The sequence below is a fragment of the Pseudochaenichthys georgianus genome, chromosome 12 (assembly GCF_902827115.2).
Source record: "Pseudochaenichthys georgianus chromosome 12, fPseGeo1.2, whole genome shotgun sequence".
Lineage (NCBI taxonomy): Eukaryota > Metazoa > Chordata > Actinopteri > Perciformes > Channichthyidae > Pseudochaenichthys > Pseudochaenichthys georgianus.
Genome location: NC_047514.1, coordinates 1,991,074 through 2,063,162, shown reverse-complemented (window position 1 = coordinate 2,063,162; position 72,089 = coordinate 1,991,074). Strand labels below are relative to the sequence as shown.

The following is a 72,089-nucleotide window of genomic DNA, read 5'->3' as shown; positions in this document are numbered from 1 at the left end:
GGATTCAGTCCTCGGTAGAATTCCAAGGATCCTGGACATTGGAACAGTCCTTCGGCGGTATTCGATGACGTAGCATCCTTGAAATAGTGGCTCTGGAGCAGCCTTCCTCGACATTGAGAAACACCCCGTGTCTACTATCTCCTACTCCTGTGACACTTTAAGAAACTGGAGCATGGTTATTTAAATGCCCTTTCTCAGTTCTGGGGGGGGGGGTGCTAGTGAAATTTTCCGACTGGCCCACTTCGGTATTCCCAATGGCCAGTCCGCCCCTGTCTGAATGGATAAGGTGCCGATTCCCACGGTAGTAATTTTTACTTGAAGAGGCCGTATTTTGCTTTTTGGAATCAAATAAAGAGGTTTCAGTGCATGTAAATGGTCTGCAAGGGCTCAAATCCCAAAGTTCCCTCCAGCTGCTGCCTTCAGGGAACAATTCATTCAAAAAGGACAAACAATGATTTAAACGACCAATCAGCAGCTTGAGAAAATCACTCTTAATCTATGTTAAGATTTTCTACAAACGGCTTGATTGCTTAAATTACACCTTACATAAGTGTAATTGTCACATTTTCAAATATCTGTGTTTTTACGGGACTCAATAAGTGTGTTTTCCATTAGCAGGAGCAGGCCTTTCTAGGTTTCTGCACTTCTCCCTCTGTGTGTTTCTATAGTAACCTTGGCTAAAGTCCAAACAGCCGGTAGGGCTCTCTGAAGGGCACTACACAGGCGAGATGAAAGATTTCACCAGGCGACTGCAGCTTCCAGAGAACAGATCAATGGGATTTTTTAAAAGAGGACATGCTTCTACTGAGCAGAGGAGCGACAGCCAATATCGGGGCCATATTTACCGACAAGCTTCACTGTCGAGACTTTAGAAGACTACGAATGGAAGTGCTCAGAGTCACGGTGACACCACACATTGGTCTTGGGCTACGGTTTTGAAGCCTCAACATTGGTGTTTTGGCCGTCGTAAGTCTTGGTTTATTGTAACCGGAAGTTACACCATAAAACGAAGCTAGGAACATCGTCTAGTGTGTCTATTTACTGGAATAATATAAGCTTTACTATGGTGTTTTTTTTTATAGAGTTCTATACAACCAGACTTATTTTTGCAACCACTTCATTCTGCCCCGGCCAAATCCGGCTCGCGACTTCATTTCATGCGGCCCCTCAAGAGATTGCAAAGAATATAATGTTTATTATACGGTTACATGCCGATTTACAGGAGCACGTTGCCTATAAACTACATATCCCACAATGCATCTGAAAGTTGACTTTTTTCTCAGAATTTGACTTTTTTTCTTCAAAATATAAATTTTTTCTCAGAATTAGATTTTTTTTAAATCATTTTGTAACATTCTCAGTGAAGAGACTTGCAATGATTTGCCCTAGACTTCTGCTTTCAGACGTAGTTAATTATGAAGTTATTACCACATCCGATAATAGTCCAATGCAGAGGCAATAATGTCATATAATACATTATTTTATATATATTAAATATTTATATATGTATTTTGATATAGTCTTAAAGTTACAACCGGCCCTTTGAGTGCAACCATAATGCTGATGTGGCCCGCAAAGAAATTGAGTTTGACACCCCTGCCTTAATGCAAAGAAAGAAAGTGACTTTGTACAAAGAAGGACTGATTTTCTGGCACTAAACCACTAAACCACATTAATAAATTGGGGGAAACATTCCAACTTCAGTTTCCCAATTACTCAGTTCAGAGTTTTGAGAGGAACCAGTAAAAAAGAAACCAAAATACACATATGAACAGGGACATGCAGCTCATTTTATGTTAGTGATGCGTAAATCTCTACTTGATAGCTCCTTAGCTTATATCGGTCAAAACAGGATACAAACTTCACCACTACCAAATAATGTCTGCAAATCATTGGTCATCTGAAAAAAGTGAACACTTAGAACAGTTGCCAAAAAAACTACTCCATCCAATCTCCATCAGTGGTGAGCACTGTTTACACAGCTTCGTATTGCTCAATGTGTGGGTCAAAAAAGCAAAAAAAGACCCATCTGCAGTGGTTCCATTGGAATGAATTCATGTTGCAACAAAATGTCACCATGAGCAGGTCCTATGCTTTGTTCAATCTACAAGCAACATTGACATGAAGGTTAAACTTTGACGGGTTGGCCTCAACTTTCATTTAATTTAATTTAATTTAATTTCAACTTTTCAACTTTCGCTCACTAACCGACTATACACGAACAAGAAGTCCAGGTAAACTCAAAAAGTGCCACAGTCGGCTTTCTCACTCACCTATTTTCTGCATTAACCTTCCTTAGTTACCTGGTAGTCACACCCTGTCTCTCTGTTACACCCATCAGCTCCATTAGTATTTAGGCCCACTTCACTTTCACCTCAGTGCCGGATCGTACTTTGCAGCATGCCAGTCTTTCCCGCATTACCCTTCAGATTGCTCTCCCGGTTTCGACCCTGCCTGTGCCTGACCAGCCTGCCTCGCCTGCTCCCTGACCCGGTCTGTACCTGCGACTCCCGTCTTGCTTTCTCCTGGAACCCTCGCCTGTCCCCGCGACCAGCCCGTTGCCTACTATCTGCCGTTTTGTCTCCTACCAGCCTTTAATAAAGCTGGTTACAGACTATCCCTGGATTCCCGTGTGTTGCACTTTGGTTCTCAGCTCGTTCGTGACAAAAAGGTTTCAAATGGTAAATCACAACAAAAGATATGCTTGCTTTCATGCTATTTCTTTTTATATTCCCAAAGGAGCAGAACCTCGTAGCGACTGCTCAGGGTTTGGGATGTCAGAACGGAGACAAAATAACCCTAACCCATTTTCACATGTAGCCATTGGAACTCTATGAAACCTAAGTTAAAGAACACCACAAAAGTCAAAAGTCGGGGTATTACGCGCTCTCTTTTCAACCCGTTCCCGTGGCACTGGCTCTGGCTGCTGATACCGGTGAAGGAGTTTAACGCTCTGAGCATCAGTGTTTCTGTTTGTTCCCTGAAAGATTCATAAGCGCCACATCCACATGAATCATTCACTACAGAAATGATTGTCGTAAACATGAAGTGCCATCTCTGCCACTGTGCGCTGAAAAATTCATGCTTTTTAAGGCATAAATTATGACATGGCGCCTTCTCTCTCTCTGCTGGGGGGGAGGCTGTGACTTCCTCCTCCTCCTCCTCCTCCACTATCTTCCTCCTACTGACGAGCTTCACTGTCTCATGCACACACACACACACACACACACACACATTATAAATATAACAAACCAGAATGAGACATGTTGAATTTAGAAAACCAAGTAGAAATAGTTTCTATAACAAGGTTTGTTGTAAGTAAAATAAGCAAACAAAATTATTTTTCATTCAAAAATCTTTAGGAAAAATGTCTGTTTTATATATTTGTAAATCAATTTATAGTATGTTAAGCATTCATCTGTTTGCATTTCACATATTTATTATTATTATGATTATAATGAACTATATCTTATTCCTGTACAGTATTACATTTGAAATTCTATTTTACATGCATATAGTTTACTTCTTACACATTTACTTTGGTCACTTGCAACATTCTATTTCACTATTTTATTTCTATGCCTTTTGTTTTTGCACTATTTTTAGTGTTGTATTGTTTTACGTCTGATATATATTTATGTTGCATTGTTGAAGGAGGTCAGGACTTACGTTTGCCGTCGCTACAACTAAACTGCAGCTACTGCGCACATGACAATTAAACCTTTGCATCTCGAATCTTTGAATGTACGTTGGTGTTTGATCTCTTTAAAATAGGACATACTAACCTATCTTCAGGAGAGTGCAACAGATTACAGTCTCTCTGACACACAAACACTGATAATGATGGTAACCTTGGTAACCTTGCCCCCATCTACATCTCTGACCTCCTTCAGGAGTACACCCCCTCCCGCACCCTCCGCTCTTCGTCCGTAGGACTTCTCACCGTCCCAAGCTATCGCCTCAAAACCATGGGTGCTCGAGCTTTCAGCTGCTCGGCTCCCAGACTCTGGAGCTCCCTGCCACGACGCATCCGACAGTCTGATTCCATAACGACATTCAAAACCCAACGCAAAACCCACCTGTTCAAACTGGCATTTTCTCTATAATCTGTACCCCGTGTCCTGTTGTGTCCTTTTGTGTCCTTTTGTGTCCTTTTGTGTCCTTTTGTAGTCCATTTCCTGTTGTTTGTCTTGTCTTACCCCGGCTGATACTTCACTAAATCCACTGTTTTAATTTGTAAGGTAAAATTGTAAATGTAAATTGTAAATCTGCAACCCTGTAAGGTGTCCTTGGGTGTTATGAAAGGCACCCCCCAAAATAAATGTATTATTATTATTAAATGTCTTCTTGGTTTTAGTTCTTCGTTTTGAAGTGTGTGTGTGTGTGTGTGTTCCTCCCTCTATCTCTTTCCGGCTGTCCCTGCCAGCTCCTGATTTTTTCTGGGGAGTGTGTGGTCCTATCTGAGCGAGCACGTTCCCGCTGTGTGTGTTTCTCTCTCCCTCTCTCCGTATATTGGGCCCTAACCTCGAGGCGAGTCGATCCTCTTACAGTAATACCATTGCCTAATCTGAGAGGCGTATCAGAGGGAGCTCAGAGCGCTCAGCACTAATAGGTTCACACAAATGGGATCTAGTCAAAAACCTCCCAATCCTCCTGCCACTGTAAATATGGAGAGCATTATCTGAGTCCGCCCCGCAGGCCTCCGATGTGGAACCGATGCAGATTTGACAGAGAGACTGAGAGATAGCGGCCAAAAAAAAAAGTGATTTAACATGCTGTTAGCAGTGTTACACCAGTCAGTTATTGGCTGTAGGGATGAATCCAATATCTTTTGTACTTTCTTTGAAAACCCCGATGGAGTCTGATGCCTTTCGTAGAGGACTGCTCTAAGGGACAGTAACCATTTAATACAGACAAATGTTTCTTAACTCCAAATTCCCTTAAAGGTTTTTGTTTTTTTTATTTTTCACTTATACCTCATTCACACCAACGGTGTTTCAGGGCCGGTTCGGAGCTGGAGCTTGAAAAGCACCGGGTTTTCCTGTTCACACCGCAGCGGAGCAGCCTCTTAGCTCTGGAATCCGGTTCATTACGGCTAGAGCAAAAGCACCGCTTACGTCGAGGCGGGGGCAGGGGCGGGATCAACTCCTGAACAACAACAGAAAGCCCGCGTTTTATCCAGTTAGTACACAACGATGGAGAAACTTAACAAGCAGCAGTGGTCCACTGAAGAGACCAGCTACCTACTGGGAATCTGGTCTTCCGAAGAGGTACAGAGGAAGCTGGAGCACAATCGGCCATTGTTGTTGTTGTCGTTGTCAGCTGTGAGGGGTTTCCGCGCGGTTTGGCTTTATGAAGCAGGCACGCAAACGGTTACGTCATGACGCAAACGATGACGCAATGACGCAGCACCAGTTGGACTCTGGGCAGTGTGAAAAGAGCGGGAGCTGAACCGAAGAACCGGTTCTGAACCTGAAAAGCTCTAGCACGGAGCTTGAACCAGAGTTCTGTTGGTGTGAATGAGGTGTTAGAGCATTGGGGTGCTATGACCACGACATTTCCCGAAAAAACCTTTTTCTATTTTACGAGAGATTTCCATGTTTTTGTTCGTCACTCAAAATCAAGTAAGCCCACATAAAAACTCATTTAAAATGTGTGATATTGGGCTATATAAATAAACTTTGGTTGATTGATTGATTGGAATATCATCTCAAATCAGAAACTTTACAGTAAGTGTCACGGCTACCTTCATATAAGCCAATATTAGGGCTTTCACACCAACGCGATTCCCGTTCTAGCTCCGTGCTAGAGCTTTTCTGGTTCGGAACCGGTTTTTCTTTCCAGCCCCGTCTTGTTCACACTGCCCAGAGCCCAACTGGTGCCGCGTCATGACGTCACCGTTCACGTCGCTCATTTTATCCCCAACGGTGTTACGGCGCTCACTACAACAACAACAATGCATCGGGTCGATGATCGTGTTGCTTTTAGCCAGATTCAATTAAATAACGACTTCTCCAAGCTTGTACTTTTCTCCAGATTCCGGAGCTTAGAGGCGGCTCCACTGCGGTGTGAACAGGAAAAAACGGTGCTTTTCAGGCTCTAGCTCCAAACCGGCCCTGGAACCGCGTTGGTGTGAAAGCCCCTATGGAGCCTTTTTGAAGCAGACTTTAGAGTTTTACTCACGGTTGTTGTGATGACCTTTCTGGCCTGTGAGGCTGGCTTGTGTGGTTTATTAAAATAACACAATATGATTTCCACACACATTTAAACAAAGAACATAGCAAACGTATATTGTATTATGTATAAGTCTTCTATATCTGTGTCTCTTTCTAGGCTGCTATGGGAATTCTACAGAGACTAATAAATAGACATTTTCTCTGAACAACAACTGGCTCTAACAGTGAGTTTCAGCTGTTTAACTTTCAGACTCAAAATGAGTGATAACGCTCAGTAACAGCTGGAAGTGTAAATAAGCAAAGTTGTGTCGGAAAGCACAAAAGCAATGTTGTGTTCACGACTTGTTTCCGTTGGCCCCAAAGCGGCCAAAAAAATGAAAATACACAAAGATTTGTTTCCTAAACTTCAACTTTGATTGTTCCTTATTTATCTTTTATGTTTATTTGTAATAATATAAATAAGCACACGTTAGAATATGCAACAGCTTGTCCATATTGAATGAATATCAATTAAGAGATGGTCCTAAAGTGTCATGTCATTTGTCCAGCTCCGGCACAAATTAATTAAAAAGGTATCTGTTATGGAAATGAGGTGAGCCCTTTCAAGTCATAGGCAGGTAGAGATTCATGGTATATGTGAAGAAATATGTGATGTGTCCGTGCCATTCTCTGTATCTGCAGCTGAGCGACACACAGGTTTTTCACTGGAGATGCAAACCAATCAGAGCAGAGCTGGAGAGACAGACAGTCCTGCAGCGACACCCAGAGGCTGCAGGTAGTACTGCATCATTAAAATACACAGTAGGACTACCACGTTGACGTAGCCACTGGCACTAAATGGTATATTTCCAACTAAAAAGGAGCCATAATTTATTTGTGTGGATATAAACCATTAAGAATAAATAAACCCAAGTGATTTAAAACCCATAAAGAAGTATGAATACAATGTATTAAAATAATCACTAAGGGTATGGATACACTATGATAATAATACGATTAAACAGGGATGGAAAGAGTACTAGAAATAGTAATTATTTACTGAGGTAAAAGTGATTTTCCTATTGAGTTCCTACTATCAACACATGTACTGGATAAAAGTGAAAGAGGGTCCTTTAAAATGAACTCTGACTAAACATCACGACGTTACTTTTTTAAAAGGTATCTTAAAAAATGTATTTAGGCCACAATATACAGTGCATATAAATGTTGTTGGATATGCTTCTACTCAATTATATACTATTCATCTTCTATGGGTGCTACTTGATGGACTGTTGGTGCAACAATTACATTATTAAGCTACACAAAACATAAACAACCCAGAAGTTATTGTGGCCATGTATAAATAGGTATATATAAACAACACAGCTGCTGCAGCTACACACACACACACACACACACACACACACACACACACACACACACACACACACACACACACACACATTAAAGCAAAGGAGAGACCAGTGTTTCCCACAGATCTTAAATATACTTGGGGGGGGGCGGAAGGGTGAGGTGACGTGCAACAGCAACATTAACATTAACCTTTCTGTCGGTCGCTTGTTAGCAGACCCTTAACGCGATGGCAGAGCGAACAGGTACAGCCAGGGCCAGACCGAGACAATAAGTCAGGCCGGAAATTATACACCCAGCCAGGCCACTACCAGTTGTTTTTTGTGCCATTTTGCTGGATTTATTTGTCAATATTTACAGCGCTGCTGCCCATAGTTATAGCCCTATAGTTACCAATACTACCGAATAATAAACATATGGACAGGGGTTACTATTTAAAACAATTGTAAATGTATTTAGGAACCTGTCCATGTGATTTTAAGTGGGGGTGGACCTCAAAGCCTCTAGGGGGGCCCGGGGGCACGAGATTTGTTTTTAAAATGTGGAGTTAAATGCATCAATCTGGTGCACTTTGAGGGGGAAATAAAGAAACTAAATCTACAGAAACGCCCATATGAAACAGATCTGTATACGCATGGTCAAAACAGGAAGTGGAACATCAACTAAACTAACATGAAACATGAACATGACAATCACAAACATGAGAAAACTAACATATTTGACGGGACACACCAAAAACGATGGTTGTTACCAAGTGGCTGAATAGGATTACAGAAGTTTTGGAGGACGTTGTACCTCATTACGCCGAACACGTAAAAACTCCCGCTAATTTTGTTTTCCATGTTCTGCTTAAAAGCAAGTACCTGCCTCCTGCAAACTGTTCAAACACACGCTTTAACTTGTTCAATTTAGAATCTGTATTTTGGAAAATCGATCTTAAAGTGGACCTATCATGCTATATTTGAATACTATATTGTAGGGCCATACCTATATAAAACATGTCTGTGAAGTTTTATTTTCAAAATACCAAACAGATCATGCATTTTAGCCATGCCTCATTTCGCTCTATTTGCTCTATTCCAGCCCTGTTTTTGCAAGGGCTGATTCTGTGGCAAATGAGCTGCAGCTGACCACGCCCCCCTGCAAAGGAGGGGGCGAGGCACGAGCGTCATGTTACCATGCTGTTACCATGCTGTTACCATGCTGTTACCATGCGGTTACCATGCGGTTACCATGCGGTTACCATGCGGTTACCATGATGTTACCATGATGTTACCATGCTGTTACCATGCCACGGCAACCTCTCATTCCCCTGATAGGTGGAGAGTTGGCCATAGGTGGAGCACCCCGTTTCTGACGTCAGAACAATTTCAAATCTGTATCAGTCTGTATCAGATCCGTTGCAGCCCCGTTTTTGGTATGGAGGAAAAGAGAGAGGGTCGTATTTTCTGACACTTCGGGGAGACATATTCATGTATAAAAGACATACGAAAGTGCATTTAGCATGATGGGTCCCCTTTAAGTTGGCGTGACTTTGAAGTCGTGCGACCCTGCTGTAGTTCGTTAATAGCATAACGTTAGCATTTTGCTTCTGGTGATTAGATTTATGATTCGAAAATGATAAAAGTAGACATGTGGAGATTATCCGGCTGAACAAAACGTGCATTTAACAAACAGGTTTGTTTTCCACAGACCTTATTTCAAGCTATTTTCCAAAATCCTATGGAGAAATCCCATTGCTTTTTGTCGAGGGAATTCATGCGCAGTTTATTTCCGGGTCGGCCTACAAAAATACGTCATCCCTGCATCACTCTATTGACACACGCCTCTTTATATATGATTCTATACATCCTCTATTCAATATAAATATTTGTATGGAAAATTCAGTTTATTTTTTCAATAGCTTCACGTTCATGTGACCGAATGTCTTCAAATCACTTTCTGGATTGAATACTAGTCTGTACACACCTCTTTATATTGGATTCTAGTACATCCTCTATTAGGCTATATGTTAATATTTTTATGGAATATTCAATTTGTTCATTAGACTTAGAAGCCATTTTTTAAACCAGATCACATAGTTTGATCTAAAAATGGTGCGCTTCAAAAAAGGCAAGAAGAATAAAGCTTTAGACCTCTGGCAAGAAGCAGGAGGTAGAGATTTCATCACCAGGTCTTTCATTTCTCATGGTGTGACACCTGAGCAGTGGTCCTCAGTTACACTTATGGTGTTTAAAGGTAATAACAAAGATCATCTTAAGTGGTTGAGGCTCATCTGGGGTGAAGACCGACGCGGAGTCCGGACTGTTACTGAGGTGCTTCAAGCAGTTACTGTTAAAAAATAACTTTGATGAGCCCCAGAGCAGAGTCCTGCATCGGGTCGGGTTTCCTCGGATACCCGGCGAATAACCCGCAAAAGAGTTGTGTAACGGGCGAAACATACATCTAGGCCTCTATTGAAGCAATATGCTAACTTTCCCATAAAAATATTAATATAAACATATTTAAAGTATTAAAATACAATAAAAATAGGTGTGTCCTATGCAGCCAGTGTAGTTATTTGACCTACATTTGAGTGATTAGGTCACATGACACGGAGTGTGGTGCAGTGGGTTGGTGTACAGGTTCAAACCCCACTGCAGTCAGCATATCGTTGTGTCCCTGAAGACACTTCACCCCAAATTGCTCCTGTGGGGATTGCCCACAATACTGAATATGTAAGTCACTTTGGATAAAAGCATCTAACAAATGATATGTAATAAAGTATTGACCTGGAAGTTATTGAAGAAAAAAATGGTACGTTACGTGAACACTGTTGCTAGGCAACTGACAACAAAATGTGTTTGTTTTTTTCTTAGTTCATTGTTTAGGAATAGGGAAATATACAGTTTTCATGTAAATCTTTTTTTTTTCATTGTTAAAAAATACCCCAAATGTAAATTGATTTACGGTGCCTCCTTCTTCTTCCTGGTTTTAATGGCGGACCACAAACCAACACTGAAGCAGCACCTCCTGTGTAACATCATGACTTCAAGATAACTTCTCATATGACTTATGAATACAAATATTCACAGAAGAGGTGATCCTAGTTAAACATGTATTTATTCAATCTAACCACAATAAAGACAACTTTCACGTGACCTTTTGAGCAGACATTTTTTTAAAAAACATTGGAGGAAAAGTTGTGGTTCCTGGCTCGACATCCATCCATCCATCCATCTTCTCCCGCTTATCCGTGGTCGGGTCGCGGGGGTAGCAGTTCCAGCAGAGAGCCCCAAACTTTCTTTTCCCTGGCGACATCAACCAGCTCTGACTGGGGGATCCCAAGGCGCTCCCAGGCCAGCGAAGAGATATAATCCCTCCACCTGGTCCTAGGTCTACCCCTTGGTCTCTTCCCAGCTGGACGTGCCTGGAACACCTCCCTAGGGAGGCGCCCAGGTGGCATCCTAACTAGGTGCCCGAACCACCTCAACTGGCTTCTTTCGACGCGAAGGAGGAGCGGCTCAACTCCGAGTCCCTCCCTGATGACCGAACTTCTCACCTTATCTCTAAGGGAGACACCAGCCACCCGGCGGAGGAAACCCATCTCGGCCGCTTGTATCCGCGATCTCGTTCTTTCGGTCATGACCCATCCTTCATGACCATAGGTGAGGGTAGGAACGAAAATGGCCCGGTAGACAGAGAGCTTTGCCTTCTGACTCAGCTCCCTTTTCGTCACAACGGTGCGGTAAAGCGACTGCAATACCGCTCCCGCTGCTCCGATTCTCCGGCCCATCTCACGCTCCATTGTTCCCTCACTCGAGAACAAGACCCCGAGATACTTGAACTCCTTCACTTGGGGTAAGGACTAATTCCCTACTTGGAGTGGACAGTCCATCGGTTTCCTGCTGAGAACCATGGCCTCAGATTTGGAGGTGCTGATCCTCATCCCAGCCGCTTCACACTCGGTTGCGAACCGATCCAGTGAGTGCTGAAGGTCGCAGACCGATGAAGCCATCAGAACCACATCATCTGCAAAAAGCAGTGGTGCAATCCTTACTCCACCGAACTGCAGACCCCCCCCCCCACGACTACGCCTCGAAATCCGATCCATGTATATTACAAACAGGATTGGTGACAAAGCGCAGCCCTGGCGGAGGCCAACCCTCACCGGAAATGGGTCCGACTTACTGCCGAGGACCCGGACACAGCTCTCGCTTTGGGAGTACAGAGATTGGATGGCCCTGAGTAGAGACCCCCTCACCCCATACTCCCGCAGCACCTCCCACAGTAACTCCCTGGGAACCCGGTCATACGCCTTCTCCAAGTCTACAAAACACATGTAGACCGGATAAGCGTACTCCCAGGCCCCCTCCAGGATCCTTGCGAGAGTAAAAAGCTGATCCGTCGTTCCACGACCAGGACGGAATCCGCATTGTTCCTCCTCAATCTGAGGTTCGACAATCGGCCTGACCCTCCTTTCAAGTACCTTGGAGTAAACTTTCCCGGGGAGGCTGAGTAGTGTGATGCCTCTGTAATTGGCACACACCCTCTGATCCCCCTTTTTGAAAAGGGGGACCACCACCCCGGTCTGCCACTCCTTCGGCACTGTTTCCGACTTCCACGCAACGTTGATGAGACGTGTCAACCATGACAGTCCCTCAACACCCAGAGCCTTCAGCATTTCCGGGCGGATCTCATCCACCCCCGGGGCTTTGCCACTGTGGAGTTGTTTAACGACCTCAGTGACCTCCCACCGGGAGATTGGTGTTGATCCCCCGTCATACTCCAGCTCTGCCTCTAACATAGAGGGCGGAGTTGTCGGGTTCAGGAGTTCCTCAAAGTGTTCCTTCCAACGCCCCAACACTCCATCAGTTGAGGTCAACAACGTCCCATCCTTACTGTACACAGCTTGGATGGTTCCCTGCTTCCCCCTCCTGAGGTGTCGGACAGTTTTCCAGAACAACTTTGGTGCCGCCCGAAAGTCCTTCTCCATGTCTTCTCCGAACTTCTCCCACACCCGCTGCTTTGCCTCGGCCACGGATGAGGCTGCTGCCCTTCGGGCCTGTCGGTACCTTGCAACTGCCTCGGGAGTCCCCCGGGATAACAAATCCCTGAAGGCCTCCTTCTTCAGTCGGACGGCTTCCCTGACCACCGGTGTCCACCAGGAGGTTCGAGGGTTACCGCCCCTTGAGGCACCTAGGACCTTGAGACCACAGCTCCCCACCGCGGCTTCGGCAATAGAGGCTTTGAACACCGACCACTCTGGTTCAATGTCCCCAACCTCCACAGGAATGCCCGAAAAGCTCCGCCGGAGGTGTGAGTTGAAGGCCTCCTGAACTTGGGCCTCCTCCAGACGTTCCCAGTTCACCCGAACTACACGTTTGGGCTTACCAGGTCTATCCAGAGGCTTCCCCCGCCACTCGACCCAACTCACCACCAGATGGTGATCAGTTGACAACTCCGCCCCTCTCTTTACCCGAGTGTCCAAAACATACGGCCTCAGGTCCGATGATACGATAACGAAATCGATCATGGACCTTCTGCCTAGGGTGCTCTGGTACCACGTACACTTATGAGCATCCTTATGTTCGAACATGGTGTTTGTTATGGCCAATCCATGACTAGCACAGAAGTCCAGTAACAAACCACCACTCCGGTTCAGATCAGGGGGGCCGTTCCTCCCAATCACGCCCCTCCAAGTGTCTCCATCATTGCCCACATGTGCGTTGAAGTCTCCCAGCAAGACTAAGGAGTCCCCTTCAGGAGCCCCATACAGGACTCTTTCCAGGGTCTCCAAGAAGGCCGAATACTCTGAACTGCTGTTGGGTGCATAAGCACACACAACAGTCAGAGTTTTCCCCCCCATAACCCGCAGGCGTAGGGAGGCGACCCTCTCGTCCACTGGGGTAAACTCCAACAACGAAGCACCTAACCGGGGACTTGTGAGTATCCCCACACCCGCCCGGCGCCTCACACCTTGAGCAACTCCGGAGAAGAATAGAGTCCAACCCCTATCCAGAAGTAAGGTTCCAGAGCCGACGCTGTGCGTAGAGGTGAGCCCAACCAGATCCAACTGGTACCGCTCCACCTCCCGCACAAGCTCCGGCTCTTTCCCCCCCAGAGAGGTGACGTTCCACGTCCCCAAAGCCAGCTTCTGCCGCCCGGGTCTGGTCCGTCGAGACCCTCCGCTTTCACTGCCACCCTTCTGGCAGCGCACCCGACCCCATCGATGTTTCCCGTAGGTGGTGGGCCCGCGGGACGGAGAAGCGGAGGTGTTGCCCACGTTGCCTTTTCGGGCTGGGCCCGGCCGGGCTCCGTGGCAAGCCCGGCCACCAGACGCTCGCCGACGAGTCCTCCTTCTGGGCCTGGCTCCAGAAGGGGACCCCGGGCTTCCTCCGGGCCGGGTATCCTCACTTCTTGTTGTTTCTTTCATGAGGTCTTTTGAACCAATCTTAGTCTGGCCCCTTGCCTGAGACCAATTTGCCATGGGAGACCCTACCAGGAACACAAGGTTCCAGACAACACAGCCCCCAGGTTCATCAGGGCACACAAACCTCTCTACCACGGTAAGGTGCTGGTTCTTCAGAGAGGCTGGCTCGACATGTTTATTTGTATTATTATTATGATACAAAAGTACAGCGTGAATCAGGGATGTGGGGGCTAATAATCTTAAATAGTTTATAAAATAGGAAATAGTTTTTGTTTTAGGGAACTTGGGAAATGATATCAGTTTAAAAAAATACCCCACAATATTGATTGATTCAGAAAACCTTTTATTATTGATTTCATGTTTGATTTAAATGTTGCGATACAAAGAGGATTTAGGTCTGCATTAGGCACGAGCAGAAGAACAGAAAGAGATGACAATATTACAGCAACAATAAAATGAACATTCAACAGAAGGACTTTACAAATCAAAATAACACGTTACAGTTTCAATAATCAATCTATTAGGAAACTGGATTTATTCAGGTCAGTTATTTATTACCAAAGATATCCCACACTGCTGATCTTCTATTCACATATCAGGTCTCACACCACCTCTGACAACACAGTTATTTACACAATAACAAAACACTTTCATAATATAACCTTAGTACATGAAGAACAAGAAATATCCCAAATCATATGTTTTCATCATCCCTCACCAAACTATCAGGGTTATTATTTGGTATTTCAGACATTTATTTACTCTTTAAAATATGTGTTCAAAATATGTTCAATATTTCCTTTTTTGCAATTGTTTGGTCTAACAATTGACCTTAGAGAATAATACAAATAAATGTAAAATAAAAGAAGGAAAAGGAAAACTCCCTTCCAGTGAGACTCACCATGGCTGCACAGATGAACACACATGGTTCTGATGCTGCATCCTTCCCTTCATCTTTTCTGGTGTTTTCCAGCTTCCATCAAACTAAAGACCCAAAATAGATCTGAGAAAATGGAAAGTTGTCGTGTGGTGTTTCATCATTCTACGGGTTTGAGGTTTCCGTGTTTAAATCTTTACAGATTTCAACTAGGGATGCACGATAATTATCGGCCCGATATTAGGAATTATGACGTCATCCCGATAAACCCGATACCAGTATTAATAGCCCCAATAATATACAATATATTTTTTGGGTAAAAAAAAAGAAAAAAATACTGCGGTGTGGGTGGATTGGGATGAGGGGCGCTTGTTTTTTACTCGGCTCCTCCCGTTTTGCCAGTACTGTGGTGTTAGTGGTTTAGGAAGAGGGGAGTTCTTCACAAATCCAGCGCTCCCTAATACTTCGAACCTGATCAGTCACCTGAAACATCGCCATCGCTACGATGGTGTGTTAAAAGCGTACGAAGACAATAATACAATACAAAGTGTGTGTGTGTGTGTGTCTGCGCGCGCGCGTTGGAGCTATGTGCAACTCAAGGCATATGCTCGAACCGGAGCTGCCTGGACGCTGCAATCATGTTGCGCACTATCCGTGCTGAGTGTGCTGACTGTTCCTACAATGTCCCGCTGTCTGCTTCCTGCATCAAGTCAAGTGCTCGGCGCAGTTGTGGCAAAATGTCGCTCCTCTGTTTTCATTTAAACAGCTCCTTATATCCGTTAGCGCAGCTAGCTAGCACCAGATGCTAACAACAACAATGCATGTAAGGTCTCTCTCTCGCTCGCTCGGGCCACACACACACCCTCCCGGTCCTCCAGATGGCCAGTCGGTGCCTGCCGGTGAGCGTGGAAGTGTGGTCTGCCACAAGCGGGCAGCAGGAGCGGGGCTGTCAGCATCAGCTTGTAGATGGCATTTTAAACTCGATGCGCTCTGAAACTACGGGGCGGCCAAGGTAAAAAAATACACATGCGTTAATCGCGTTAAAATAATTAGTGGCGTAATTTTTTTTTTTTATTATCGGTTATCGGTATCGGTCTTGAGAAGCAGGACGTTATCGGTATCGGTATCGGTATCGGTATCGGTATCAAAAAAACAATATTGTGCATCCCTAATTTCAACAGAGGCTCCATCAGTATACAGACCAAACCCAGGACAGAGCGGCTCAGTGAATGTGGTGTGGACTCTGTGGAGGAGAGTCGTGGTTTCAGCGACGCTGTAGAAGGACAGAACGCCTGCACTGTGATCCAGGTACACTCCTACTCTGGAGGGCCAAGGACCTGAGATCGATGTTCTGATTTTGTTATGTCTGAATTCATAACCGTCACCTAAACACTCCAAAGCCCAAGACTTGCCATTGTTTCCAAATGCACTTTCAACTCCTGTTCTGCTAATACTCTTGTATGCAACTGCTACAAAAACACTCCCTCCTACCTCCACCTCCCAGTAACAACATCCAGTCAGACTCTCTCTACACAAAACCTGAGCCCAGTCAGAGAAACTGTCTGGGTGAGCACACCATTCATCTGTACCAAAGTTGCATTGTGCATATAGGTCAGACTGAGAGCTGATATGTTTGTTCCTTGTGTTCTGATCCAGTCTGATATCACACGCATATTTGAGGAATTCAGTCCTGTTCTTGGGCTCTGTCTGTGGAGTCTCTGTTATCGACATCGTGGCCCGTTCCTCACTAACAATATCCTGTAGTTTATCTCTGACCTCTGACACAGCTGCAGTCACGTCCTCAGTGTACTTCAGGGAACGAGCCGTGATGCTGGAGGAGTCTGTAGCTTCACTCAGACATGATAACCTGCTGTAACTCTGCAGGAACTGGGTGTGGTCCTCTGTGTGTGAAAGTCGGTCCAGCTCGGTGTCCTTCCTGCTGAGCTCAGCGATCTCCTCCTGCAGCTTCTCCTGAAGATTGTTGACGTGAGCCACTTCAGATTCCTGACGAGATCTGATCTGCTGCTTCACATCTGTGACGATCTTCTCGCTGTCAATCACTGCTTTATCAGCAGAGAGATTGATGGCCTCCACCTCCTTCTGAAGCAGCTTCACATCTTTCTCTCTCTTCTGGATTCTCTGCTGGATGTTTTGACGACTTACCCCGAGCTCTTTCTGCTTCTTGCTGATTTCTGCTGCAGCTGAAACTGTGTCGTGGCCTTTATGTTCATCCATGGAGCAGAGAAAGCAGATACACTGCTGATCGGTGCGGCAGAAAATCTTCATCACCTCATTGTGACGAGTGCAGATGATCTCCTGCATCTTGTTGGAGGGGTCGACCAGCTTGTGTTTTCCAAAGGCAGGGGATTCATAGTGAGGCTGGAGGTGCTGCTCACAGTAAGAGACCAGACACTGCAGACAGGACTTCAGAGCTTTCTGTTTTCTCCCAGTGCAGACATCACATCCCACATCTCCAGGTCCAGCATAGCAGTGATCAGCTGGAGACGCTTTGACGTCTGTCTTCTTGTTCTTCACTTCCTCCACTAACTCTGCCAACACGGTGCTTTTCATCAGGACAGGCCTCGGTTCAAAGGTCTGTCTGCACTGAGGACAGCTGTACACATGTTTCTGATTCTCTTCATCCCAGTAGTTTTTAATACAGCTCAAACAGTAGCTGTGTCCACAGGGAATAGTCACCGGACCCTTCAGTAGATCCAGACAGATGGAACAGCAGAGTTTGTCCTTGTCCCGCTGACTTCCTTGCTGCGCCATTCTCCCTCTCAGAGACATGTTGTTTGAGAGCAGGAAGAAGAAGGAGGGGCTGGTAATGTTTGACTCGCTCCAGGAAGAGGCGGGATTTCAAGGTGTGTTCAGGCTCTGTTTCTACATGCAGTTAATAATGTGAAACAAACAAGGTCGTGTTGTCAGCCCAGTCAGAAATGTAGTTTTCAGTCTGTTGTGAAGGAGACAGTGTTTATGTTCTTCTTAATGACATCCAAACACATCTGTTCCACTCACTCCTTTACTATCAACTGTGAACAATGTAGAAAATATACTGCCTGTGCTGTTAGTTTGAAATGTTTATAATCCTCCAGGAACAATTATTCTTGCGTGTATTCTTAGCAATTCTAACCCAATACGCCATTTGTCAAATTCAGCAAATATCTCCTCTGGCCCACCTTTTTTCTGTATTTTCGGAAGTACCCAAGTGCAGGGTTGCCAACTTTGGGTACTTGGCTGGAGTGAGATTTTGATATCATGGGTTTAATTACTAAATGACTGCTCGTGTCAGCAGCGGGACCTTAGCATATAGGATATTGGATATATATACAATATATACAAATACACAAAATTGGACACAGACTATAAAGGGCACAACGTTTCATTCACTAATGAAAGTCAAACACATGTTTCCACTGTTTTATTGTGTGCCTGTCGCGATAAGCAATTAATTGACTTATAGTACGATAAATAAAAATTAACTCGATACATTTCCATTTACATGAGGATGTGACTAGCAGTTTAAAGGAGGTACTTGAATTATTATTATATATTATCATTATGTCAGTGGTCTAAATGGTCATACAACGGTGCCGACAATAATATCGTTTATCGCAATAATTTCCTGGAAAATGTATCCAACAAAATTAATTATCGTGAGAGGCCTATACATGAAACACACACACAAACAAATCTACAGACTTACTCCAAACTGCCAAACATATTAATTAACCTGTTAAACCCCGAGCCTGTTTTTCAGGTTTCAGGCTCGAAAATGACATTCCCAGAACAAATGACTATAACTTCACTTCTAAAAGGTTTATATGAATAATTGTTGTTGTCAAAGCAAGGTTACATCTGTGAGTTGGATGTAGAAGTGTCAGAATCAATATAGATGTTTCTGTGTCAGAGTAAATTCAGATGGAACATAGCAAAGAAATGTAAATTCCTGTCTCCGCCTAAAGAAAACCCATTACTTATAGTGAAGACCAACCTTGAATGATGGGTTAGTAGCCTAAAAGCTTTAGAAATCCAAAGTACAACATATAATAAGTACCCTGTATCAAGATTGAGGCAAAACAAGTGACATTTGACCTTTTTAGAGAGGTTTATGTAAATAAAGTCCAGGCGGAATAAGCTTTGGGCACATTTGGGCACATTTGGTTCCATCAGTGCCATTTGACCTTTTTCAGATACCAGACTATAAAAATTATTGTATTATATTGAATCATCACTATAGGTATTCATTCCACCCAAAAAAACAACAACAACAAACATTTCTTAAAAAAATGTTAAAAATATTTTTGTGAGTGTGTGTGTGTGTGTGTGTGTGTGTGTGTGTGTGTGTGTGTGTGTGTGTGTGTGTGTGTGTGTGTGTGTGTGTGTGTGTGTGTGTGTGTGTGTGTGTGTGTGTGTGTGTGTGTGTGTGTGTGTGTGTGTGTGTGGTGTGTGTGTGTGTGTGTGTAAGTGTGTAAAAGTGTGTAAGTGTGTGTAAGTGTAGCTGTGTGGGTACGTGTAGGTGTGTATGTGTAAGTGTAGCTGTGTGTGTATGTAACTGTACCAACGCACTATACAATAAAACTACACTGTAGGTCATTGTGTGTAGGTGTACTTGCACAATAAAAAAAACCGGAAACATAGGTAACATTTGACTCCAACTGGGGCAGATTTATTTCAAATATTTTACCAACACACTATAGGCATGTAAAAACAAACATTTCCCAACGTACTATACAATAAAACCACACTGTAGGTTTGTAAAAACAACAAATATTTTACCAACACACTATACAATAAAATCACACTAGGTATTTAAAAACAAGTATTTTTTTTTAAATAAACACTCGCAAAATGTTATACCTACCTGAACTTTATACCTACCTGAATGTTCCAGTATTTAGGTCGTGCCACTCCCTGAAACAGTTCCTTTTGACAGTGAAGCACAGAGGAACCTGGCACTTCCTGCAGTACACAGGTGTCTTCACCCTTTTGAGTCCAGCATCTCATTTCATTTCATTTCAAACCTTTATTTAACCAGATTGGTCCCATTGAGATCATAGATCTCTTTTTCAAGGGAGACCTGCAGCATATAGGTTCCACATGAAACATAAAACAATAAAGGACATTATACATTATATTTACAGGATACATAGTTATAGACATTTACAAGTGCCCATTGTATCGGCAAGCATTTCATTTACCCTAGCTTTAAAAACATGCAGAGGAATGAGATTGCTCAGTTTCAATTCTTGCTGAAGATTGTTCCAAGCAAGTGGAGCTGCGCACATAAAAGCTGTCTTACCTGAGACAGTCCTTGCTCTTGGCACATCTAACAAGACCACATCATGTGACCTCAGACAATAGCTGCTTGCAACTCTCTGTGTTATCAGCGAGCAGATATAATACGGGAGTTTACCCAACAAAGCTTTATAGATAAAAGTGTACCAGTGACTGAGCCTCCGTACAGAGAGAGATGGTAAACCTGCCTTGGTATACAGTGTACAGTGATGAGTAAGCGCTTTACAATTTGTGACAAATCTCAGAGCACTGTGATACGCAGCATCCAATTTGCTCAGGTAATTGGCAGGTGCATTCATATACAACAAATCCCCATAGTCCAGCACAGGTAAAAAGGTCACAGTGACTAGCCTTTTCCTGGCTTCAAGCGAGAGACAGGACTTGTTTCTGAAAAAGAAACCTAGCCTAACCCTCAGTTTTGTTAGCAGGTTATTGACATGAAGTTTAAAAGAGAGACAATCATCAAGCCAGATACCAAGGTATTTGTAACAGGCAACAACTTCAAGTTTTGTTCCTTGCGTAGTTACAATATCTAAAACAGGCTCTGGAGTCTTTTTAGCTTTTGAAAAGAGCATTACCTTGGTTTTCTCAACATTTAAAAGAAGCTTTAGTTCAGAGAGCTGAGTCTGAATAGTGTTAAAAACAGCTTGTAATTTAACAACAGCCTCTTTAATGGAGGGACCTGCACAATACATGTGGGTGGTGGAGGAGGGGGTGGTGGTGGAGGTGCAGGGCCTTCAGCAAACTCCAACAATTCTGCAGCAAGCTGCTCCCTGAAAGTCTTCTGGGTGTGTGGCTTTGTCCTGCTGGGGTCACTCCTCATCTAACAAATGTGGAAAAACAGAGATTAGATTAATTCACTGGCTTATACTTATAGGATAATATTGGACTATAAATGAATAATATTACACCAAATAAATAAGTAAACACATGTATATTTATTCACTGGCCATTCATTTATAAAATGTAACTCCAAAAAGACAAGTAACACTATTTAGCATTTTGGCTAATCATTCCTGTTGGCTAAGCTAACACTGTGATGCAGTTCCACCAAACACAAAAGTAATATATAAAAAGGATAATATTGGACAATAAATGAATAATATTACACCAAATAAATAAGTAAACACATATATATATTAATTCACTGGCCATTCATTTAGAAAATGTAACTCCAAAAAGACAAGTAACACTATTTAGCATTTTGCCTAATCATTCCTGTAGCTTCTTGGCTAAGCTAGCACTGTGACGCAGTTTCACCAACCACATAATATATAAAAACAGAGAGATTACATACCTTTCCCGTGGTGGAAGTTCAACATCCGAGTCACTACTGTCCGGATCCAGGTCTGGCTGGAGAAGATCTTCATCATCCGACGAAGAGGCATCTGGTATGATCATAGCTATCGTCAGCTAGCATCTCTTGCACCTGCTCTGTGGTGAAGCTCTCCCTTCTGGCTGCGTAATGCGTAATGGAGCCGGAGCGGGCTTAGTTTATACTACGCAGGATCATATCTTTGGAACCCATTGGTCGATTTGGGTGATTGACACCTTTTCTGAACCGTTAGAGCCAATAGAATCGAGTGACAGTTAGTAAGTCCCGCTAAACACTTACGAGAGAGGTTTGCGTAAACAGCACGTGAGACAGCGTTAGCTCGGGACTGCGAAACTTTAAACCTACTCTGCTGCCATGAATGTAATGATAGATTATCAGGAACAATTCTAAAGTGACTAAGAGACATTGGATTAATCTTAAACAGCGTTTTTATTCCCTTGAACACGAGCTTTGATCACAAAACAGCAACGGTAAGACATAATTATTGTTATGGTTTTGAAAACTGCTGTTTTTTTTCTTCTCTGTTATGGCTGCTAGCTCAGTACAGTGATGATACTTATAACCAAATAATCTGTGGAGTATCAGCTTTCAGATGATATGTAGTTTGTGCAGAAAATATTAAGTTTTAAAGATCGTTTGTGTTCGTTAGCACTGGAAGTAGCATCTGCCCGTTTGAGCTAAGGGCTAATGCTAACGCTTCTTGTGAGACTTGTGTTTTGTTTCTGTAAAAATGGTTCTTATCGTCAGTTAGCTGAGATTCTTCTCGTTAATCTGGTATAACACATTAATAGGTATTTAAATATTAAGATGCCCTGAGACACAGTGTCGTGAAAAAAAACAACCTTCGGGCTTAACAGGTTTTAACACACTCTATTTTGGCCTAGTAGAACAATAAGCAGCAGACGTTTACTTTTTTATCATTTCTACTGGACCTTAGATCTGCGCTTGCGCAATACGGGTCGGCAGTTGCCAGAGAGTATTTTTGTTAGGTAATCTATGGTAGGGCTAACTCTGGGCTAACCCATACAGTGGTGGGGTGAAGTCAGTATTTGCAATGTAATTACATACACGCTCCCCTTGACAGTGAAACGCCACACGTGAGGTTTAGATTATTTCCCTGTCTCAATCCAAATTGAACTGTATGAAATAAAAAGGCACATTTGTCTTGTAGTAAATAAAAAGGGCGATCTGGAGCCAATCCTGAAATTTACCAACAGGTGAAAGAGTTGACATGCTGAAAGCCCAACCCCTGTAGGGGGGTCTGGGGGGATTCTCCCCCAGGAGATTTTTTTTAAATACTAACATAAAATACACATTCTGGTACTCTCTTGAGAAGAAAAATAAATAAATCTATTACTACACTACATATTTAAAAAAAATGAATGCCATTTTAGTTTGTTGTTACTTTGTTCTGAAAGCTGAACCTGAGAGAGAGGGATGAGGCTGTGTGAATTACTTTACATTGTGGATAAGGGTGGATAGCCCCCATTGTTCTGTGTGTCAAAATGAAAGACAGCCCACACCTCTATCAATCATCAAACCGTGGGGTCTTATTTCATTACGTGTTGATTTCTATCAACAGATTCAACACCTAATGTTGTATCGACGTATAGAGATGTACTACAGTAAAAGTATTCTCCGTGGGGACTTCCTGCAACAACACCACGGCGTTATCTTGATTCTGATTGGCCAGAAGACATTATCAAAGATGTTCTATTGAGAAGACGATCACTACCTGACAAAAGTTTTCAAAACCGTTTCTAGTCTTCGGTATTCTTGTTTTTGGCGTGAGAATAGTTTGGGCAGCGTGAGAGCGTGAGATTGAGAGTGAAAGCTTGTGTCACACGCCAGATGCGTGAGAGTTGGCAACCCTGCCCAAGTGGCAGCCATGATAAGAGCTGTTTGGTCATTCCAGAATTGGAGGACATTTCATGTCCCCCATATAAAAAATCTAATAATCCATGCTCAAAAAGCTAAAACATGCACTTGTTGTGTTAAACATACTTGTCTTGAGACAAAATGTATATAACGTTGTAGAAAAAGTGGTTTCAAAATATTATTTAAATGATCAAATAGCTCTCGAACATCCCCTAAAATGGCATTTTTCTCTCCGCTTCTTGGTGACCAACTTGCATGTCAAATATAACATTTAAAATAGGGATTTTATTTACTTTTTTTGGTATTATTCTATTGATGTCTCTTGTAATGGTAAAATCAATTTGTTAAATCATAAACATATTTTAAATAACAGTAATTTTGCACAGAAGGTGTGTCCCTCAACATGCGTGCAACCCATGGTTCAACCCATAGACTAAAGGGTTCAACCCTGTTACCCAAACCTTTTTAGATTGGCACAGGAAGTGAAAAAACTGTAAGTCAAATGACACAGTGGAAGTGACATCAGCAAGCCATGTGCTAGTGCCATGTGTAGACCAAAACTAAGTCCTCTCTTTTATTTTTCATATTTTTACAATCTTTTCAGTCTTAAGAGTGTGGCACTCTGACCCACTCAACCCTGTTACTCATATTATCAGAATAAAGCATAATAATTTCAAAGTTATCTTTCTTTCATTAGATATCGTTTGTCCTTGACATCTAGTCAAGGCAAGGCAAGTTTATGTATATAGCACCTTTCAAAACAAGGCAATTCAAGGTGCTTTACAAAAATGAAAGACATTCAGACAAAGGCATTTAAAAACAGTAAAAGATAATAAAAGAAACATTAAAAGAAAATACATGAATAAAAAGTACATGAATAAAAAGTTACAGTGCAGTTTAAGATATGAATAGTTCACACAGAAGTTCCACTTTACTGATGAACACAACAGCTCAGTTTCAATGAAAAGCAGCGACAAAAAGAAAAGTCTTCAGCCTGGATTTGAAAGTAGTCAGAGTTGTAGCGGACCTGCAGGTTTCTGGGAGTTTGTTCCAGATATTTGGAGCATAATAACTGAACGCTGCTTCTCCATGTTTAGTTATGACTCTGGGGACAGAAAGCTGACCAGTCCCTGAAGACCTGAGAGATCTGGATGGTTCATAATTTAGCAGAAGATCAGAAATGTATTTTGGGCCTAAACCATTCAGTGCTTTATAAACCAGCAGCAGTATTTTGAAATCTATTCTTTGACACACAGGAAGCCAGTGTAAAGACTTCAGAACAGGAGTGATGTGATCCACTTTCTTGAAGGGGGGGGGGGGTGATATACGCTCAGTATATCACGGCTAAGAACCAATCAGATTGCTTGATTTGACTTGTCCGTTTTATAAAGTAATATGAACGAAGTGCTGTAAAAGGATCAAATACAATCACCATTTCAAAGTGTTAACTGAGTTGTGTACATGTTTTAATGTTGATAAGCACAGTGATAGATGAGAAGGCCTACCAGTTATGCATTTATTGTATAAAGTTGTATTTATCTGAAATATTTTCAGAAAATAATACTAATGGGATTCATTAAGTACAAGACTTGAGTACTTTCCCTACCTCTGGTTTTTACTATTTTAATTGTAATAGTATGCAGTGTATGGTGATCCAAAACATTTTTAGGAAAGGATCAGCCTTCTATGGCCTACTGTACTCCCCTTAGTATAGAGCAGTGTTTCTCAAACTTTTTCATACCAAGGACCACTTAACCAATAAAAAAACACCCGCAGACCACCAAACTCCACAAATATCCAAAAACACATCGTTTTTTACAAATCGCCTGAAAATGGTACAAACAAGTGGCAACATGTGTGATGAAGGTGTTTATCTGGGCTATTTCATGCAATTGAAAGTGAAACTTAAGCTCGCTCCATTGCGGAGATATTCCCGCGAGAGTGCGAAAAACTTTTATTTATTTCCAATGTGAAATTTTACCAATATACTCACGGACCACTAGGGGGCACTCACGGACCACCAGTGGTCCGCGGACCACACTTTGAGAAGCACTGCTATAGAGCTACTATTCATTCATCAAAATGAAGTTATTTTTTCTCGTACTGATATTCTGAACAATCTGCTGTTGTATTTGCTGTAAAGTGTCTCTACTGTAGGCTATTTTTATTATATGTACAGCACTTTGGCTCGACCAAAAATCGTTTATAAATGTGCTATATAAATAAAACTTGATTTGATTGTTTCCAAGTAATTTTGTATAGCTCACATTCATTCTGATATATCCATGTACGGTTTTCATTATCATTTATGATTATTCATAAGTTTATTATTCAGGCATTTATGTACCTTTTTCTTTTTTAATCAAGCTTCATGTTAACCGATTCAGCTTTTACTAGACTAGGAAAAACTAGAAAATAAATGCACAAACCATTTATTTCTACCTTTCTCTAGTTTTGATAAAAATAAATAATGTAACTCACAATGAACTAAACTAGTAATAACTTTATTATAATAAAAATCTCTCCTTTGCACCAGTCTGTAAAGACGTTTGGTACTGCTGTCGAGTTAAGCACGTGGAATATGGAGATTGACTTTAATAAATCACCACATTGATACAAGAGGCAACACAATCAGATAAAGAAAGAACTCAGATTGTTAAATGTGCACTTGGCTTTTATTTACAACCACATGATAAAATACCATCATATGAAAGACCAAACTGTTGCAGGTTCAGTCACCAGCTTCCATTCATTCAGAAATAAAAATACCTCCTACACATATCTGCACACAGTAACACTCGCATGAAGGGAAACAGAGTAGGAATGTAGCAGTTTTGGCTTAGCACGGTTAAGCAAATATACTAAAACTGTTTATGGGACTGCAAAAAAACTAAAATCTTCTTCGGGTTTGTTGTAACCAACCAGTGAGACACTCAAATCCTCATCTTTTGACCACCTTATAAATGTGTGACTTGAGTTCAACGTAGTAGAGAACAAATAAATGAACGAACTACTGAGACATGTTAAAAAGAAGAAAGTTAAATCTTGAAGTTATTCTGCAAAGACCTGCCGTTTAAGGAAGACACGTTGCAGTTTCCCCACAGAGTAAGTTGAGGTAAAGTTGAGGTAAAGAAAAAGATGGACAGGATTCCGGTCTGGAAAAGGCGTCGATACGGTTTTAAGGCTGAAACAAAGTTGAATTTTCCTACATTTAGTGACGGAAATATATGTATATAAGGGATGTTTGATGCAGCAGGTTAACAGGTCACTATTTACAAGTACTTTTTAAATTAAGACACATCCAACCACCCTGCATAGTCTCACATTTACATCCCATTATTATTTATAATAAAACATTAAAAAAGGATACCGTGACATGTTTAGCCGTAGCCCTTTCTTTATGAAGGACGACGGATGATAATAAAACCAAACTTAAAGATGTTGTGGTGTAATGTCATGAAGCTGACGGACAAATCGACTGGAACATACATTTCGAATTTGAATAAAACCCTTACGTATCAAGTGCTCCGCAGGGATCAGGCTAAAAACGTTAATATCAAAAAGTATCATTAGGTAAAGCTACGGCTCCACGTCCAGTCAGAGTATTGGTGAGCAGACAAACCCACTGCTATAAGGCTATTCATTTTTAAATCCTGAGTTCAACAACATCGTCAGTCACGCTAGATAAACGGCTGCAGTCTCTTTGGTGGCCTTCATTTGTCTTTCAACAAAGAGTCTGTGCACAGAGGAAGAACGAGAGGCAGTGGAGTCACACACTGGACACAAGACACATTCAGTAAAGCTTCATTTAACTTGATGACGGACTTTTATTTTCTCCCTCTAAGAGACTTAAATAACCCAGAAGAAAAAACTGGCCCTTTAAACTCCAACAGAAGTTTACCATTTCAGCAGCGACTCAACAAATAAAAACGGAAGACAAACCAAGCGCTCGACAAACTTTCTTCAATATTTACAATCCACCTGGCTATAACTTTGACGTCTGTCGGCTCAGATGTTCTCCGCCTCTCTCTGAGGAACCTCCCGGATGCTCTCCTGGGGGTTGCGGCGGGTCGCAGGGCGTCGGATGCTCCGCCCGGACGAGATGAGGTCGGCGTAGCCCCGGGAGTGAGAGAAGGCGTAGGCCGAGCGGCGGGACCCGCGGCCACGCTGGAAGGCAGACGGCTTTTTCCTCTCCTCCTCTTGGAGCTCCATCTCGTACTTCTTCCTGTTTCTCTGGACCTACGAGGTGATTGGGAATAAGCAGTCAACATCGGACAGACTACAAGACGACCTCATTTTAACGTCCTTTTTAAAAAAGAAGCCCAAGTGTAACACTCCATCTACTTCCTGATCAATGGTTATTAAAGGTCCCCTATTATACTGGTTTTCATCAATATATTATCGGTCTCATAGATACAAACAGATCATTGCAGCATTACCCATAATCCCCTCTGTTTCCAAAGTGCTGATTCTCTGTCTGTTACTTTAGATGAAAACAAGGAGCCCCTCCCCACGCCCCTCTGAGAGAGATTTGGGTACAAAGAACTCAATGGTGCTCTAGAGGAGATTCAGGTGATAAGGGGGGGGGGGGGGGGGGGGTTACCTTGGTTACTGATTGGCTAATGGTTACACAAGACAACACATCGTTATGACATCATAATGTGGCCAAAATCTGATCAGCTCATTTTCAGACAGGTTTTTATAGAAATGGATCAAAAAGAGAGAGTCTCTTTCCACAGAGGGGACACATGTTGATGGAGAAGAGGGGACACATGTTGATGTAGAAGAGACATGACGAAGAGGGGACACATGTTGATGTAGAAGAGACATGAAGAAGTGGGGACACATGTTGATGTAGAAGAGACATGAAGAAGAGGGGACACATGTTGATGTAGAAGAGACATGAAGAAGAGGGGACACATGTTGATGTAGAAGAGACATGAAGAAGAGGGGACACATGTTGATGTAGAAGAGACATGAAGAAGTGGGGACACATGTTGATGTAGAAGAGACGTGAAGAAGAGGGGACACATGTTGATGTAGAAGAGACGTGAAGAAGAGGGGACACATGTTGATGTAGAAGAGACGTGGAGAAGAGGGGACACATGTTGATGTAGAAGAGCCGTGAAGAAGAGGGGACACATGTTGATGTAGAAGAGACGTGGAGAAGTGGGGACACATGTTGATGTAGAAGAGCCGTGAAGAAGAGGGGACACATGTTGATGTAGAAGAGACGTGGAGAAGTGGGGACACATGTTGATGTAGAAGAGCCGTGAAGAAGAGGACACACATGTTGATGTAGAAGAGACATGAAGAAGAGGGGACACATGTTGATGTAGAAGAGACGTGAAGAAGAGGGGACACATGTTGATGTAGAAGAGACATGGAGAAGAAGGGACACATGTTGATGTAGAAGAGACGTGAAGAAGAGGGGACACATGTTGATGTAGAAGAGACATGGAGAAGAAGGGACACATGTTGATGTAGAAGAGACGTGAAGAAGAGGGGACACATGTTGATGTAGAAGAGACATGAAGAAGAGGGGACACATGTTGATGTAGAAGAGACGTGAAGAAGAGGGGACACATGTTGATGTAGAAGAGACGACACATGTTGATGTAGAAGAGACGTGAAGAAGAGGGGACACATGTTGATGTAGAAGAGACATGAAGAAGAGGGGACACATGTTGATGTAGAAGAGACGTGAAGAAGTGGGGACACATGTTGATGTAGAAGAGACGTGAAGAAGAGGGGACACATGTTGATGTAGAAGAGACAGGAAGAAGAGGGGACACATGTTGATGTAGAAGAGACGTGAAGAAGAGGGGACACATGTTGATGTAGAAGAGACATGAAGAAGAGGGGACACATGTTGATGTAGAAGAGACATGAAGAAGAGGGGACACATGTTGATGTAGAAGAGACGTGAAGAAGAGGGGACACATGTTGATGTAGAAGAGACGTGAAGAAGAGGGGACACATGTTGATGTAGAAGAGACGTGAAGAAGAGGGGACACATGTTGATGTAGAAGAGACGTGAAGAAGAGGGGACACATGTTGATGTAGAAGAGACATGAGGAAGAGGACTTTGCAGGTGACCTTTAAGACGGGCCAAGCGTCAGGTTGAGTCATGTGGGTCTCACCTTATCTCCTATCGAGGGCCAGATGGTTTTGTGGAGGAACTGGAGGCAGATGACGGGCAGCAGGCTGACGCCCACAGTCAGGATGATGGTTAACCACAGGTAGGGCTGCCGCAGAGCATTTGACGCCGCACCTACAAACACAAAATATACATATACACAGTTAGCTACTACTCCGCTAACATCCACTTCTTATACTTCTGCTCTTTTGTTAAATGTACTCTTGTTAGCAGTTTGTGCTGCAGCAGCTTCAGAGTGTTTTGGAGTAGAGACTATACTACATACGTCAGTGGGCGGTTTTGTTTGTGACTGACCAGTGAAGGTGAACGGTGCGGGGAAGATGACGTGGATCCCAGCACTGTGGATGTCGAACATGATGCCGAAGTAAATAGCTATACTGCCCAAAACGGCAAAGCAGTTAACAAAGGTCCAATAGGAAGTCTCCAAGGAGATCTGACACATGAGAGGGGAAGCAGAGGTCAAAGGTGAGCAGGTCATTCACTTTAAATACACTCTCGCACATCTGCTTCACAGCATTCCTTCACAGAGTCATGAAGATACGTTTGTGTTCAATACAATTAAAATCGTCCTAGTTTTGAACGTCAACGCATTAAACTGAACACGACTAACCTGCAGGTTGACGACAAAAATGAGCGAGGAGGCGGTGACGACGGCGAAGGACTGGTAGTCGGAGGGGGCTTCTCCGTCCTGCCCCATGGTCTGAAGGAAGGCTCCGTAGGGGATGAAGAAGATGATGAGCGAGACAAAGATACCGTGGAACAAGCTGAGGAAGAAGTTCTTGTAGTTGAACAACGCTCCCAGCTGTCCGGGTAAATAGAGCTGTGGGAACTTCAGGCTGATTTTGTCGTTAACGTCCTGCGGCGAGAAAAGAAAGAAGCGGATTTAGTTAGCAAAAAACACGTCTACGTGCATTTCAGCGAGTATTACATCTTCAAAATCAGCTTGTATCAAATACTTTTAACAAAAAGAGACGCCTGGTTCACCTGGTCGAGAAGGCCAACTAGTAGAACAGGTAAGCTGCTGTAACACAGATTGTAGAGAGTGATGAACCAGTCTTCATAGGTGACCTGCAGAAAGGGAAACGAGGATCAGCATAATGTTGTTATGACAACAACAAAACTGCTATTGGATTTAAAGCTTGCAGCAGATTTACAAAAAGAGACTTTATAAAAATAATATAATCTGACAGAGTGACCATTTCAAAGAAAACAATATTCTATAGTTAAAGTTAATTAGAATTGTGTCCAAGTCTAAGTCCACTTACTCCCACCAGGATAATGTTTCAAAAGTCAAATATGCTATTAAAATTAAATTGCGGCGTCAAATGCACTTGATAATGAAAATAAGTCCGTGCTGCTGACCATTGCAGAGTATCCGTTGAAGAAGGAGTACCAGAAGTGAACCAGCGTGAAGGCGAAGTTCTTGAAGAAGAAGTAACGCAGGAACTTGCACATGCGGATGTAGGACCAGCGCCCGTGCACCAGCAGGAGGCGCTCCAGGTAACGGAACTGAGCGAAGGCGTAGTCGCTGGACATCACGGCCTGCATCCCCTCCTGACCGCTGATACCCACACCGATGTCTGCGGCTGGAGGGACAGAGGAGGGGGGGAGGAGAGGGAGGGGGGAGGTTAGAGAAGAGGCACTGGAGTCTGGGATAGCTTGGATGTTTAAAATGGGTTTGGTAAGGCAAGTTTATTTATATAGCTCCTTTCAACACGAGGCGATTCAGAGTGCTTTAAAAAATGAAAGACATTCAGAAAATGGCACAGTCATTAAAAAGAAAAGATAATAAAATAAACATTAAAAGACAAAATACATGAATAAAAGTTACAGTGCAGTTTAAGATGTGAATAGTTCAATTAAAAGCAGCGGCAAAAAGAAAAGTCTTCAGCCTGGATTTAAAAGTAGTCAGAGTTGCAGCGGACCTGCAGGTTTCTGGGAGTTTGTTCCAGATATTTGGAGCATAAGAACTGAACTAATAACTGGTACCATAATCAGTGTTACCGACAGTCAGCCCTTTAATGAAAACCTCTGAAGCAGTCATCTGTACCCTCTTTAAAGCTATCACACTAGCAGGTCTACCATTGCCTCGATCAGTTAGTTTGTTTTGTGTTGGAGAGTCTTCCAGGAAGTTAGCAATCGCAAGGCGGTGACAAAAGCCATGACATTTTTCCACTAGATTTTGGAATATTGCGGATATAAGATCTGTGGCAAACATGTTAATGATACTTACAGGTTTGGTTCGGCAGGATAATCTCCAAATATTAACACCACTTTATGTGTAACTGCAATCTCCAGGAGTAAAAAGCGCTATATATGCTAGAGGGGGTAGGACCAGAAACGTTTTTTTTTTAAGCTTCTTCTTGCCCCTGTTGAACATGACAGACTGTTTGAGAATTATTATTGTTTTTTTGTTAGTATTATTTTTTTTTGTACTTTGTTATAATTATTAATTTGAGTGAGAAAAAAAGGAAAAAAGAGAATATATATTATTGTTGTATGTTTTTGTTTCTGACATGTTCAATAAATTGACGAATAATAATAAACAGACTACATCAAAGTTGCATGACTTCACGTCACCACCGCTAAACTAAGGGCATTTGGACAGTTGTGCACCTTCTAGATTAAATAAGTGTTTTTAAAAAGTACCGTACTTTCCGGACTATAAAGCGCACCTGCATATGAGCCGCAGCAGCTAAATTGTCCGTCTGTCTTGCTCTCGTTCTGTCTCTCGGTTCCACTTTTACTTTGGCGCGCTACCTGTCTCGCTCTTTTCCGGCCTCCAGCTTTTCCTGCTGGAGCCCGCCGCTTCGAGGTGGCGGGCGCGGACCGGTCATAGAGCCCATAGGGTTAAAGGTGGTTAATGTTACCTGTAAAATCCATAGATTTAGGAGGTTCCCTAGTGGCCGTTAGCTGTACAAAAAAAAAGGGGGAAAAAGTCGCGGCTTATAGTCCGAAAAGTACGGTAGTCAGGGATTTGAAAAAAGTTACATAACGGCTTCAGTTGTCATTTGAAAAGGATAACAAGAACTAATTCTAAAAATAGCGTACACCTCACCTTTGATAAAGTGGTTGAAATATGTTATGCTCTTGCTTAGCTTCTAATCTGGCACTGCAGTACGTTTCTCTAAATTGATGGCATGCATATAACCCAACTTCACACAATCCTTTTCTTAATAAACCTGAGCAGAGTTCATTCGTGCCCTTACTCTTGATCATGTTGACGTCGTTGGCTCCGTCTCCGATGGACAGCGTCACGGCTTTCTTGTACTTCTTCACCAAACTCACCACGTTACCCTTCTGCTTGGGAGTGACGCGGCAGCAGATGACCGCCTCGCACTCACAGGCCATGTCCACAAAGTCGATCTGCGGAGACACGCCACCATGTTCATTATCATGTCAACCATGGATGATGCGCTGGCCTGTCTATACTTTTTTTTTTTGCATTTTAAGAAAATATTCACAAAGCATACACAACAAAATAAACACATCTAGGTACATAGATTAACTACATAACAGATGACAAGAAAATAAATAATAAAATAGTAATATTACAAATAAAATAATGGATACACTGCTAATACTAAATATTAATTATATTGTTCTATACTTAACCCATTTGTCCTCAAATATATGCATTTGGTTTTGAATTCTCATAGTTCCTCCATTACATTCATATCGACTGATTACCTTGCCTTTTCATTTTGTCCTATACGAGGCATAGGATATTATTTCACCCTTTGCTACTTCCCATAAAGAGAGGATTTCTGTCTCGTGTCATTATACTTAATGTGGAAGAAACTTCTGTGTAGCAATGCAGTGGGAGTCACCGACTCATGAAGGAGACACGGGACGAGCAGGAGTTCTGATGTCAAACACTGAGATTTAATACAAGTGTCGGCCGGAGATATTCACATCACAAGTCACAGTCAAAGGTTCTGACTGCACGGGTGGGTTGCCATGTCAAATCTCATCAGCCTCGCATCTTGGTAGACCTTTTAAACTAGTTTACAGAGAGTGAAATCCACATATTGGGGATGGGTGTAAACATCTGCAGACACAGGAGATGTCTCTCACATGTGTGGAGCTTACAGTCGTAAACCCCCCCCTGTGCCCACCAGGTCAGGCCATAAAACCTGCATTAACACATTCCTTACGGGAGATTAGAAGCAGGGATGGTCGTAAATGTCAACACACAGAATAGGTTAAATGTCTAGGAGTAAAGACAAAATTAATCCCCAACACTTAACATGTATCTATACTTGAATCCATTCATCTATTGAGTTATACTGTACCTGTCTCATTTCCTTTTCCAAGTCGTCCATTGGCTCTCCGTCAGTAGGGATGGTGGGAGGCGCTTTCCTTCCCAGACGCCGCAGACGCAGGCGACGGCGTTTCTTCTTCTTTTCGTACAGAATTTCGTTCTGAGAAATAAAAACAGAATTAATTATTTTTTTGTTATATATTATTCTCCTCAATGTGAATGTTGTTGTATTCCTGTGACTTTGTGATGAGTTATTTATTTTATTGTATTTATTATTTCATGTATTTGTTTTTATTTTCTGTGGCCATGACGTAATGGGGTGGGGGTGGGGGTTGGGTATTTGTCTTTCCTTTAACAGACAAATTGTCCTGTACTTTATATCATGTGCTGAAATTGCCATGTCTGCAAAAAAATAAATAAAAAGATTTTGAAAAAAAACAAACTGAATCAAATCAGAACTGTCCATCATGCGGAGTGGTGGGATATTAAGATGTAGGATAACATTTCACATATACACTTGTTAAAGTCTATTAAAATGAATAGCTTTTTTTAAAACGGTGTTAATCTCGAGATGAACTCACCAGCCATCCGCCGGTGATGACAAGAGCGTTTTTCCCCGGCTGGGTGAAGAACGGTTCGGCGGGTTTCTTTTTCCCTCGACGGGTGGTTGGAAGCTCGTTCCTCCTGTTGTCTTGACGGACACTCAGCTTCTCACTGGAGACACGGAAACAACAGACAAACTGTTACACAAGTCAACAAGGCAGACTGAGATCATATATTTTAAGCTGAGACGGGATTCAGTAGAGAAATTAGGGAGAGAGAGGCGGGATGATTTGACCAATCTTTTTAAAAATTATTTTAGACATCAAAAACAAATGACTTCTTCTGTTGTCTAACATAAATACTAGTTGACTATAAATTATATAATTTTTTGCCGCATTGACATTTCTACTCACTTGACGTCTTCTCCGTAGTGGATCTGCATGTCGTCTGTCAGAAGGGAACAAGAATATCCAATATTCTCGGCCGTTTCTATGGAGAAAGATAAAACACATTAAACTAAGAGGAGAACCCATGGCACTTCGGTTGTAGCCGATTCATCTGAAGGACGTTCTGATCTGCATTAGGAGAGTTTGACTCCTCTCTGTAGAGCGGATGTTACCTTTCTTATCTCCAGTCAGGACCCAGATCTTGATGTCGGCTCTGGCCAGTTTGGCGATGGTCTCTGGGACTCCATCCTGCAGTTTGTCCTCGATGGCCGTCGCACCAATTAGCTTGACAGAGGAACAAACGCGGCTGGTTAGATATGGCTGAGAATAAGAGTTTTACTTTTACAGATAACACAAAAAAAACACCATTAGAAATTAGTGGATTCCAAAAAGCTTTATTGCAAAAAAATTATTTGGAACAGATTCTGAAAAATAAAAAGTTAAATAAAAAAAACACCGTTATCGTTTTAATAATCCAATTATGATCAATTATGTGAATAATATTGCAATCCAGGTAAAAAAACGTCTTTGGGTTCAAGAAAAGCGCTATAGAAATAAAATGTATTATTATTATTAAAATGATACAGTTGTATGTATATTGGTTTTCCACTCACCATCAGGTTGCTCTCGATCTGCTCGTACACGATGTCCAGGGCGGCGTCTCTGTCCGACATGGAGACCTGCGCAGCTTTGTGTCTCCTGGACCAGGCTTCGTAATCTGCCGTGCTGATGTCTTTGTAAGACAAGCACAGCGTCCGCAGGGTGGCGTTGGCAAAGACCTGAAGCCCAAACGGCACAATCAGAAATCAGAAATCAGGGCTTCTTCCGCAGAAACGGCTTCAAGGAGGAATGCAACAGCGCGAATGAGAATAAAGCAAACTCACATCCAGATCAGACTGGGTAGTTTCTTTGTGTTTGGACTGAGGGGAAAGTCGCTCGTAGATGACGGTGTCAGCTCCTTTGCAGTAGAGGCGGATACGACCATCAGGAAACCTCACTGAGAGAGAGGAGACAGAGAGGCAGAGGATCAGAGGTGGACAAAGTCAATGTTTGAGTCTTTAGCTTTGGCTAGGAAGAGAGTGGCAAGTTATGATTTGGTTTGCTAGATTGACTCCTGCCTAAACTTGAAAATGGCTCGATTCACTCCAACTCAAATTAGAATCTTTCCTCTTTATTTGAGTTATTATAGATTTATTTTTGCTTCATTCAGCTTCCTGTTGCATCATTTAGGTTGAAAACCTTTAACACACTTTCATTCACTTTAGGCAAATAAACATTTCAATGAAAAACATGCCATACTTAAACGAGCACTTTCATTTCGGCTCTATGGTTTTAAATGTAATCAAGTTACAATTAAACTTAACATTTAATCAAAAGTAAATTCATCTCAACAAAGTAAATTATATTCCAGCTTCTTGTATTTTAGCTTAATACCTCATAAGACTAGAAATAATAATTAATTTAATCAAACATGTCTTCAAACAGATAAATACATTTACAAATCTATTACTAGCAGCGTCTTTGCTGTCTCCTCTCCTCTGGTGCCGGAATTATGACATTCATCTCCTAACTTGTCGTACATATTACAATTTGGTCAAAATGGTACCCAGCAGGTTTTCAGCAGCTGGCATGTCACGACTTACACTCCACCAGATGTTGTGTTTTCAGTTTTTGGGGGTTATAGAAAAATAAAAAACTGGCCCTAGTTTTTATGCAACTTGGTGGTAATGTCGGCCAAGATAGCACTTGGGTGAAAATAAAATGTTTATAAACTCAATGTTCACTTCCATTAACATTGGGAGATTTGGACTTTGGAGTGCACTTCTAGTTATGTCTGCTATAATAGCTACTGTACTGAAACATAACCTAGAATAGCGTGTGTGTGTGTGTGTGTGTGTGTGTGTGTGTGTGTGTGTGTGTGTACACTTACAGATGATAGACATGCGCTTGCGGTCGGAGTTGAAGTCGAGCATCGCCAACATCTCGTAGGTGGTCTCCTGATCCATCTCCCTGATGGTGATGGTGTCCTGCGTACGGGACAGAAACACGAAGCCAAAGTTCCTGGCTGCCGTCACCAGGGCGCCCTCATCGGGAGACGCCGCCTGGTACACCAGGTCGCCTGAGAGAGACATTCAAGATTCATGATTTCAAAGGATTTATAGTCACAATTTCTGCAGTTGATGGAAGTGAAAATCTGTTACTAGTGAGGCAAACAAATATAATGCTAATTTTCATGTTTTTAAATGAGAAACTCGCTCTGAGGGAACTTTGGGATTAAAGCCATTGCATCAGAATCAGAATCCCTGTATCAGCCCACAGAGGGGAAATTGACTGTTACAGCAGAAAAGAACCAAAGACAGCTTAATGTTAATCAAGCATGCATACAAAAAAGATTTTTAAAAAAGAAATTGTAATAAAAAAAATTAAACATTTTACAAAAATACACACCCTGTAACAGTTCTGAGCATTTAGCAGCTAGGTATATATATATATATATATATATATATATATATATATATATATATATATATATATATATATATATATATATATATAGCACAGTTTCTACATGCACCATTTACATGCACTAAAACCTATAACACATTACAGTAAAGGGGAAAAGCCCAAAGCATCATAGGGCTTCTTTAAGAAAAAATAGTACACAAAGGTACAAGTAGAGTTGCAGGAATAAGGACTAAGTCAACTTTGCACAAGTAAAATAGAATAAAATGAAACGGAATGCAAAATGAAATTTGACTGGTTGTTGTAATAATATATAAATATGTAGATTGTAACAGATATATCTGTTATAAAGATATATGATCTGGAGGAAAAGACACGAACCCAGACATGAAGAGGGTGTCGGGTCAAATGCAATGCCTGCGCTTTACTTAGATCTTAATGGCACTATATGACTTCCTGTTAAGGGTTGATTGACAGGTGTTGCAGCCATCATGTTTACAGACGAGGCTTACCTTCTTTGTGCTCCACCATGACGGTGTGGCAAAGGGAGAGAAGTTTGAAGAACTCAGTCGCATCTTTATCTTTCCCGGATCGGACACAGGCCACCAGGGAGTTATCCATGAACTCAAACTTTCTGTCCGCCTCCCGGTTCCAGCTCCAGTCCACCGCCTGGCGGGGAAACAGGAAGACGTTGGGAAAACTACGGTAGAAATACTCAGACATTGTTCTGGTGATGTGGGTCGTTAAACTGATCTGGAGTTTGCATCCCGTATAATAGCTTTAGTATAGCAGTTAAGTCGTTTAGGTACTGCTGTCATTGTTGTCATGACTTTTAGTATTTGAGATAAGAGATGGACTTTTATTAATCCCTCATGGGGAAATAGTTTTTCTGCATTTGACCCATCCTAGTGTTCGGAGCAGTGGGCTGCCATTTTGAACGGCGCCCGGGGGGCAGTGTAGGGAACGGTGCCTTGGTAGCACTTGGTCTTGCCGGGACTTGAACTGGTGACCTTCCAGTTGCCAAGCCAAGTCCCTATGGATTTCGCCACCACCGCCCAAATATATAACATGTATATATAAAATCCGTCTTTGTCTATTTCTTCTACAAAAGAAACGCATACTGCATCTTAAAATAACATTGTCACATGAATGAGTTGTGTTTAACTGTAAACAACTGTTTTTGTATACTGTAAACGTAGGAGATCAGGGCCGCAAAATGTCAGCTATTTTAAGTTACTTCATTTCTCGTTTCATTTATCTTAATCTATTTATTCTTGTTTTATTATTTTCCATCTGTGTTTTTATGTTTGCTGTTAAATTCACTTGCTTTCGTGAGTATCTTTACTTGTGTTCCGTCTGATGTGAAAGCACGTTGTATCTTTTGAAAGGTGCTATATAAAGAATATTATTATTATATGCTTAATATCTTACTCTTCCACGGTCCAGCACCACTCCCTCAGCTGTGGTCGGGTCACCTGGAGAACAGAAAGCAAAACATATTAAATAAAACTGCAGATATGCAAAGAACAGGAAATGATGATCGTAAAGAACGACTAAAGTACAGGATAAAGAATATCGTCCGTTCATGCGTTTTATGTTAATTTGCGGCCTCTGCAAATTAACATCTGGTTATACAGGTTTCTTTATTCCTGCCGCCCCCGACACACATCAGCTCTTCGTTCTGCAGTTCAGTTGAAGCGATGTAATGACTCCAACACTGTTGTGCAATAACCACTGCCTATAACCATACAAACTGTTGTGCAATAAAGCTTCTGCTATACGTTCACACACTTTTATAATGTTGCTACTTAATAGACTTTATTAACGTGTGCTTACCTCTTTATATTTAATATGTCATTCTACTTCTATTACTTGCCTTTTTATCTGCACTGTCCCCATGCTGTAACAAAGTCAATGTACCCACGACGGGCAGATAAAGGATTTCTGATTCGGAGAGCAGAAAGAGATTTGCAGTAGCCGTTTCTCAACCTACTGTTTGCTCTGCTCTAATCTATATTCAACGTCTTCTTGCAGCAGTTGCCTAAATCAATAAATGAGGCTAATTATTCGTCTTCCCGATATCACAGTGTTGTCGAGAAGGAAATGCATGCATGTTATTTCCGTAATAGTAAAGGGGGTGTATTCCTTCAAGAAAGGCTGTGGTGAGAGTTTGAATATACATCGGGGTGAAATGTGAAATGAAGCCGGTCAGTACCGTAGCTGCGTCCGGCGATGGTGCACTTCTTGAACGCCATGATGTTCTGCGTGAGAGTTCCTGTCTTGTCGGAGAAGATGTAGCTGATCTGACCCAGCTGCTCGTTCAGGGTGGTGGTTCGAGCCTGCAGGAAACAAAAGTTAAGTTTGACCAAATAACTTCAAATCAAAGTCCTCTTACAAGCTTTACTGAACATGTCCAACTGCATCTCATGCTTTTTAGCAGCGAATGCAGTTCTTGGATGTTACATCAATATTGAACGTGATGATAAGCCCTTGTATATGTTGTGCTTGAAACCGTTAATCTGTGACAAATCATGTTCCTCTGCCTTCCCCGCACGGCATCTGGAAGACTCCAGTGCACCCACACAGAGTCGTCTTTTAGCAACATGTGTCAATCACTGTACACGTGTTGTGTTACGTGAACTGCCGCTAATCCTCATGAAATTGGATTCTGATCATGTATTGCCTATTTTAGTTGTTGGTAACATAATGTATTTGTGTGTATTGACTGAACAATAACAAAGCGTTTAACCCAGACGTTCCAAAACCAGGTAGCGCCCAAACCTCCTCAGAGAACCGAACGAGGTTAGAGCACGTCTCCACGGTAACACATAACCATTCATACAGATTGGGTACATTCAGAGTCAAGCCTTGAATAGAAATCATTCGACAGCAGCAGATGTGTACCTTAGCTGGCGTGTCTTTCTCCGAGTAATACATCTGCAGGTCCCAGTTGATGAACTTACTCTGGCCGAGGCGAATCACCTCCACACTGAACACAAAAACACACGGGAGAGAACACTTTGAAGTTGGATTTTGACACAGTTGTTCCTTCCAACATCAGGCAGAGAGGAGGAAACTAATACTATAAAGCCTCTCGGTTGCCAACTTATGAACTTGGTTGACGAGCTAGCTAGTGTGGCGACAGTTGCAGTTGGTGTATGTTTAAAGTCTACTGAATTGTGTAAAGTAGTAGCAGATATTTTGGAGACAAAACAAGAAATACACTTTCTAGAATCTATTGGATGTAAGAAATAAAACATTAAACCACATTTCCCAGAGCGTCGTGACAACCACCTACAGTAGATCGTATAGCAGTCAAATGATAAGTCTATAGAACGAGTGGTATATTCCCATTGAGTGCAGACATCATCTATGCAAAAGCCGATTGTACCACGACCCAAAAGTATGCGTGTGTTTTAACTGACCTGACGTATAGCGAGATGGGCACCATGGTGTTGAGGACGATGATGTAGCCCCAGAAGCTGAGGAAGCCTCGGTGGTTGGCGTCCTGGTTTTTACCGTCGTACAGATACCAGGCCTTGGAGCCGATCTCATCGTACCAGAAGGCGTGACCGATGGCCAGCCCCGCCGCCACCAGGATCAGCAGCACGAAGATCTACAGGAGACAACAAGCCGTTACACACCGGGCGACTGATGACAAAAAGTCATATTAATATAAATATTTCATTCTAAAATGAAACCCAATTTCCCCCGTGGAGTAAGGGGCCTCGAATGTTTGCCTTTGCAGACCATTCACATGCATGAACCTATATAAAGGGAAAACCCCCAAAAAGCAAAATGGAGTAATAAAGTATTGCGAATCTTTTTTTATTTTTTTATTTAAACTCACCGAGTAAACCATGTAGTTCATCAGCTCGTCAATCTTGGTCCTTTTGAATCTCGTCTTCCCGCTGTTCCTCATGATTTTGGTGTCGGCTCCTACAACGACAAGTACGGAAATGGTGAATACTAGCCGTTGCTATTCGTCAGTTATCATTCAAAAATATTACAAATCTGTTATAGTTATAAAACAAAGGTCAGTAACAAAAATTCTCTTTTCACATGTTTGGAGTCGCACCTGCGAAGATGACGAGGCCGTGAGACTTCTCTGTGTTTCGGATGGTGCAGCCTCGGAGCAGCATGTTGTCGAGGTCCAGAGGTAACCGCTCCCTCCCCCACGTCATCGTCCCGATGAACTTATCCAGGCGGTTGTTCGGCTCCTCGCACTCGATCAGAGCTGAAGGAGACGCAACAAGACGAGAGGGTGGCTTTAATTCAACTCTAAACTATTGAAATCAGAAGAGTTCATCTCCAGGCTGCATCAGGTTAGTAACTCATGACGGTACAGATATTTACTCTGGATAAATGGCATCAGCGTTAACCGTAAGGGATAGTTGGGATGTGAAGATGGGGTATGAGGATGAGCCACTGACGAAACCAGTTATTTTACCTGGGATTGCTGGACTACCACTGCCATGATGCGTCATATATTTTTGCATTACTTTACTACATGTTCTGTGAGGTACAATTACAATTATTGTCACCTTAACTTCCCTTCGGCGGCTGAGGCTTAATCATATTTTAATGTTTATTTGATGAATAACACAGCGGGGAAAAACAAATCGTGAAACAGTGTATATGTAAAAGTTACAGTAACATCTGTTATACCCTTATAACACATACTTGAAACTACATTTTTATTTTAAAAGAACCGAATATCACAACAAAATTCATGAAGACATGCAACATTGTAGAAGTAAAGTACCAATTAATGATTTTTAATCTTTCATAACATATACACATTGCATAAATAACATTCCCATGATTATTATTTATTAATTGGCGCTTGATGGAAATTGGTGTGTTTCAGTTACTATGATACCTACTCTACTGAATACACCAAGAATTTAGTTTTTCAAATATACGTTTTTAATTATTTTGCATGCGACGCGTTGTTTTGAGTTATTAAACCGATTAAGCGTTATGCAAATAAACGGGGCTTGTAGTTATGAACTCACCATTGAAGTCGACCAGCTGCCGCTCGCTCTGCAGCCGCTCGTCCGTCTCTCGACGTCCCAGCTTAAACTTCAGGTTGGTCTCTCTGCAGGGGGGGGGGGGGGATATGAATTACACTCAACATTAAAGTTCATAAAACTTTAATTAGGATACAAAGGTTTAAGTGAAATGTATCTGCAAGTTTCCTAAGGACAACTTTATCCATCTTCATAGCAAAAGTTGATTAATACAAATATATATAAAATCATAATTCATTCTGTAAAGCAGGTTACACCCCACACAGAAAGCTCTACGTACATCCTTAAGGATCCTCAGAAGAAATCAATGAATGTTGTTAGTGATTTATAAGAAAGGCCACTTAATTGTGACGTCTGTAGTCAACGCACTATAAAGGACTACAATTCCCACGGCGCCTGCGCTAAAGCCACAGTGATGGGCAACCTGTTTGAGAGACGCCGTCGAGGAACCGTTTTTAACCGTACTCGTACATACAAACCGTACAAGTACCCTTTAAGTTATGAAGTTATACAAGCATTATCAAGAAAGAAAGAATACCCAAGTTGTTTATTATTTTATTTGAGTTTTGCTTATTTCTGTTGAATATCGTAAAGGCCTATTTTCTTTGTTGCATGTGCAAAAGTTTGTTATTATATTTTGAGCAAACACATCATAACATCATCCACACCATCGGAGGCCAAGCCACACTTCAAACTGTGAGTAATTTAAAGGAGAGAAACGAGTTAGAAATGTCTGTTTAAGACGTCGAGTGGCTTGATGGAAAGACAAGGAAGGAAGCCACGACACAATTCTCTAACCTAAACTCCTTTGTTTAGATTTATTTAATGTCTCTTTTATTTAGAATATACAACTCAATTTTTGCTCTGTCAATTTAAATTAATATATTATTTAAACATATTTTTAACTAGTTGTCGTTACTGTGAAAATCTTAATACATTCCTAATAATCCGTTTTATATCTTTGAATGAACATAAATACAATTTTACGATCATTTCACATAAATGGAGTTATTATTAGTTATGCAACTAAACAAATAGTATTTATTTTTAGTTTAAACATTTCAATTAAAGGTAGGGTAGGTAAGAATGGAGAAACCAGCTCGAGTGTGCGAGAATAAGTACGCAGCCGAAAAAAATCTTCCCCTTCCTTCAGACTTCCTCACAGAGCCCCTCCTCCAACACACACGAACGCGCACATGACCAATGAGGGCACGAGATAAGTTTGTGCCCAGATGGAAGGCTGACAGGCAGGTAGGCCATCCAGTTACTTTAGCCGGCTCAGATGATTGGTCGTGCTTTTTACAGTACTACGGCTTCCACAGATGACATTTTTTAATATATTTATTGTCAAAGCATTTAATATATTCATTGCTATCGGGATGTTAAGAGCATTCCATGGAATATAACAAGTCAATCAATCAATGTTTATTTATATAGCCCAATATCACAAATGTTACATTTGTCTCAGTGGTCTTCACAGTGTGTACAGAATATCAGTATGACAATACGACACCCTCTGTCCTTAGACCCTCACATCGTACAAGGAAAAACTTCCAAAGAAAAACAAGTGCTTCTGAATTGAATTACCTACCCCACCTCTAATGTTATGGTCAGTATTCCTCTAAATATACCGTGTAATGTTAGTTTGCAGGCAAGTCCTTAAACTGAATAAACCTTATTTATGAAAGTGATTAAAATCATCATGTATATGGTGATGTACGTTACATGCCATACAAACAGTGATACAAGCGTTAGTTTCAGGTAAGCAGACATTTACTTTAACATGGTTCCATCGTGCCGGCCTGTGTTGGACTAAAAGGCGTTTCTCACTTAATCGCAGGATTTTGGCAGAGCTTGTTTAGCTCTTGGCAGAAGCTTTTTACATATTTGCTTTTCTTTTATCCGAGTAATTTGTTGACTAAACCCTTGAGAAAATGTCAGGTCAAGCAAACAGCGCTGCTCCAGAAGTCACAATGTACACAATATATGACTCCATTTGAATACGCAGTAGAAATAAATATCTTTAAATATCTAATGGGCAAAGTAGTAGTAGAGGAAGATGGGTCTATTATAGAGTATTCTAATTTATTCACTTTTTAATATAATGTGTATAATCTGTATTTTATCCCTTGCGTATAATACCTTTCCCAATGTGGGATGAAGAAAGTTTATCTAATCTAAAAACATGAATTATATTTGATCAACTTAGTAGGCGGAGTCTTACCCGTCGAGCTCAGCAGTTTCCACATAGCACAGACTGTTTGGGTTGGAGCTGGATAACAGCAAGATGTCCGCCTGAAGAGGCAAATAAACGTGAAAAAGGGAATTAATCAAGAATTGCAAACCCTGAAATCTGCCTCTTGTGTTACTCTGCACTGCTTCAAGGCAAAATTAATATTCCATTGCAGCAACAACTTCATTCAAATGATCTTTCAGGCATGTTTTGAAGGCGTGTTGTATATGTATTTATTGCCAAGTCACTCTCACACAGTCCAGGTAAAAAGACTAAATTATCTTACCGGAATAAAGTCGTTCTTCTTCATGCGAACCACGTCTCCAACCTGCATGTTACTCCACTTTATCTCTTGAAACCTGAAGCAGAAACAGATCTCAGTCTTTATATTCGTTGTAGTCCTTTTTCATGATATAAAAAAAGACAAGGGAGATGTGCAGCAACCACGAACTGGCACACATTGAACAGAAACAAACCTCAGATACAAAACATGTTCTTTGATATGCACCAGCTGTTAAAGTAGTTATATTTAAAAAAAAAAATGCTGTATATCGTTAGCCTCATGTCATTATTGCCTCAGTCGTATTTTAAGGCAAGGCAAGTTTATTTATATAGCACTTTTCAACGCAAGGCAATTCAAAGTGCTTTACAAAAAAAATGAAAGACATTAAGCATTAAAAAAAGAAAAGCTAATAAAATAAACATTAAGGAAAAATACATGGATAAAAGTTACAGTGCAGTTTAAGATATGAATAGTTCAATTAAAAGCAGCGACAAAAAGAAAAGTCTTCAGCCTGGATTTAAAAGTAGGTTTAAGGTTTTCAGAAAAAGAAGAAAAAAAAAATCAGCACTTTTTATTTATACTGTAATAGTAAGCTATGACTTAGGCAGTTATGCTATGAGGCTAGCGATATGATGCTAATAATATTTCATAACTTAATTTTACTGTCAGTAAGGACTCGATGGAAATAAACTAGAATTACTCAAAATGTGTCCGTTTTTAAAAGATGGTGGACATATTGTTTTATGAATTTAGTGAAATGAAAAAGCTTTGTTCTGACCGGCCGTCCAGCAGGACTTCAGACTTCCTGTTGTTGATCTCCTTGTCCATCCTGTGGCGCGCCTGAGGGAATACAAAATTAAGAAGTCAGTGCAAAGCAGATTTTAGAATATTCTTACAAACATATGATAATTTGTAATCCTCTTGGTTTGCAATAACCATTAAAAAGAATATCCGTCTCAAAAGTTCTAGCATTGGCTCCAAAAAGGATCTTACTTGCTACATATCGAAACTGACGGCTATAAAATAAAATGTTTTCACGTTATTGACTGCAAACCAGTATTCTTTCAAAGTCATTGGACAGAAGAAGACATTTCTAATTGTCCGTCTGTCTTTCCAAAGGAGAAGCCTCACCAGATCGTCCACCAGGTCTTTGATGGCGGTGATTGACAGCACCACCACCAGAGGAATCAGTGTGGTGTACCAGGGCAGAGTAGTGATATCTGGAATAATCTAAAGAGACAAACAAACATTTGATGCCGTTTATTGTTCCTTGTTTTGTGTAGCATCAGAAGACCGAGGTTTCATCTCTGTTTTTTTGGACGTACCTGTAAAATGAGCAGCGCCAGGAAGTAGAGGTTGGCAACTCTCTTGAACTGCTCGTACAGGTTCAGAGGGATGAAAGTGAGGATGTTGTACTTGTACGTCTTGATGGCGTTTCCCTGCAGAGAAGAAAACAACAAAATAATAATGAGTGCAAAGTGGGATAGGGTTTTGTCATGCGCTGGTAAACTGCCAAAAGTGTCATCGATTGTACACACGAAGAAAGGTTTAAACACAATGTATTGTCCCGTGTTCCTGGAGGTCTGATTTCACAGAATGAGCTCAACTGTACGGTCTGAAGGTTAGTCGTATTGATCCCAAAAGGAGTGCTCTGTATCAGACAGTCCGGTTCTTCCACACCAAAACGTATTTAAGGACCAGACATCGTCACAGGGGGGATTAAGATAAGATGAACCTTTATTAATCCCCGAGGGGAAATTCAGTTGTACAAAGCAGCAACAGGGTAAGCGTGAAAAAAAACAGTACAGCAAAGATTCACACAGATCAATAAAATCTAAAATAAATAACATAAAATCAAGGAAATAATGATAATAATAATAAAAGACTATGAAAATAGGAGATAAATAAAAATAAGAGTAAAATAACTGTCAGCATATATACATATTTGGTCTTCATCCAAGTTATAAAGTGCGGAATAAATTAAAGTGACAAGTTAACATGGGTTGTGGAAACAGAGTATATTTACGACCAGTGATTTAATTTGATTTCTTTTTCATCATTAACCCCTTGTTGTGCAGCCTGATGGCTACAGGCACAAAGGACTGTCCGAGGCGCTTGGTGCGTTGTCGTGGAGGGATGAGTCTGTGGCTGAACGTACTCCTCATCTTCACTAGCTCTGCATGGAGCAGAACATTAGCATGTTGGAAAAGGAAAGGGTCAAAGACTAAATGTGGCCATACAATTGCGAACACCCTTTTGTCTTAAATATGTACCTCTCAATGCAAACATCTCCCTTCCTTCTAACTAGGTGCCTTGCCTAAACAAGGACAAAACAGACCCATTTGAAAGTACGTCTAAAAGACCAAAGGGGGATTCCAACACAGCAGTCAGTGTCCTGGTTTGTTGGGATGTCAGTTATTAGATTTCATGACCAGTTACAGCCCGATTCTGCAGCAGGTCAAAAACACACATCTCTCTTGACCAGCTTCGTGTAAGATCAAGGACTCTTCGGTGTCGAGATGACTACTGTTGATTACAAATATGTTCTCGCTCTCGTCCACCTCGTTTTGCTGCGTCTATAAGTGAGGTACAGGTCTGCGGAGCCGGACGATCGGGTATCAGCTTCCACAAAAGCCGATGACACAACACGTTTTTTGTTTCCACTGGCTGCGAAAAAGAACAAGTCCTGGCAGCTGGTCTTGGCATTTGACCAAGCAGCGAGAGCAACATGACATTTATACTCGTGTTCTTCTGTGTACGGTCGAGTAACTGATCAAAATAGTGAAGTATTATTAAAGCCATGTCAACTGTGGATATGAAAGCCCTGGCTCTCATAGGTAAAAGCACATCGCCCAGCTGTCTTTCAATCACATACTTCACTTCATCAAGTACCATACAGGATGCTAGAACTGCTCAAGCATGTTAAGCTCTTGACATATTTAAAGCATGACCTTTCAACAGCTTAGGGAACTCTGATGAACTCAGGAATGACTGGCAGAAAAAGATACATGACATGAGAAGGAAGCATAGTCAATAAAACTATCAAATCAACACAGCAGGCTTCCTTGTTCAAACGTTAACCTGGGACAAATGTTGTACAGTCATTGTCTTCAGGAATTACACTAAATATTGCACAACATCTGGCTCGAATCCCTCAAGTTGGGTCAGTTAACACATCCTGATGTCCATCTCGAGTTTGTTTGTTCAGTTAAAGACACATGGATGTCTTCCCATGACCTTAAGATATATAACAAACGAAGGGTTACATAGTGAAGAAATTGCTAAGAGATCCATAATTCAAATTACATGTTGGTATCCAGCTAGATTGTTTTTAATGCAAATCTTGAAACTCTGCATGTAGGAACTCAATCACGTCGATAGACACGCTACTTACATTAAAGGTGGGGTAGGTAAATTTGAGAAACCAGCTCGAGATCGCTAGAATTTGAAAATACACAACCGGAGAAAATCTGCCACTTCCTCACAGAGCCCCTCCCCCAACACACACGAACGCGCACATGACCAATGAGGGCACGAGAGAAGTTTGTGCCCCGATGGAAGGCTGACAGGCAGGTAGGCCGTCCAATCGATTGGTTGTACTTTTTACAGTATTACGGCTTCTACAGATGACATTTTTTTATGGATTTTTTGTCAAAGCACTTCAGATATTCATTGCTATCGGGATGTTAAGAGCATTCCATGGAATATAACAACAAGTGTAGCTCGAGACGGTTTCTGAAACTTACCTACCCCACCTTTAATCAAAGCTACAGTATCATCATGTAATAAATAATGTATTCAAAAGTCAAGTTTGTGTGTTTTTTTTTAACACTAGATGGCACATTAAAGCGTCTGGAATAGTTCAGGATCAGACTGTCTTAAAGAAACTTCATATCTGCTCGCTCACTCTACATTTGTATCAGCATGACTCATGACTTCTCCACTTTCCTCAGACTTACACAACCTTACATAAACAGATAAAACATCCTGGGGGAAAAAAACAATGCCAGCCTTGAAGAAAGAAAATCAAAACATCACTGATGTCTAATTTGAAAAGTAGTCAGCATGATAAATGGCTAATGTAAAAACATGCAAACACAAACTCGCCCTGCGCTTTGTAGAGGGCGTGGCAGCCATTGTTGGCTCTAGACACTCGGCATTAGTTTCCAGCAGGACTAACAGGGAGAGGATAAATAGGTATGTGGTATGTAAACTGACGGCACTTACAGAGTATCGGCTCTTCTTGATACACAAGAAGACTTTTTTCTCAAACTCCGGCAGGTGGTGATAAGGTCGGTCGTTGGCTTTCACCTTCCATCCCATCTCTGGAAAAGAAAACAAATCAAAAAAGTTAGTTGCAAAGGTCGATTTTAGGGAATGTACCTTCAAGGGGAATTGGAAAAGACGAGATGTATATGCTTAGAACTCTGGTATTAATAGCCCATACAATTATTACTATAAACTGGCTTAAACCCATGGATGTATCATAAGAACTGGATACAGCGTGAGAGGCGGAGTCTCGTTCTTTCCTATGACAGCTGCTCATTGGTGCATGAGGACAAAATGGCCGAACTTTTGAGAGAGCGAAACATCAGATTACCCAGCATGCCTGGCTGTCAGAGCAGAAGAACCTGTATGTGCGCTCAGAGCATGCGCAGTTGAGTTGCCCCTTAAGCCCCGCCCCCCACTCTCAGAATAAAAAAGTTAGTTGCCAAGTTTGCTTTAAAAAAAAGAAATGATAGTGACAGCTATGCACCTGCCTCCAACGTGTATGCTAAGCTAGGCTAAAGCAATCTTGATCCACAAAAAAAAATTACTGATGTGAATCATATTATAGGTCTCTAAAAAAGATGGCTGACAAAATTGATTTCCCCAAACAAATATAATTCATAATGACATCCTAAGTATGCCTTTCGCGACTCACCGCTAGGTTTAGCTTCCACTTGGGGTGGAGTGATTCCTGGAGGAGCATCCGGTTCCTCTTCAGAGCTGACTTCCAGTTCGTCATCCGTCTCATCGTCACTGTACGGCATGACCTCATCGTCAGGTGGGACCTGGGTATCTGGCCACCGCCGACTCATCTTTGCACCTCAGATGTCTGAGAGAAAAAAAAAGTTTCAGTTGATTAATAATGACAGGCTTCATTAAAAGTTCTAAAGCATTCCCGTGACAACCGAGAGAAAGGAAGGATTGCATCCAACACGTTTTTCAACTTTTCAAAATTAACGATCACACCCACTTCGGCTATTTTAGCATATGTTGGTTATCTTGTTCTGTTGGTTGGCCTGAACTGAAATATCTCATTGGATCAAAGGGCACACAATCTGATGCAGACATTTATGACGCATCCAAATGACTCCGGACATCTCTCAACTGTCGCTCAAAAGTAAAATTTTGATTGATTGAAGAGGGACAGCCTCAACAATATAGTGCAAATCAGCATGAGGTTAAAATGCAGATACACTCGACTAAGTTGGAGACCATGGGGCAAACCATGAGCTTCTTGGCGGATGTACCGTAGATAGATGATGGCAGTCATTTACCCACATCGTGCCTGAGGGTACAACTACAGAGAAACACCAGCATGGTAGAAGACTCCTATTCTTGTTCAATATGTAAACTTGTCGAGATCACAAAGACAACATTTTCTTGGGATGAAAATCAGGGAGAAATTGGGTTGCGACCAGAGTGATACTATGGCAGCTGGCCCCGACGAGTTAACCTTTAAAAACGCGTCATACAATCTAGTTCATTTGAAAAGGAAATACTGAGGTCATTAGGAGTTTGTGGTTTCACTTCAGTTTTGTTGAGCACTCAGTAACACCTGTATTCTACTTATGCTGCTTTTTCAACAACAAGTCAGTGTCTCAAGGGGCTTTATCTGTTCACTAACAAAGCGTATTGAGGCGGGGGGAAAAAACACATATTAAAATACTTTTGATCCGTTAAACATTCAAACAAAAGTCACTTTTCAAGCATTACAAAAAAAATGTTTGTTAAAGTACAGGATGTATAGTTTTATCCTTTACTGTGGTATAAAATAAGTATTGAGATTAGTTGAATTTCACTGGTATCGAATACGACGTTTTCTGGTATTGTGACGGCTCTACTCTCCACCCTAACAAAACCGCTCTGCATTGGAAAACCCTGCACCCGCCTTAAAGCTCCTGGTTGCCAAGGTGCCAAGTTTGGGTTGCCGTCGGCTTAATGTTTAATGATGCGGAGGAGTCCATTAGCACAGCTGATAAGGTTCTTAAATCCCATTACAAAAAACTAAATGCACCTTAACATTGAACAAACAAAGGACTCGGACTACTCAATTGTAATCGTTTAGAGGGGGAATATTCTAGTTCAGAGAAAATAGGTTTACCCCTCCTGATCCGTCAATTTTCTTTTTCATTAATGCAGATTTTTTTGCTTCTTTGGCATAGAATATATATTTTATAATAAGATGCCAGATTATTAGTTTAGTTTTTAGATACAGGAGCATGAGAAGCACACGAGTGAAGGAAGCCAATTGAGCATATTGCTAGACCTTTTCTATAATCTATTTCATGACACAGTTCGAGTGTTTGGCAGTGTGTTTCCTATTTCTGCCGTTATCCTTGTTTTAATGAAACACGTTTGTTTGACCACAAAGCCAAACATGTTTTTCCAGGAACTCTGAAACAGGTGAAAAGGAAATAACGCACAAGACAGCTTCTACATTACACAGTTTGGTTGTTCCTGGTGAGGTAGGGATGTCAGTATGATGGTAACCCAAATATCAGTTTCAATTGTGTCTTAACACAAAGCAGCTGTAGAAATAATTAGTATCCAACCTATAAAGGCAAGACACCCAATCTGACCAAGCATGTGATGCCACATTTTGAAACTAGACCATTTCACAATAGATAAACTCAATGAGGTCAGTTCTCATAAGACGCTGTCAATGGGCAATAACCCCAAGATTCAGAAACCTGATGGGTAGTCAAGATTAAACACCATTTCACTACAGATCAGCTAACTCTGCTCTAACCAAGCACTGTATTCTTCAGTTAATATCATATCAAATGTGAGCAGGACAAATACCGTCAGCCCCGTGGATACACACTGAAACAGTACCTTAACCTTATTTAAAGAAACGGTGTTTATATTGAAAGAGCTCGGGCTGATCACACAAGTCTGCACATGAATACTGGCTGAAGACGGGGGGGGGGGGGGGGGGTCAGAAACTACAAGAGGAGGAGGGAAAGCAGGGTATATGCAGGAATCCTGAAGTCAAATGTAAAACCTTTTAAGACCTTTTTTAAGACCCTTTCCATACATTTCAAGACCATCGCCACTTGGAGTTCTAACCGGTTACCTTGGCGACACACTTCACCTCACATTGACTATATACAGTATTGACTATATACAGTATTGACTATATACAGTATTGACTATATACAGTGTTGATTGTCCTTCCTCCTTATCTTCCAACCATTTGGACGCAGACTTGCATTTCCCCATAACGATGTTGCTTAGCAACCGGCGTAAACGGACCGTCGCGCTATCAAGCAGTGAGCGTGCGATGTCCTGTTCAGATGACGTCCAATCCAACGGGATGCCATAAATAAACTACACAGAATCACACTACACACCTACGCCATGACTACATTCAGGCAGACTGCAGAACACAACCTCTCTGGACCATTTATATACTTATTGAAAACAAGCTACAAAACGTAAAACCTTGGAAAATGCCGTTTAATATTTTTTAATAGCCTTCATTTTCGCTAAATTGATTTATCAACTTTTAATACTTTTTAAGACCCCGCGGACCCCCTGGAAAGTAAATAAGATCACAGCCCAACTCTCAACATGTAATTTATACAACTTTAGTTTTTAAGCTTGACAGTATAGTTGAGATGTTGAAAGCACAAAATTGTCCAACTTCAAAAAAGGACCACTAGTTGTCCTGACACGAGTCTAAAATCAGTTTGAATCAAGATGGCGTTAAGAAGTTTCCATCTGATGTCTTTTCACCCCTTTAAGATCCAGTCAAACAACGTGCCACACCAAAGGAATACACAACCTTAAATACCGCCCTGCGTCACGGCTGCATTCATCAACACACGTCATTACGGATGGCACTCGTGCTACTCTAAATAAAGCGCTCCGTGATTGTGAAACAGGTGGAATAACCAGTCTTATATAATTCCACTGCGCCCGGCTTAAAGGGTAAAAATGTTGTCTCGAGGAATGCTTTAACCCTCCTGTTGTCTTCGGGTCAAATCTGACCGATGTACTACTTTCATCCATCATAACTTTTTTGTTTTACATTCGATTGCATCAAAGCTTCGTGATATCCTTCACAGAAGACATTTCAACATATAGCATTGCTGATCACAACTTTCATTGCATTCTGGATGATTTAGTCAACTTTGTAACACCATGGTGATCCCGGTCAAACATGACCGCCATAAAGAAAAGGAATTAGTAACCATCCGGATCAGATAAAACACACACACTCTAGATTAGGGTTGCCAGAAACTGACCATGATCAAAATCGATTATTCGTTCATCGTTAGTCGCACGTGTGAGGGAGAGGGGGGGTGGGGGCGGGGGCGGTGTGTAGCGTGCTGCAGCAGCAGTCTGCTCTGCACGCAGGCTTCCTCCAAGTTTACAGTAAAACAAACTGGTGGTGTGACCAATGGCCATTTACAATTATTAATACTATTACTATTATTAGCATTAGTCTATATTTTGGTTGAAACTAAGCCATAACAAAATACATAAATAATAATAAAAAAATATATAAATAAAATCGATTTTTAAAAATAATATTCGATTATGGAGACTGTAACGAATATTCGAATAATCACTGGCATCCCTACTCTAGATGTGTCCCCCCCTTATGCACCCTATCCCTCCTTGTGAATCACACCTGGCACACACACACACACGGAACAATTTGACACATTTACCGCTCTTATGTGCCCCTCCCCCCACATGGATACCCTGGCACACGCATGTTCAGTGTCTGTTCTTTGTATATTGACCGCAGTTTTTCATGTATACCAGTAGAGATGTCCCGATCCGATCACGTGATCGGGGATCGGAACCGATCACGTGATTTAAAAAAAATCGGGGATCGGGATTTTTTTTTTTTATAAAATAATCTTTTTTTATTTAATGTTACAAAACAAAAATGACCATGTTCACGTCTTAAAGTCATCCTGAGGACTTAGTTTTGGTTTAAAATTACACAACATCATGTATGTGTTGCTTTCTTTGGGCTTGTTTTCAGACCTGGTTGCTTATTTCTCTGAAATCTGGCAACAGAGTGGGCGCAGTGTCTAATAGTAGCAGTAAGCTAACGAGAGGCTACGTTCAGCTGGTGACTCGGGAGTCGGGACAGAGAAAATGTCAGGAATTTGGAAGTATTATAAAATGTAAAGCGAAGGCAGTGTAACAGCCAGATGCAATGTTTGGAAGGCAGAGGTTCCGCGTGGTGGAAAGAACAGAGCTACGTTCAACACGACCAATCTAATACGCTACCTGAGAAACAAACACCAACAACAACACGACGAGTACACAACGGCCACTCAGGTAACGGCACTGAAACAACCAACACTTTCAGAGACTTTTAAAAAGGAAAGAGAAACTGCCCCAGAACAGAGAAAAGGCCAACACAATAACAGCCAAGATAGCTGAGTTCATCGCGTTGGATGACCAGCCGTTATCTGTTACCTTTTTTTTCTCTTAATGCATTGCATAAAGATCGGAAAAAATCGGTATCGACAGATTGTCAAAATCAAATGATCGGAAGCAAAAAAAGGTGATCGGGACATCCCTATATACCAGTAGTCTGATCCAATATCTACAGTTTGAAAGGGTGTTAAATGAAAAGTCATGTGAAATCTGATCTGTGTGGCAACAACAAACAAAGAGATGCTGAAAGGCTATCAGCCAGGTTTCCCAGTTATTCATTTCTATGGGAGAGAACATATGAAAAGGACTTTAAACAAAGACCTTTTCAAATCGATATTTTAATCAAATTCCAAACATAAAAAAGTGTATTAATGGAGTGAAAGGAAAATATGTTTAATGCGTCATATCCAAAACAATGTGAGTTTTGCGTTTTCCCCTCTGTGTATTCAAAGTTAAAAAAAATAAAAAACATCTTTAACTTTCCATAGAAACACAGCACTTTCCCAAAAGGTGCTGCTTTCGTATAGCTTTGATGTCATGGCGACCAGTTTGAAATCATTGAATGTAAAATGTGTTTTGTTGTGTCCACCAAGGTTTCTATGTAGAGCCACGGCTAGAGACACACATTGAGAAGTTGAGAAGGCACCAAATGAAAGTGAGAATGAAATAAAAATCATCTGTTCAACTCAAAAACAATCCGAGGTTCAGAAGCAGCCGCTTTGGGAGGATCTCCGACTCGGAAAACAGGGTTTGGTGTCTCGGTTTTGTGCAAGGGCATCGCTAAGAGGGGGGGGGGGGTTAAACAAAGGAAAGCATACCTGAGAGACGACAGTGAAACCCGAGAGGAGGGAGGAGGTGGAGGGGCTCTCGACCCGACCGCAGAGGTGAAGAGGAGGCGTAAAGCAACACAACAAAGTGTAAGGAGAGACTTTGCTTCTGTGCTCGTGATCAAAGAGCTGAAGCGCAGCCCGGATCATCCTGTGGTTCATCTCCAACACTGAACCCTTTGTCTCTGAACCCTGCAAATATTATTACACGTCTGTTCACAAATTGAACTTCATCTTTTCCTATGAAGGCAGTATGTTGTTTTTATTTTAAAGGGGATCGGGGGTACAATGACTATAAGTGCATCGTGTGCTATAGATACCTGTATGTGCCATTACACTTAACAGGATGACTCTTCCTCTTCAATATTACGACTAAAAGCTAAGTAGTAAATGTGCGCATCTTATAATAGAGAGATGAGATTAAACATTACACAAAAAATGGATGGGAAAATGACAAACAATAAGAGCATAGCATATAAACCGCTACATGCTACATCCACCATAAACTTATCACTTGATTAAAATGTTATTGAAGCTGCGAGTGAATTTTAAGTCTCTCCTAAAAAACCTGAATGAATGTGAATTGATCGTGTATGCTGGTAAGTTAAGGAAAAGGTATTTTACGTATCAGGATGAGTTACTGACGACAAGGAGGTCAGGGAATGTAGAGTAATTTTGTGTGTGTGTGTGTGTGTGTGTGTGTGTGTGTGTGTGAGCACTGATGCTATCAGCTTAATTAATGCAGAGTCGGGTTTCTGCAGCACTTGGGGGGGGGGGAATCCCTTGGAGCTGTAACATGCGGGAAACAAAGAGGATTTCTCGGCTGCCCCTTAATACGGTGACTCAGCACATACAGCAGGAAAACATTAACATCCTTCTCGGTCTCTCTGAGAAGCTCGCTTTATGGATAGTCCTCGAACATTGCAACTGCAGACACGTGTAAAAGCACCCGTGAGAGGCTGTGCTCGGTCTCATTACACCTCTGTTTGCAGAGCGGTGGTCCGTGTAGGTAAAAAGTAAAGACCAGGCTCATAATATTAAACTCACACATTGGCCAAATTAATGTTGCTTTGAATTTAGGCAGAATACCTAAAACTGCAATAGATTATATTACACATTATAAAATGATTAAAATGTCTTCTCAGCAAATCCGGAGACTCATTCGGACTGGAGTTGCATCATTAAAAAGTATATTAATAAGCTAGCAGAGAACATCTAAGGCAGGGGTTTCAAAGGGGTTACACAGCGGGCCAACGTTTAAAAATGTGTGCTAGTGGAGGGCCGGACTGGTTCAATGTTTGTTGCAGAACGTATTGAAATGAACTTATTGCACATATTGAACCTGGAACAAACACAGCTTAAATTATTGCCTATAAAAACATTAAATAATCAGTTGCATTAATTTCTTATGGCTCTATCTGCAGCTTTTCCAGAGTCATTTCTTATGATTACATTTCCCACAGGCCAACGACAGCTTCAACAAAACTATTTCCCTAAAAAATAAAACATGCCCTGTTGCCGTGAGAGACAAAGTGCAGAAGGAAACATCCATTGAACTCAGTGTGCTGCTCTGTGATGCTAGTTCAGATACTTGGCATCTCATCTCGGGAGCAAGGTCATCAATGTTTGGGCTCAGGCTCTGAGCGGAGGAGACCCTCAGGATGGAGTGAAGGTGTGCTGCAATATACCGGCGGGCCAGATCTAATAGTAATTAGAAATTATCCGAAATTACATTTACCACGGGTCGGATTTGGCCCTCGAGTTTGACACATGTGATCTAAGGGATGTAACTGGCATTTTCATTTTCAAGTCATTTTTGTTGGAATCAATTCATCTCTTAGAAATATCTGGCAAACCTTTAAAGTCATTGAGAACCTTGCTTGACTATTTTTTTAATCCACGATAGGCTTCAGAACTAGTTCTAAAGCCTATTGAGTCATCGAGCCAAAGCATCTTCACAGTGTGTGCGTGCGTGCGTGCGTGTGCTATAAGCGGAGCTTAATGCAGGTTAATGAGTATAATTGAGTCTTCAGTAGTAGTAGTTACTCACAGCTGGAGTCCATACAATGAATCCTTGAATTGACAGGCAGTCCCTGAACAAGGAACTAATACTACCAGCCTTACAGGGTCCACTCCTCTCTGAATGATGACGATGTTTTTCCAGATCAACAACTTTGTAGTGTCCGTATAAAGCCAGCGGAAATCGTGAGGATGTAGAAAGATTATTTGGGTCAACAATTGATATCACGATTATTAAAAACGATTATCCATTTACTTTGAAAACATCAATTTATTGGGAAAAAAAAAAAGGTGGAGTATGTTTTTAACAGTTGATTACCCTGAACTTTAAGTATAATTCAATTGAAAAACCAATAATATATATATTTTTTTTAAATAAATAATAATAAATAATCGTTTTTTTTCGATGATGTTGTTTTCATAATCGTTGCAAGCCAAAATCGTAATTGCGATAAAAATACGATGAATTGAGCAGCCCTACTTTGCATGTTATCCTACTCTGAAACTCTGAATGGCTCAATATGGTAGAAAGAATACCGGTTTTTACCATCCCAATTAGGACAACTAATCAGCATGTGTCGCATTAAAAACTGAAGACCGAAACAGATCAGGTACTTGATCTTTGTGCATGTAAGATGGGGGAGGCTGTGGCTCAGTGGGTAGTGTGCTGGACTTTGAATCAGGGGATAGCAAGTTCAAGTCCCACTGCAGTCAGCATGTCGTTGTGTCCCTGGACACTTCACCCCAAATTGCTCGTCCACAGTACTGAATGCATTTAAATAACTTTGGATAAAAGCGTCTAACAAATACATATAAAGTAAGATAAGGGGAAGAAGTAAGACGCCTTCACCTCAGATCAACCGTCAATCCATTTGCCTCTCAAGTCACAATTCAAATGTTTCTTATTTCAGTCCCCGGTTTCAAGGTTGACCATTTGCATAAGGAGTCAAACATTTCCATAACCAAAGGACTTGCTGTGGCTGCAGAAGGAGCGCTTCCCTTCTTGTTTATGGAAAAACAATCTGGCCGGGTGGAGACATCAGCCCAGCAGCGGTCACTGTGTTCATCTCCAACTAACACTACAAAGGTGTGTTTCACAACCTACACCTTGAAGTCTTATTGCCTTCAGTTGACGATATGATAAAGTAACGGCTGCTCCTAAAATATCTCTTTTTAATATGTATCTTTCTCAAATCAAGTTGTTAATGTACAAAGTTTGTTGTTGAACAGAAAACAGCTGCTGTCGTTAATGTTGAATCATGTCTAAAACAAACATTACTACATCGACACTAATGGAGTGACACAGGAATGAAACAAAGAAAAAGACCAGGGGAGACCGAGCGTTCTCATCGGTAGCCCCCAGGCTCTGGAACGACCTGCCCCTCATGTTAAATTGTCGCCCACTCTTGAAGCTTTTAAGTCCCGCCTAAAAACCCACCTCTTTTCCCTCGCTTACCAGTCAGTCTGAGCTATGTCATACCTATTCGTATGCTTCCACTGTCTGTCCATAGCCTTTATGTGCCTCGTATTTATTCTTATGTGTGCTTTTTTTTTATCTATTCGTGTAATATTATATTTTATTATGATGTTATGTTCATTGTGAAGCACTTTGGCAAACCCTCTGTTTTTAAACTGTGCTATATAAATAAAGTGGACTGGATTGGAATGCGAAAATGGGATTTTTACGCTTTAAGGGTCCCTCGCCTCCAAGTAAATGTTTAAGATCTTATTAGAGGCCTGAAATAAGGTTATGTGGTTATTGCAAGCTTACGAGATCTTCACAAGTTGTTTTAAGACACAAAATATGTCAGTAAATACCGTGATTGTCTTTTAAGCGTCTTAAAAAAGAGCGGTTGGTAGCAAGTGACTGAATGAGACTTTTAAAGTGATCATGCCGAAACTTAGCTTAGCGGTGCTGATGCGCAGCCATGCGACCTTGATGTAGTTTGTTCTTAGTCTAACATTACGTTGTTACTCCTGGCGATTGCTATAAAAGTAGTGTTATTATTATGTGATGATTATCCTGCTTAACGAAACATGGAAGTAACAAAAACATGCGTTTGCCACAGATCTAATTTACAGAAATATGCAGGCATTTTATTATCAACGGAGATTTTGAAAGAATGCTTATAGATGTGTACGAAGATCTTGATATTATTCATAAGACCGATGACATGTGGGAAATGCCAACCTTTTGTTAGATAATGCATCAAAAGTGTTGTTTTTCTTCCCATCTAGAAGAAACAATGTTTTCCTCCCTCTCAAAACCAGGAGGCTTAAGGTAAAAGCGTCTAACAAGTGTCATGTCATGTAAAGTAAATGCAAATGGGCAAAACAGATTCATAAAAGAATATATTTTCTTAGTCAAACAAATGAGGCAGGAGCAGAAACCATGGAGCTGGATAGTAGGCCTATAGGGACACATTTTCAATAGTAGCGCCTAGTGTCTTTCCATTTAAAAAAAGCTGTCACATGTGTAATGTTGTTAAGCAGGCATAGGACTAAAATAACTAAGTAAAATGTGGCCAAATCGGCACATTTAAAAAAAAATGTAATCAGGAAGTAACTGGTCAAAGTAAAGAAGCTGGACCGAAATTCAATGACATTTTACGTACGTCAGGTCACACGTTTTTTAGATGAGGGTGATGAAGTAAAAAGGAGGAGAATAAATTCCCACGATGCATGTAGCCTATACTTTATTAGGAATGTAAGGTAGGTAGACTAACGGGCTACAAGAATAAAAACTAATGCAGTCGGGTACAACGTGATAATGGTACGATGTAAAGGCTATAAATGAAAGGCTGCTGAATGATAGGTCATGACGTAGGTTGTAATGGAGGAGATGTGTTTCTAATACTTGGCCTCAATGATCTATGGGGATGGAATTTTGAAAACATATGTTCAAGACAATAAGGAGACTGAAATTAGCATTTAGCCAGAGGTAGAAGAAGTATTTAGATCGTGTAGTTAGTTCAAAATAGAACCAAACGGTATGAATACTCGGTTACAAGCAAAGGCCTGCATTCAAAATCTTACTTACGTTAAAGTATTGGCTTAAAAATATACAATATATGTTTTGATGATAATTGATAGTGTTGATTATATTTCGAATCATTAATCCTAATCTGTAAAGTAACTAAAAGGTACTAAATAAATGGAGTGGAGTAAAAGTACACCATTTACCTGTAGTGGGGTGGAAGACGTACAAAGTATAGCACAACATGGAAATACTCAGTAAGTAAAGTACCTCAATTAGTATACTAAATAGTAATGGTAAAACTGACGGCTATAACGCTCGGTTATATTCAACTAGGCCATGAAGTAGGTTGTTAGGCTGTTTGATTGTAATGAAGGAGATGTGTTTCTAGTACTTTTTCTACCCTAAATTACCTATTTGTTTGTAAACTATTTTACTCAAGAAGTAGTAACGTTAGAAACACATTTTCGGCATTATAGAGACTGAAATTAGCATTAAGCCCTCAACAGTGAACATTATTAGGAACCAAATTAGTTCAGATAAGAAAGGGGGGTTGAGCCGCCCAGGTGAAACAGGCATCCTCCCTCGGTGTTTTTTACACCATTACATCCAAAACTTCAAAGCAAAATACAAGCCTTTACATGTATATGTTTAACTGTAACTTACCCCGTGTCCCTTGGAAGTATATGAAGTTGTATCCTGTTCTCAGTCGGTGTCCGAGGCGTTTTTGTCACCGCACCATGTTTTACCCTCCTTCCTGCTTGTACAGAGCTCCAGCGGCTGCTCCCCGCCCTTCTTTTTACCTGAGTGCCTCACCTGCTCTGCCCGGTACAAAACCTGCCGGACCGGTCCGACAAGCCGAGCGTTAAAAGAACAATAAATGACAGGTTAAAAAAAAAAGCGCGTGGCATTCAGGGAGGCTGCGGAAGTGGGCGCGAGGACTCGGAGGTGTTCTTGTCACGTGATGCGCAGGTAAAGGCGTGTAATTGAACCCTTAATTTCAACCAGGTGGTCACTTACAGGGACGCTTCCTGCTGCTGGTTGGGCGAGAAGGTGCCAACATGCCACCTGTGGGACAAAGAGTAAGTTTGTGTGGGGCAATGTGGGACATTTAGCTGCGAGGTAGTTTAGATTTGAATTATGTTACATGTATTTACATGTATGATATGTAATGTAAAGCGACTTGAGCACTTGTAAAAGCGCTACAATAAATGAATTATAATTATTCACCAATATCCCAATGCAAATTCATGTTTGTGAAAATCTTCAAGAATACAGGAGGAGGTTTCTAAATCTGGAACCTGTTCTGATGTTCGAAGAGCTGATGTAAATCTATCAAGTTATCAAGGGAACTCTGGAGGATTTGAGAAATATTGTGACACCTGCATCACTGAAGAATCTCACAGAAAACAGAATCGAGGTACATGGAGTCCACTTTAATAAAGCCCCAAAAGCATGTTAAAGGGAAATCACGTGATGTTACTCCACTACATTAATTAAACAGCTTAAAATACTTTTAACAAAATTAATCTCAAAAAAATGTAACTTGGACTAACTCTTTAAGTCACAAAATTGTCAAAATTATTCAAATATTTTTGCAAAAAGTCAATCAGAACTAAGTTTGTAGTAAACGTGTGTTTTTTGTGCAAATTGCCCAACATATGCATAAGCATCCGGCAGTTTCTATGGGTAGCCTAATAGGACTACATCAATACTGTGGACAATACCCACAGCAGGAGCAATTTAGGGTGACACCACTGCCTGTTGACTGCAGTTCTGTATAGCATATATCATACAGGGGAGTATTAGATTACATGTAATGAGATTAAATAATCAGAATAAAAAAGTGTGGTATCTGTATTCCCTTACAGTTACATAAAAAAGAGGTACCAGATTACTGTGTTGTTTTTTAAATGGGGATAACTAGTAGGATTGCAACGCTAAAATCCATTTTAAAATGGAAATTCACATGTTAAGATCCACATGGGAACGCACACTGAGAATAGGAATAACTTTTAAACAAAATATATTGGTTTCGTCTTTTCTATAGGGTCACATTGTTCTGTAAAACGTAAGTGAAAAACATCTTATTGATATTTCTTTGTCTTGAATCTTTAATAATTTATATTGATGTAATCAGGTTCATTGAATTATTTAAATAAGATAAGGTTACTGATTACATTTTGTAACCGGTAAATATTGCCATGAAACATATTTTTAAAGTAACCCTCCCAGTGGCGACTGGTCATTAGGGGCAGGTGGGGCACAGCCCCACCTAGTGTCAGCAGAAAGTATTAAAATAATGATTACAACAAAATGCAAAAAATAAATAAAAAAATATATAAAATATATTTTAAGATCATGTTTAATCATCTGATTCGTCTGTACATTGCTGTTTTAGTATGTGTTCTTCTAATTAGTGTCTACAGTGTGTGCCTATTGAGCTGTTTAGAGCCATGTGGGACAAAACCCGATCCTGCCCCTCCCTCTGACTGTTGAGTGAACGGTGACTGCAAAAACTACACTGCGCATGCTCAGAGTATTTTCCTATTTAATGTGTGTGGCAAAAAATAATGACCATAGGGGCAAAGTGCTGCCATCCCCACCATACGTCATCTCACATAATTCAGAGCTGATTGGCTGTAAGTACGTGTGCCGCGAAAAGTGTGGTGTGTGAAGAGGAGGAGAGAGAGCTGCAGTGAGGCGTCCTAAAACCAGGAAGTAAGCTGCGCATGGCTTCCCTCCACAAAAAAGCAACGAGATTTCTCCATAGGATTTTAGAAAATAGCTCAAAATAAGATCTGTGGGAAACGTAGCTGTTAGATAAATGTACGTTTTGTTCAGCCGGATAATATCCACATGTCTACCCTACTTTTATCATTTTTTAATCAAAAATCTATTGATTAGATTAGATGTATGATAGACTTTTGAAAGATTTTTGTCCAGAAGGATAGGCAAATGGACTTAATCTTCAAGTCAAGGTAAGACTGCAATTTTATTGAAAATGGGATCTTACTAAAGAGAGAACAATTCAATATTTAAATGATAAAATTACATTTTTTTGGGTATCCTTCTGTTGAACTGTCTGTTTAAAAGTAATTGAAGCATCAGACAAAAAAAGCTTTTGAAAATAATATTATATTTTGATTTAATATATTTGTAAACCTGAAGAGTCAGTGCCAGTGCCTCACCAGCCATGAACCTCTCTGCAGAAGCTTATATATAGACATCTGAGTTTTTTGTGCCCCACCACTTTTGTACATATAGAAACGCCACTGTTACCCTCCCAACCCTGGGTACATAGATAAACAGATTGGAAGAAAAATAAGAGCAAATCTTTTTGAAACGGTTGTAAAAACTTCTATAAAATAAAAAGTCAACAAATACACATATAATACAAAACTACAAAAACAAAAATACAACATTTGACAAATTACAGAATTAAAAGCAGAAGAGTTTTGAAGTTTCGGAAGATGAAGCGGAAATGTAAAATAATGATATATATATTTATATTGGGTTTGAGGAAGGTCACAACAAGTGTGTTTATGTAATGCAGAAGTTCACATATCAGGGAAAGGAGAATCCTATTGTGACAACTATGGGAGTCACTTTGTTAGAAAAAGTGGTTGGGACAATTTTCCAGATGTAACGTCAGCATAGCAGAAGACAAGATGTCCCCCCCCCTGGTTGTTGAACCTTGAGCATCTGCATGAATAACCAATTCAAAGACCTCTGGACCACCAATGTGTTTTTAAGATGAGAAACACCCAACTATAGGTCTTGCTGTGATGTGATTTGGAGTGAATATGTACCTTTATACACAACGAGCACGCGTGTATGGAGGACAGAACATACCATGAGTAAAAATTAAAAAGTATAGGAATAGAAAAATACAAGAATAAATAAATGTGGACAAAAATACAGGAATAAATAACTAAATGAATGTATGAATACAAAAAATAAAGTTGAGAATGAAACCGAACACACATTATATATCTGTTATGTATGTGTACATTATTTATTCATTTCTGTGTCCGTGCGTGTTTTACACAATGTTGTTTTTCTCGGTATCCTTGTATTCTGTGGATACGACAACATATGAACAAATGTTCTTTCAATTGCTCAACAAGTGCACGTGTCTTTAACAATATATTTGAGTTGCTATAATATTTCATTTCACTTCCTCTGACCAGTCCCCCTTTTACTTGGAAGCTTTTTGTCCCGTTGTAGTGCGAGGAGAAACACAGTGACTCTTCTCTGTTCAATACATATTTAAAAAGCGTACAGCACCGGGAATTTCCTGCGTATTCATGTTCTGTATAAAAACTGTAAAGCCCCGTGAGAAAAAAGTACAATTTGTGATATTGGGCTACATTTTAAAAAGGATAGGAATATGGATTTAGGGTTATGCCGTGCTGATCCACAATCCATTCCAGCAGGTGGCGGTAAATACACCTAAAAGCTTTCCAACCGCCATTAAAAAAATAGAAGAAGAAAAAGAAGAACCCCACCTTTCCGGTTGTGTATTGGCCAATCAGGAGTCCACATCCTGAAACAGCTCACTGTCGTGTGGCTCCGAAAACAGCTAGCTAGCTAACTTACTGACAGAAAGCTAAAAACAAAACACTTTTGATTAATAACCACGTTTTCTGCTTTGAACATCACCCGCACCCACTAACAACACAGCTGCAACATCTACAATGGTGGGTGTCAAAGTGATCGCTAGCGACCCTGACTTCCAGCCGGAGCTAGCGGCCGCCGGCTCCAGGCTCGCCGTGGTGAAGTTCACAATGGCTGGGTAAGCTAAACACACCAGACCGAGGCCCAGCGGCTAGCTAGGCTTAGCATGTAGTCTCTCCTTTCAACGTAAGCCTGGAAAACATTCATAGCTTCGTCGTTTAAGTGTTTTATGGAGCTGACACTCCCTGGATAGCTACGTTATCTGATTGGTGGAAGTTGGTTTCATTACAAGAAAAGCAAGTTTAGCATGCTATTGTTAGCATGCTAACTAGCTCTATTGCTTACAATGACATAGCAGTATTACAGTAACTTGAATGGTGAAGGGTTGAGCAATGTTTACAGTTTTTTTTAATTCATTATTTGACCATCTAATGTTCATGTAGTTTGTTGTCTAATTTGCTCTTTTTACTGCACATATAGTGTACAGTTTTATTATGAATTGGTACTTCTATTATTGTGCTGCTGTTTGTATTGTATCTTTGTAACTCAGGCATAAACATTCCTTTGGGACAAATAAAGTCTTATCTTAATGTTAAGAAAAAACTGTGACATTACGTCTAATTTAAAAGTGAATAGAAACTGTAAACAGAAAAGGTCAAATTTCTCTGCTTACATATTAGAAATTGAGAAGTGTGTTCTGTGTATACTGTAAATACCGTGTGGAATATTTGAGAACAGAGCAATCACAAGACGTATTTCTAAGCTCTGAAACAAAAAGGGATGGGTGCTTATCAAAATAGTTTCTGTAGGTAGAATCAAGTGTCAGTAGCAACACCTTATGGGTCTTCAGCTGCTGTATGTATGTATGTTTGTATGTATGAATATGTAGGTCCTGTTTTCATTTACTGTTAATGAAGATCTCAAATTGAAATGCCACTGAACAACACACTTTCTTGGGAACTTTCTATTTGCAGATGTATATTGTGTTGGTCAGCTGATTTTTTGTTTATGTTCTGTTGTTTGATGTATAAAGCTACCATCAGACAAAATATTATAGTCCCATGTCTTAAAACATGCCTTCAAAATCCAGAATTAGTCGGGTTATAACCAGTTCTTTTTATTGTAATCACTCAATTCTGTGTGTACCTAAGTATCTTATAAAAAAATTGTTATTCAATTCTTATTTGTGTGACTTATTAACCAGTGAATCAACAGAGACCTTTATAATTAATTAATTATCATTTATAACTTGAGAGAAAAAGCTCGAACCAGCCACATGTTTTCCCCACAGCTTATTGATTGTTAATTAACTGACTCGTCGCTTTAGAAAATCGTTCTCGATCAGATCACTGACTGTGTCCTCTGCCTCCTCAGGTGTCGGCCCTGTGTCAGAATAGCTCCAGCTTTCAACATGTTGAGTAACAAGCACCCACACGTCGTCTTCCTCGAGGTAGATGTTCATGTCTGTCAGGTAAGTCTGATCTGTGCATCCCCCACATGGGTTTCATCCAACAGGGTCCCGTCAGCACTTGAGAAATGATTCAAGACGAACAACCCTTTGCAGGAACTAACGGCCCGTCTACACTACAGCGTCGAAAACTCCAATCTGCCCATTCACTTTCAATGGGTTGATGTCACGTAGCCTCGCTTTTTCGCCGAACTGAATTGTGGGTAGCAGAGCGGTCCGTCTCCGCCGTCGAGTAGCCAGCGCCAGCCAATCAAATCCCGTTTCCCAAAATCTGACAGCTGAAGCCGTAGCCAATCAAACCGCGTCTAAGCTGGGAGAGATATCCCGCCGTTCATTTCTATATTTAAAAAAAATTCGGAGGATAAACTAACTATCGCCGTAGCAAATCACCCGGTTTTGTATGACCAGACCCTCTTCACCTCCCGGGATACAAACCGGAGGAACCAGGCATGGAGGGAGGTGGCAGAGACAGTGGGGGAAACTGGTAGGTTTTCGCCTGTTTGGGGAGTTTATTTATATATTGCTCCCATAAAATCCCCGGGGTTTTTTGCTTTGTATGTCGGGGGCGGGAGATTCATCTGATTGGTTGTTGGTCGTGTTGCTTGAATAAAATCCCCAAGCTCCAGACACGCCCAGCTCCAAGCTTTTTTTGAAGCTGTAGTGTGGACGCTCCGTAACTCTTTACAATCATACTCAGCTTTCGCCCTACCTATTCTTAGATCAAATAAAACGGTTAACATTTGATTGAAGCTAGATGCTGCCTACTTCCAATCAAACGCTTTTTGACTGTATTCTACAGAGAGAATCTGGGGATCGCGTCGGATACTTTGGCCGGTTTCGGCCCACCCGGGATGGATGTCGCTGAAATCCCTTATTAGGACTTAGGAGGCTGTAAAAAGTCAAGCCTCAATATAACCACAGAGTGCTGACTCACCTCTTCAGGCTATATTTAAGACACTTCACATTGTGCTTAGTGGGAATTATTTTCGCTGCACACTAGGACCGAAGAGATTTAAACTTGTTGGACTTTTTTCTAGACAAGGTTTGGTAAATGCTGACGAATGGAATCACTGATACTGAACGAACATCAACATGTTATTATACGGGACAGTTGTCTTTGAAAGGTGTTTTTATTGACCTATCAGGGACATATATGTCATGCTGGTACTTATTTAAGCGTTTATTTAGCAGGGACAATATAATGAACACTTAAAACATTAAAATGTGTCAAGCGTAACAGTGCCAGATTTAGCTTTGAGCTCATTTCCACCCGCAGTCCCTCACATACAACATTTAAGAAGATTACATTTTACAAACATAGCAAAAACAAATACATGATATGCTAAAAGAGCAAGAGCAGCACACACAGGTATTTATGACATGGTAATACAATACAACAGCAACGACATATAAAGTGCACGAGGAGATACCCCTGTGTTAAAGTGCATTTAGCGGTGATTACACGTCTGTTTGTTTCTCATCCATTCTTTGAGTTGACCTTTGAAGCTTTTGAGAGTGGGAAAACCCTGTATCTCAGCTGGGAGGCGATTCCACAACGAGCTGCCTTTAACGCAGAAGACATTTAGTCCAAAAGTGGTCCGTCTACGGTGGACTTCAGTCTCCTCTGGTTTCTGACCTAGTGCAGTGTCCAGTGTGTTTTTTGTGGATGAATTCCCCTAAGGGGTGGGGGAGTCCATGTAAACATTTATAAGTACCTATCGTGTGTCAACAGTTACGGAGCCTACACACGGCGGCGTGCGTTGCCGCTTGGCGGTGGGCGTGTCTTGAGCTTGGGGAGTCAACGCGAGCAACGCGGCCAACAACCAACCACATGAATGTCCCGCCCCGGACATACAAAGCAAAGCATTCATGCTACATCCATGCTGGCTAAACATACTGTCTATGCTTGCTAGCTGTCCATTCAAACGAAGCACACTGGATATAAACTCCCCAAACAAGCGAAAACCTACCAGTTTCCCCCACTGTCTCTGCCACCTCCCTCCATGCCTGGCTCCTCCGGTTTGTGTCCCTGTATGTTCCCTACCGCCACGATCATTTTCTCCTCCTTTTGTTGACATATGGGAAATAACTGCGGTCTGGCTCTCCCAACATACACCCGGTTTGATTGGCTAGTGCTTGTACTGTCAGATTTGCATACGCGGGATTTGATTGGCTGACGCCTCCGTCGAGGCGGCAAAAGTAGAACATTGCTCTACTTTTGCAGCGAGCACCTCGAGAGAAGCTACGCTTTGCTCCCACAATGCAGTTCGGCGAATCGTGACGTCACCGCATTCAAAGTGAACGGGCAGAAGCGTTGAAGCCGTGTGTAGGGGCCGTTAGGCTCACTAGTGCACCACTCTCCCCTGAACAGTTAGGGTAGTCTGAACTTAGAAGAGTTTTTAAAGCTAACGTGTGTTCGGTATTTTATCTTATTAGGTCATGTGGGATTCAGTCATATAGACTACAGTTCAGGATAATAAAATAACATATCAGCCAGTGTCAAAGCAACAGGAAGTGATGTTCATGCTCAACAGCAACCTAAAATGGACACCAGTCACCAATGGGATGCCGGTGAACCATGGGGGGGGGAAAAGAGCTGCACGCCAGGAGATCCAGCTCGCTGTGTTTTTTACATTTTATTAAACCTTTTTTCTTTCTCTCAGGCAACAGCGGCAGCGAACAACATCTCAGCCACACCGACATTCTTGTTCTTCAGGAACCGTGTGCGGGTGGATCAGTACCAGGGGGCAGACTCCGCGGGACTGGAGGAGAAGATCAAACAGCACACGGAGAACGACCCCGGAAACAGCGAGGACTCCGACATTCCAAAGGGATACGTAAGTCTTCACGATTCCTCCTGAAGGCTTTTGGTTGTGTGTGTGCAGGAATCCATGTGACGATTCATAGGCAGCCAATCAACATTTCCTAAACCCCCCACTCTTAAAAAACAAACGGCATTATTTTGTAGCAATCCAGGTACGAACTGCTTCAGCCCAGAGTCAGAAATGAGAGACAAAACAAGTCAACACACAATATTCGTCAAATGGGAAACAGTAGAAGGCAATAATAAGTATGTGCAGTTTTGTGTGAACTGGATTCATTTTGAATCAGTCGGTTGCACTGAAATAACTAAATATCAAATATCACGTTTGGATAAAGGCAGATGGACCCAGAGTCACATCTTCCCTTAAATCCCAAATCAGGGAAATGTGAATCGTAACGGCGGATAAGAGGATAGTTCAAATTAAAGGCAAATAAAATAAGTAGACCATCATATTTTAAAAACAAGCACACGTTAACAAAATAAAGATCAATAAGGACATGTCAAAGATATTAAAGTACGTAGCAGCATTATAAAAGTGAATGAAATTGTGAAAGTATATATAATAATATATCTAAAAGCACTTTGAATTGCCTTTTGTTGAAAGGTGCTATATAAATAAACGTGCCTTACCTCGCCTTATTACCATAGTAACGTCCTTAAACAAACCATTGACATTTACCCGGAGCAATATATTATCTGTGACTACTATTTTCTTGGTGCTGTTGTGTCTCGCCCAAAAACAGCACTGAGACTTAAGCATCAACTCCATGCCTAAATGAAACTATGTATTGTGATTTACGAGTTATCTGTTCCGGTACGTCCACACAGCAGCTTTTCAAAAATCTTGAAACTCTTGGAACTGGGCGTGTCTGACAGCTTGGGGATTTTTTGCGACCAACAACCAATCACATGAATCTCCCGCCCCCGACATACAAAGCAAAAAAACCCGGGGATTTTATGCGAGCAATATATATATATATATATAAACTCCCCAAACAGGCGAAAACCTACCAGTTTCCCCCACTGTCTCTGCCACCTCCCTCCATGCCTGGTTCCTCCGGTTTGTATCCCGGTAATAGTTCTGGTCGTAAGGAACCGGGTGATTTGCTACCGTGACTTCTCGTTTGGAATATGAGGAAATGAACTGCGGTCTGGTTCTCCCTGCTTACACGCGGTTTGATTGGCTGACGCTTCTACTGTCAGATTTGCATAAACGTGTTTGATTGGCTGACGCTTCCAGCTCAGCTTCAAACGTTGAACATTGCTCAACTTTTGAATCCTGGAAATCTTCGCTTCGCTCCCCCACAATGCAGTTCGGCGAAAAGCGAGGCAAAGTGACGTCATCCCCATTCAAAGTCAATGGGCAGAGAAGCGGTGGAAGATTCGTCTAAAGCTGCTGTGTGGACGTACCGTTAGGCCTAGTCAAATGTAAATGATAACTATCAACAATGTTTCAACAGATTTTCCCGGTTAAAAAAAGAACCATAAACCCAGAGCCAGAAGCATTCAGTCCTTTCTTCTTTGTCTTATCAGATGGACCTCATGCCTTTTGTCAACAAAACTGGCTGCGAGTGCCTCAACGAGAGCGACGACTGTGGCTTCGATAACTGCTTAATCAAAGACTCCTCCTACATGGAGTCTGACTGCGATGAACAGGTACGAGCTTCGCACTTTCAGAAGGCTTTAAAAATATTCTCCATCCTTCAAAATCCATGGTAACATCTGGGTTTCATGGTATTTTGTCTTATGTTTTTTTTTTGTCCTTTCCTCTTGCCTAGTTGCTGATAACTATCGCCTTCAACCAGCCGGTGAAGCTCTTCTCTATGAAGCTAGTCTCCTCAGACTTTGGTGAGTTTGCTATTCACCATTTCCACGTGTATTCTTAAACTCTCATCTGGGGATATTGCAAAAAAAAAAAAAGTTCCCTGCTAACTTACATCCTCTCCTTCCTCCCTTTCTATCCCTCCTTCCACCTTTTCCTCTCACTCCCTTCAGCCCAAGCCCCTAAGGTGGTGAAGGTGTTCATTAACCTCCCCCGGTCGATGAGTTTCGACGACGCCGAGCGGAGTGAAGCCACTCAGGCTCTGGAGCTGTCGGAGGAAGACTACAAAGAGGACGGTTTGATTCCTCTGCGCTACGTCAAGTTTCAGAACGTACAGAGTGTGACGGTAAGGACGAGAGGATTGCCAACATTACTGAAACATGTCTAATCATAATATACATTTGCTGGACTGGTAGCCGAGCATCTCGTGTCCCACCAGTTTATCGTGTCGTCATGACAGCTGCTGTAACGGTCACTACTTTAATCATAGAAACAGGGCTGCAAATGAATTTAACCATAAGAGTTCACGCTATTTGCAAAATGTAATGCTACTTTCAAGGCAAGGAAACATTTAGATATTTAACTAAAGAAAGATCATTTTATCTGTAAAGATAAGAAAAATAAAACGTAACTAACGTGGCTTGATAATGTAATTTCCTCTGTGTCATGAGACGTACAGTTTTCACTTCCTCTGCCAGGCTTGATGGGTTTCAGTAAGGGTTGTGCACATGTTGTGGGACCAGTGTACAAGAGTGGTGGGGCACGGACAACTTAGATGTGACTATAAGCTTCTGGTGCTTTTTTAAACACGTAAACAAATAGCTGGCTGTCCATGGTTCCGATAGAGAGAGGGGGGTATAAGGAAAACACAGACACTCATCACCGAGGTCACAATATCAATCGATCCAGCAGAGCAGTAGCCTCTAGGCAAAACACAGAGGATCAGCAAAAGATATGACATAAACTGAACTTACCAAGCTGAAGTAGACGGTCAACTTCATTCACTTTCTTTCCGCTTTACTGATTTTAATCGCCATACGCTGCT

General features: G+C 41.3%; 3 protein-coding genes across 3 annotated transcripts in view; 1 reads left to right on the top strand and 2 right to left on the bottom strand.

Annotated features, from left to right (window-relative positions):
* Positions 1-14,264: 14,264 nt before the first annotated feature.
* On the bottom strand, positions 14,265-17,598 carry LOC117456508 (E3 ubiquitin/ISG15 ligase TRIM25-like). The gene has a single exon (XM_071205080.1). It carries the CDS (start codon positions 17,585-17,587, stop codon positions 15,890-15,892), a length of 1,698 nt encoding a protein of 565 aa, XP_071061181.1. The 5' UTR covers positions 17,588-17,598; the 3' UTR covers positions 14,265-15,889.
* An 8,397-nt stretch (positions 17,599-25,995) lies between these two features.
* atp8b1 (ATPase phospholipid transporting 8B1) lies at positions 25,996-61,185 on the bottom strand. Its single transcript, XM_034095942.2, has 30 exons — positions 60,917-61,185; positions 49,677-49,850; positions 48,980-49,077; positions 46,078-46,191; positions 45,884-45,982; positions 45,531-45,592; positions 44,756-44,828; positions 44,461-44,531; positions 42,222-42,304; positions 41,282-41,440; positions 41,054-41,142; positions 40,629-40,819; positions 40,108-40,192; positions 39,419-39,542; positions 38,635-38,678; positions 37,716-37,872; positions 36,671-36,859; positions 35,625-35,737; positions 35,355-35,519; positions 34,914-35,025; positions 34,708-34,783; positions 34,333-34,465; positions 33,783-33,911; positions 32,697-32,853; positions 30,850-31,073; positions 30,472-30,555; positions 30,098-30,343; positions 29,782-29,920; positions 29,471-29,601; positions 25,996-27,566 (listed from the first exon to the last, which is right to left on the bottom strand). Exons 2-30 carry the CDS (start codon positions 49,831-49,833, stop codon positions 27,336-27,338), a joined length of 3,735 nt encoding a protein of 1,244 aa, XP_033951833.1. The 5' UTR covers positions 49,834-49,850; positions 60,917-61,185; the 3' UTR covers positions 25,996-27,335.
* Positions 61,186-64,779: 3,594 nt separating this feature from the next.
* txnl1 (thioredoxin-like 1) overlaps positions 64,780-72,089 on the top strand; it is a 9,089-nt gene continuing 1,779 nt past the window's right edge. Inside the window, exons 1-6 of the mRNA XM_034095943.2 lie at positions 64,780-65,048; positions 66,305-66,401; positions 69,062-69,235; positions 70,756-70,878; positions 71,001-71,070; positions 71,218-71,390. Of these exons, the coding sequence (XP_033951834.1) occupies positions 64,951-65,048; positions 66,305-66,401; positions 69,062-69,235; positions 70,756-70,878; positions 71,001-71,070; positions 71,218-71,390 (735 nt within the window). The 5' untranslated portion in view covers positions 64,780-64,950. The remainder of the gene's footprint in view (positions 65,049-66,304; positions 66,402-69,061; positions 69,236-70,755; positions 70,879-71,000; positions 71,071-71,217; positions 71,391-72,089) is intronic.

Coding starts and splice junctions, on each gene's coding strand:
- atp8b1 (XM_034095942.2), bottom strand. CDS start 49,833: ATGAGTCGGCGGTGGCCAGATACCCAGGTCCCACCTGACGATGAGGTC. Junction 37,873..38,634: donor TGGTGCTGGACCGTGGAAGA/GTAAGATATTAA, acceptor TTTCCCCGCCAG/GCGGTGGACTGGAGCTGGAA. Junction 36,860..37,715: donor CATGGTGGAGCACAAAGAAG/GTAAGCCTCGTC, acceptor TGTCTCTCTCAG/GCGACCTGGTGTACCAGGCG.
- LOC117456508 (XM_071205080.1), bottom strand. CDS start 17,587: ATGGCGCAGCAAGGAAGTCAGCGGGACAAGGACAAACTCTGCTGTTCC.